Source organism: Microtus pennsylvanicus, chromosome 20 (genome assembly GCF_037038515.1).
Source record: "Microtus pennsylvanicus isolate mMicPen1 chromosome 20, mMicPen1.hap1, whole genome shotgun sequence".
NCBI classification, from domain to species: domain Eukaryota; kingdom Metazoa; phylum Chordata; class Mammalia; order Rodentia; family Cricetidae; genus Microtus; species Microtus pennsylvanicus.
In genome coordinates this window covers 33,929,034-34,001,122 of record NC_134598.1, presented here as the reverse complement: position 1 = coordinate 34,001,122, position 72,089 = coordinate 33,929,034, and the positions used below count along the sequence as shown (strand labels likewise).

Sequence of the window (72,089 nt, the reverse complement as noted above, 5' to 3'; positions counted from 1 at the left end):
CCGCGGCGGAGCCGAGAGGAGGGCGGAGGCCGGAGGGACCCGGCTGGGTGCGAGCCAAATGCTGCCTCCCTGCCCTGAACCCGGAAGGATGGGATGGTCCAGGTGGTGCGGGCTGAACCGGAGCGACCCGGGAGGCGCCACAACCTCCCTGAATAGACCTCTGGCTCTCCCTAGGCGAGATCCGCTGGAGAGCGCGCTCAGGACGCAGGGGGTGGGTCCGACGGTCTCTCAGGCACTATGCCCAGCCCAGGGGACGGGCTTAGAAGGGGTTGGCCTGGCCTCTACGGAAGCCAAAGCCCAGGGGAGAGTGGCAACCTTGACTGGAGGACTTTTAGGGTGAACAGGGAGCACCAAGTCCATAATTCTGACCACAGCAGTTCAGGCCCATCCCAGCACGTTGCCCATCACCTTTAGTGGGACTTTGGAAGTTGTGAGCAGCTTTCTGTCCCGCTCTGACGACTTCGCCTCCTGGAGAGGGGATGACACATAGTTTGCTGAATGACTGGATGGGTGCCTCTTTGCAAACCCACACGTCCTGTTTTGAGAACACTGGTCTGGAAATCTCCTGGCTGGGAAGTGGAGAGTGGATGAGAGAGAGAGAGAGAGAGAGAGAGAGAGAGAGAGAGAGAGAGAGAGAGAGAGAGAGAGAGAGAGAGAGAGAGCGCTGTGGGCAGCTTAGCACGAGAAAAGGAAAGGTGACACGGTGGCCCTGTGGTCGGGTGCCCTGGAGGCCTTGCAGTTCCCAGCGGTACAGTCTTGCAGACACAGTGATCACCCTTGACATCAGGCTGATGGGGATGGCAATGCCACCTTTAAAAGAACCAGCACCAGTGAATTTGGATAGAAGAGAGGCCGTCAAGGCTCGTCTTCTATGCTTGGGACTGTGCCACCTCGTGTGGCAACATCAAGGAGGAGAAATTTGGCGAGGCAAGACCTGGAGGCTCTCTAGGAGGCTTTTCGAGATGCTTGGCAGCGTGCACCCCTGTGATTAGCCTGACCTTGCCTAACCCAGCCTTCCAAATTCCACTTCCCTTTGGGCTGGTGACCTAGAGCAGCGGGGTACAGCAGGTGACCAGAGAGCCAGGCTCTAGAAGGCATCAGTCCTCACACTTCCTCCTTTTGGAAGAAAGGAGGCCGGGACCAGAGAGGGGTCAGGCTAGCCCCAGGTAGTCAGGCTTTATCCGCGTCTGTCAGCTACCTTCATGCTGGGTGACCTTCTCCAGACACCCTCTCAGAGCTCCACGGCACGATCTACAGAGTTAACACTCCTTGCCCACCACACAGGACTGTCGTGAGACTTGAGTGGGCTCTGGACAGTGTCATCCCCAGGCCCCGCCTCTACTCCCTGTTGAAGGCAGCTTCTCCATCCGGGTCTCTTCACCTTGGCTCTGCCCAGCTCTACTTACGGCTGGACGTGAATCTGTGGTCATCCGTGTAGCCTGGACGTGAATCTGTGGTCATCCGTGTAGCTTTCAGTGGGTTGCTGTGGAGCTCCTGACTGGAAGCACCCTCCAAGCCTCCACGTGGGCCTCAGAAGCCTTATTCCACCTCACCACCCAGCACTCCTCAGCGTCCTAGGCCGAGTGCTTATCTCAGGGTGTTCTCTCTCCTGACGGCCCTCCCGAAACCTGAAGCTGCCTCTGCCTCCTCTCAGTGCTCCCCAAGCCATGCGGTGTTGGCTGTGACCTCTCGTTCTCGCTCCTATTGCCACTGTCCCAGCTAGTGTAGAGTCTCGAGGAAAGACCATAATAATGAGTTACAAATTGTACTTTAATTCGTCTTGGCAGGTCTTTCTAATTAGCATGAAAGGGAGTCTCTAATTAATTAACTTACACTTCTCTTAAGGTTACTTCTGGCCGGGCGGTGGTGGCGCACGCCTTTAATCCCAGCACTTGGGAGGCAGAGGCAGGCGGATCTCTGTGAGTTCGAGGCCAGCCTGGTCTACAAGAGCTAGTTCCAGGACAGGAACCAAAAAAAGCTACGGAGAAACCCTGTCTCGAAAAATCCAAAAAAAAAAAAAAAAAAAAAAAAAAAGGTTGCTTCTGCCCAGACAAAGCAAGTCCTTCAAGTATTCAGACCCTTTAGAAGAAATAAGGTAGCGAACTCTGCACCTTTTATTTATTTTTATTTTATTTGAGGAATTGATGACAAAGTCTACCTCATCCTTTGTGAGGTTGGTAATGAGCCTGTCCATAGTTCTCAGGTCCTGTGTTGTGTGACTGAGACCTTGGAGCAGCCTACTGGGTGCTGCAGAAGGGAACAAGGCAAATGGAGAGTTGTGAAGTCCCCCATGAAGCAGGGACAGAGGCTCCCTGGGGTAGCAAGTGGCTCTCTCTGCACGGGGCTTCCCTGAGGCAGTGACATTTGAAAGCTGAGTCCAGGATTTGTAAGTTGCCAAGAACTTGTCTTAAAGATAAGCCTGTCCATCAAACGTTATGTTTTATTCATCTGCCCTGTTTTCAGAGATAAAATATGAACTGCTGTAACCTTGATGAAAGCTGTGTTCCAAATCTTTCCAGCAGAAACAAAAAATGGTATTCCCCATGATGAATTCAAGAAAACTATTCCCCTTCTTTATTATATTTTACAAATGGCGTGTGGTTTTATTTTTTCCAAGGACAGACACTTGTCTCTCATCAGATTCTGTTGCAATGGTCTTAAATTAACATTTTACATTCAGAATAATCTGGTGGGGTTCTAGTTTATCTCTTTATGTTCTTACATATGAACAGCTTCATCACCACATACCTCCATCCCTGCATAGAAAATTAAAAAGTGCCTTCAAAAGTCATTTTCCATGCCCTAGTAAGTGGTTAAAAAATACTGCCTTACTAATTCACAGTGGGCACTATGAAATGAAGGGTTCTATGTATTTGTTATATTTGCTCTGAAGTTTGCCAGTTAAATGGTCTCCTGAAATGGGGAGGGGCATGTGTGTTGTTCAGAGCAGGGTAGGAGGGGATGTGGGAAGCTTGGCCGAATTCTCAAAGCAGTGAACTACACACCAACAGGATTGGGGTCTTATTTTTCCTAATTTCACCCACAGTGCTTTGCCCAGAACCATGGCCAATGTAACACAGCAATGTTAACCACTGACCCCCAGAAGGCAGAGTCACGGGGAGATGTAGAGGTGACCAGAAGGTCTGGGTCAGCCCGAGTGTACACTGTAAATGAGCCACTCATTAGTTACCTTGGTGGAAACTCAACTCCTGGCTTCTGGTTTTCTATAAAATAGAGCTGAGAGTAATGACTTCGGTGCAGATGAGTGGTCCATACCCATGATTCCAGTGTCCAGAAGGCCTACGTAGCCAAACTGAGATATAGAGAGAGACATTTGCCCAATCACCTTTAGCCAAAAACAAGTTCCCAATGCCTGATCATGCTGTTATTACCACACCAAGATCCTCTGGAGAAACCCAGAGACCACCTACCCATTCATCTTTCCACGCCTGTCACTGCAGAATGATATTCAGAATATGCAATAATTAACACTGCATCCGGCACCACAAATCAAGCAGGTTAGTGACCTTTAGATTCTAGGATGGGGGGGGGATGGAGATTCCAGGATATCCAAGGCAGCAAGCATTATTTTTAAGTAGGTCTAAAACTTATCCTCAAAATATTAAAAATATATTTTCAAAAAAACCCACAAAAATATAAAAACGGCTTTTTAACTGAACGTTTGAATTTCATTTGCGCAACAGCCCGCGTTATCGGGTCATTAGAACAACTGTTCTCCGTGATGATCTCTGTGCTCCGAGTAATTGCGTGTATCTTTGACGATTCTCACTTATTATATAATGAAGTGCTAGCTCTGCTTATAGTGTGTTAGGTGACAAATAAGCCGTAGCTCCCTCTTCCAGTTCTCACTCTCTGCTGCCCCCCCCCCCCGGCATCATTTCTACTGTCAGAGTGGTGTGGGTTGATCTCTCTTACCAAGTATTATTTGAGACCTGAACAGTATTAATATTTGCCCCAACACTCAAAGTGCATGTCATCACTGTATGTGTCTGGACCAATCTATTGTGGGCCAAGTGATGATTAGAAACCAATAAATGCTTACAGTGTCCCAGATAGAAACCAGAAATGCATGCAATGTCTCAGATAGAAATCAGAAATGCATGCAATGTCTCAGATAGAAACCAGAAATGCATGCAATGTCTCAGATAGAAATCAGAAATGCATGCAATGTCTCAGATAGAAACCAGAAATGCATGCAATGTCTCAGGTAGAAACCAGAAATGCATACAATGTCTCAGATAATTTGAAATTTTTCCTTTTCACTCTTCTTTAGTATTTAAAATTCCCAGGAAGAACATAGTCTGAAAATATCACAAATCTTTTTTCTTTATGCTTTTTTTTACTGAATTTATGTGTGTATATGTATATATATGTATATATATATATATATATATATATATATATATATATATATATATATTAAAAACAATTAAAGAAAAATAGGCCATGAATTTGTGATGAAGCAGAGCAGGGTATGGAAGATATTGAAGAGCAAAAAGAGAAGGAGGAAATGATGAAATTATATTCAAATTTTAAACTAAATATCATTAATCTTTAAAAAGAGATTGTGCGGACTAACAATTTTAAACTGTCATAGTAAACATATCGATGAAGGTGAAAATTATATAAGCAATACAAATACAAAATACTTGACAAGTACATAATCAATTTTAGTGTCTGAGATGTAAGGTGTAAACTACATATTTCAATTGTGACGAGACAAAGGTTGCAAAATGTCGTACTTTTGAGAAAAGTTCAACTTCCACAGTTTCACCCAGCTTTGAAGATTTTGCAGAATCAGGGTCCAAAAGTTCACATTGCAGGCATCTCCCGAAGAGGCTCCTGAGGCATGGCCTATTTTATATTGCACACCTCAGGACTATGGGATCTATTTATATTCTGCTTAAGCTCCTGGTGTAGTTTGAATATTTTTTAAATACTTCGTGAATTTAGAAACAACAAGTTTCAGTAAATTTCAGCTTCCCCTCAAACAGATCCCAGCACGTCTCCTAAATATGATTCATTGCTTCAGAGAAAAGAGACAGTTTCATAAGAATCTGAATCTGTTGCATTCTGCAATTCGGTAATTGCAGGTAAATCCACATGGCTGTTAAACTGTTACAACACACACACACACACAAATTCTTCATCACTAAAATAAGATGTCTAAGTTTTAACCCAAAAAAAACACTGTGAATGTTTAATTACGGAGAACACCATGAACATCTCACGGAGATTTGCTGTGACGTATTTGATCTCTAGTATAGCTACTTAACACCCACTACTCCCCTCTCTCTTCCTGTGGTGGAAAAAAAAAAATGGACCCAAAACACAAATACCAGTTATACCCTAGGTGGCCTCTGCCAGAAAGCAGGACCAATTCCCTTCACAGTACACTTCCTTTACTATTTTTGTGATAGAAACCTAGTTATACTCAGCATACAAAGGTTCTCAAATGAAATTCTTAACTCCCCAACTTCCTTTGCAGCTGTAGAGAGACCACCTGGTATAGCCAAAAGATTTAAATATGGGGCTTGCTTACAACGATGGCTGCCTAGACACCGTTTTCTCTACCCCTTTTCCTTTCTTCATGCCAATTTGGCAATGACAGTGAGAATCCTTGGAGTCACTTGGGGCCAGTAGAGAAAAGACCCAAAGAATCTCAACGCTATAAACGTGGGCATCTTCAAGATGATAAACCAGTAACAGCAAACGTCGGCTTCCTGGTTTTGTTCCGTTTGATAGGAGGAAAACAAAGTGTCTGTAGAAGCCGCTGAAGTTATGTATTTTGTTATCCTCAGCTCACAGCTGCCCTAATGTTTCCCCGCCTCTCACTCAGCCTCTCGTGTAATCAGGTAGAGAGGAAAACCTATCCCTGATCCCTAATGGAGACCAAGAACTGGACTGTGAACGCATTAATCAGAACAGCTGCGCCCGCACCTGCCCACTAATGAGGTGCCCCGCAAGAATTTTCGCCGTCAACTGTAAAATCAGCACTTCAATAAATAATTATTTATATTATTCAGAAACTGCCCTGTCCCCAGAATTCAAGCGCCCAAATATGCCTGAAATAATCGTCTCTTTGGAGAGGAGTTCTGTGGGTGCTCGGGGTCCTCAATTCTTCATGTGACTACTATCACGCTAGCTGAGCGTTGAGGACACATCGGCTGTCAAGGGATATCACACATGGATAGAAACACTCTGGGACAGATTATATTGCAGAGGATTAAGTGCGAGCACGGTTGGTTATGAAGGCCTAAGCTCAGAGGAGCACAAAATGCCGTTTCTTCGGAGGAGGATGAGCTATATAACTTAGGAGGAATGCTGTCTCCCTTTCTGATAAAGGCGGAGTCAGGGACTATGAAATATACTATAAATCCTCATTTTCAAAGTAAAAATTAATATCCAGGATGGAACCGAAGCCAGGTGCAATGGTGTAACCTCAGCATGTAGGTAGCTGAGGTAGGAGGATGGCAATGTGAGATCCTCTTGGAAAGGGGAGAGGAAGGATGGGACAAAGGATGCCAATGATGATTAACTTTCACTGCGTGCTTGCCCTGTGCTAGGAAAAGCTCTTTCTATTCATCTGTCTCACTCCACATCCACAACAGTTATTAGCAGCAGCTCCAGCTTAGAGCTGTAGGAACAGATACTCAGATACAACCTGCCTGCGTTTACTCAGCAAGAAGCAGAGTGAAGACTGCCTAATGCCAGAGGATCTGTGATCTCAACCCGGTCCGTAGTCATGTCCACCTCGCCCACTGTCTCCCAATGTTTTCAACCATGATGATCTCTCTAGCAAACACCCTTTTAGAAGTCACTGATAGAAAACATACTGATAAAATGTATGGCATGTTCACCCATGCTCTTAAATGATTCCATACTGTATTCATCGTCCTTATCCATGTAGAAAGTTTCAGACCCTGTACTGGGGAGACCCAGGATCCAGAGAATACTTCCTGGACAGGAGCACCCTTTGAAATATTTTCTTGCTCTCCCCGTGGTGGAAGTTGTATCGATTCTGGTCCCCTAAGTAGCAGATGCTTTGATGGGATTAGATGCATAGATTAACCGGGGGAAATCTCTGTAAACCACAAATGGAATAGGAAGGAGCTGGGAGAGACTTCAGGTCGGCGCGTTGATTCTAAACCTGGAGAAAGGATGAGGAGCACTGCGTAGAAAGAATCTGAAATGGGAACGCAGTTTCGAGGAAGTCCTGGACAGCTGATGAGTCCCTCAACCAAATCTAGCCATGGGAGGAATTCCTATTCAACCATGCTCCGTCATTGGCCGTGAGCTGTCAATCAACCATCCATTTGTAGAGCCAGCGATGCTCTGAAGGAAATAGAGCCGCACATCTCTGAGGTCGTCTCAAATCAGGAATCCTGGATACGACCCAATAACTTCACTTTTTGGAGAAAGAAACTATTAAATCTCCATAATTAAGATGCAAAGGCTCAGGCAGTTGATTGAGTTGAGTTCACCTTCACACAAAGGAAGTTTGGGCACATTATTTAATCTCTCTTACACTTCCTCTCCTCCTACAGTTGGAATGATAATTACATCTATCACATAAGACTTCCTTCTGTGAGCTTCGGAAGAGAAAATATGTAAAAATGCTCAACCCAGTACCTGGAACATACTCATCACTCAAAAACACGGTAGCGACTATTAATTTCAATCTAACATTTTTCTACTAGTGACAGATTAAATAAATCACTTTCTAAGTTAACCTCCTCACTCATCCCAAAGTCACCCAGTTCCTAAATGACACCCCCCCATGCTTGAAAACGTCTCTCCTGGCTAATAATGCTGTCACTCTAGAAATACTCCAGATCAGATGGTCTCTGTGCTCAGAAGGGACCAGTGCCTTCCAAATAAGCCACTAAAAGACCTCTAGAAAGACTTATTCAACAAATATTTAGAGTCAAATCATTTAGTGCTCCGTTATTAATTCAGTTAAGTTTTATGTCAGATAAAAATAAGTCTCTGAAACGTAAAAATCCAATTCCGAGTCTTAAAATATTTACCAAAGCGGAAGGGAACAAATCAATGTTGCACCACCAAGGTCAGGAGGGGATCTGCCTGTTCTTGAAGAATCTCCAGGACTCCAAGAGCTCATCTTTGGCCTGACAGAGAGCATCCTGAAGGGCAAGAGGGAGAGAACATGGGGGAAACTGAAACCAGGAAGGGTCTGGGGTGCTGTGCCACGGTGAGAAATGGGACTTTTGTCAAAGAACATGAGCGCTTGTGTCCAGAGAAGTCAAGGGTGTGTGTTTGTTTGTTTGTTTGTGATTTGTTACTTCCTTGGCTTAAAAAATGTCTCTTTTCTTTACCTTTTTAAAAAACATTTTGTTTACTCATTTATTTGGTTTCCTGACCACAGCCTTGCCTCTTTCCTCTCCTTCCACGACCCTTGGTGGCATCAGGAGCTACAAACATCAACTCAGCTGGCTGCAGTCAGGCCACCAACCCAGACATGGCCCTCAGTAGAAGCCCTGACCTGGTCGATGCTGTGGCCCCAGGTGACAAAGTAGTCCACCAGATTTGACAAGGCCCCCACGGCAGTGTGTCCCTCAGACATCAACTTGTCCCTACACAGTGGCCTGACCCTTATCATCAGCATGGCCCTCAATGCTACTAGAGCTATGGGCATCAACACAGACTCAGGCTGTAGTAGGACCACTGACCCAAACATAGCCCTGGGCAGCAGCATTGGCCTGAATAACACCATGGCCCCAGGTAACAGTGCCGTCCACTCAAGTGGATATCATCAGCAGCATGGCCCTTGAACACCAACGTGGTCACTGCATCCTAGACCCCAGGCATCTATCTGCCATTTGGTGGCAACAAGAGCCATTGATGTCAACCAGGCCTCCTGCTGTGGTAGACCACAGGCATGGTTCTCAGCAGCAGCTCGGGTCCAGGTGTCCCCACAGCCCAGGGGGGAGCATAGCTCACTCAGACTGTCATGACCACCATGGCAGTATGGTCCATGGACACAAACATGACTCCAGGCGCAGGACTTGCAACTTCGCACTCGCTGAGCTGTAATTCCCGTCACGGGACACCTTCCCACTCCCCACTTAGGGCTTTGTTTACTCAGTGGAAGGTTCTTAGCCCAGGTATATCCTCATGAAAATGGCTGGCCTCGGTAACTAGCGTAAAACCTGGGGAAAGCTCAAGTTCCTTTCTGCCTAGGAAGAAAAAAAGAACAGCAGAAGATTGGGAAAGCAAAGACCCTATATCCCCAAGAGAAGAGGCTGTCTGACGGGAACGTTTTGTGGTTGTTGCTGTCTTCTGCAAACCACCCCACATCCGTCCTCTCCGACACTCGTTTTAGGCAAATGGTGAGCAGAAAGCAGCCCGGGTTTCCCGTGACAACTGCCATCTTCCTTTTGTCATTAGACGGTTATAAAGAATGTTCCAGAGCGTCCTCAGCCAGTGCTGCTAACCTTCTACCCAGAGCATTCCGCTCAAGGTCCCTAACAACATCAGACAGGACATTTCATGCGTGTAACTGAAGCTGCATCCTTCCTTTCCAGATGAATGAGATGGTCTTCCAGGCAGTTCCATTTCAGCGGCGCTGTCCTTATCCTTCCTGGGCTTTTCAAAAGCTCTTAGGATCAAATAGGACCTCGATGGACGTCTTTTCTTAACTTGAAAGTTACAAGCAGAAAGAACTCAATGACTTTAAGAACCCACTTGACCGTGAAAGGTGGGAGTAGTTGGCTCACAAGCAAAGACATGCAATGATCTCTAAATAGTTGGCTAACATTCAATTTCACTTTTCATAATTAAAAAAACAAATAAAAAGTCTAAGAAGGGCTGGAGAGGGACGCAGCTTCGTCTAAGAGCGTGGTCTGGTCTTCCAGGGGACTCAGGCTCAATTCCCAGCAACCACATGGTGTCTCACAATTGTCTGTCACTCCAGTTCCAGGGAATCTGACACCATCTTCTGGCCTCTGTGGGCACTAGGTGTGCCCATGGTACACGAACATACATGTCGGCAAAACACCCATAGGCGTAAAACTTTTAATTAAGAAATTAAAAAATTACAATGAAACACCATTACTTACCTCTGCTTCCCCCTCCCCCGAGTCCGAAGGTTGACAGTTCACTGTGGTAAGGCCCTGTGGGGGAAACACTTTCCTAGGGGGTTGGCAGGAGAGTAAAGCTGGACCCAGGTCTGAGACAGGGGAATACAAGGGTGAGACCAAGACATTTTTGTCAGACAGCAAGGAAGTGCTCAGAGATTCAGGAGACAAAAAATCAACAGTGCCTCTCAAAAAAAAAAAAAGGAGAAAGGGGGCTTCCATATGAAGAGTATGAGGAGATAGGGGAGTGATTCTTTTTTTTCACCTTTATTATATTGATTAAACCATCCCTGAGAAACTCAACCCACTGGATGAAAGGCTCTTAGCAGAAGGGACACTCACAAATCCCCACAGTGGCTCCTCACAGGTTAACTGGTACACACGGGCTAGAACGGAGGTTCTCAACCTGTGGGTCACAATACCCTTGGCCGGGGTCAAATGACCCTTTCACGGGGGTCACCTAAGACCATCAGAAAACAGAGATATTTGCATTACGATTCATGGCAGTAGCAAAGTTAGTTATGAAGTAGAAACGAAAATAAATTTGTGGTTAGGGGTCGCCACAGCACGGAGACTGTATTAAAGGGTTGCTGTGTCAGGAAGGCTAAGAACAACTGTAGAGCAATGACTCCCTAGCTCTGCCTGCAAATAAGCCATTCCGGCTCATCCTGTAAACACAGATTCTGATTGCCCAGGTTTGGGGTGAAAGATGGGACCACACCCACCTTCTGATGAGCTCCTTCATCAGGTCATAGCTATTCACCCAGGGCTTCCATGAAAGTTGCCAGGGATTAAAGATTTCTTGCCCCAACCCTGTTTTCTGTCTCATTTTTAGGCACATTAAACCCTTTCTTGGGTGAAAATTTCTCTTGCCTGTCTACACGCTGAACGTTTTTATCCAGCCATTTTACTTATTTCTGCTAATTAAAATTCATCTCAGGGCATTCTCATCAACACTTCAATATTTTTACAGACGAGGCACTAGACCCAGATTAGAAATATTAATTTCAACTCTCTCCGCCTACGTGTCTATCTATATCTCAAAGAGGTTTCTCAGAAAACACCAGAGGGTTCCGGTTGCTATTGTTGTTGTTTTGTTTTTAAGGTAACAGAAATGTTACACTGCATGACCAGGAAGAAAGGGTGATATGGTCTTATTAAGAAGTGTAAAGTAAGACGCGCCAGCAGGAAATGAAGAGCACGCTATTAAATCCATCCTTAAAGTTTCTGAACAGTAAGGACAACCTTCCAAGTCCCTTCAGAAGCTAGTAAAGCTCACTGCCCAGAAAACTGAACACAGCGACACCGTCCATTCGTGTCAGGAGTCTATGCGTTCTCCAAAGCTAATGAGACGCAAACGCTGCGCCCCTGTGGACAGGAACATTGTGGGGTTGAAGGGCGAGAGCCTTAGCCCCCAGTGCTTCCAGCTAAGGCATCTGTAGCTCTAAAGCGGGAGGAGAGAACTAGAAACTGCATGCAATGCTGTGGGTTTGGAATCTCATCCCTGGGAGCAGTGGAACAAAGCCAAAGCAAGCGTTCTGGATCCACAGCACCGTATTGTATCTTGGTGGAGATTCTTTCAGGTTCCGGGAGAGGGGGCAGAAAGAGAGGTGTGAGAACAGAACCAACCTAAGATATCCTCCTGCCCAAGCCCTGCAGGCAGTGGCAATCGGGCCTCCTTTGGGGGAATTCTGAGCTAGGCCAACTGCCTTATATTGACTGGGGAATTTTGAATCTCATCTCAAAAGGTCATTGGGTTGAGACCCTGGATTCCACTAGACAGAGAGGTGTCTCTAGCTCGGAAATCTGTGTAGCTAGCAAAATGATTCAATGGGAGTAAAGAAGCCTACTGTGCTGTTTATAGTTGGAGCACAAACTTCGAACACACTACAAAAAAATAAAATAAAATCCACAGTGGGTCAAGAAGAGTTTCAACTTCCTCCTAAATACATGGTAACTAAGAGAATGTTCCCAGGGATTGTCCACTCTGCGTTCCATTGCCCTTGTCACCACAGAATGAAAGAGTTCTGTCTTCTTCTTCCGGAGATGCTCAAATTACCCCTCTCATTGAACCCTGAGTCTGTAATCCATTGATGCCTACAGGAAAAGCCACGCCCTTTGATGTGCCCTGCAAGATGCTGATGGCGGATGTGTGGCAACGGCGTGCCCTCGCCAAACCACGCGCCCTGGTTCTCTCTGTGGAAGTACGTTCCCTCTGCTCCAGCAATGGCACTCCTGGAGTTTGACGAGCCGGAAACATATCTGAAGCCATTGTTGGCCAGAAGAGGCATTTGCTGCTTGTGGTCTTTCTGAAAACTGATCCGTTAAAGAGGAATAGGAAGGAGATGGCATTTCCTATGCAGGTCCATTTGCATCCCATGGGGAGGTAGTAGTCTTTAATTACACCCCAGACCCTGTGGGGGCAAGAGCCCTGTTTGTTCTGAAATGGTGTCATCATGGTTGGTGCCAAAGCCATAAAACATTGGGTGCCAGGAATGACAACTGGAGGATTAGGCTCAGCTAAGAATACTCCATGGCTACGGTGGAGCTGGCTTATCAGTCACTCCTAAGAGCCAACTGTTAAGTCTTCGTGAGCTGTGCAAGCGTGTTGCCAAGCCGGTCTGAGACTAACGGCTACTGAAATCGGTTCCTCCCCCAAACCCCATCTATCAGCTATGAACCAGCATGCTACTGTGTTAATAATGGCAACCTGATACATTAGAACGCAGGCAACTCTTAGGAAGGTCCAGGAGAGAACTCAGAGAATGTAGTCAGAGATCTGAATAGTCACACAGAAACTATATTAATTACAACACTGCTTGGACTATCAGCTCAGACTTCTTAACTCTTACATCTTCAATGAACCCATTTCTATTCATTTGTGTGAGCACGAGCCTATGGCTTACTGGTAAGGGCCGGGCTTCTGCCTCCTTTGGCACATCTGTTCCGTGTGTGGGTGACTCAGTGGCACTAAAACCCACCAAGAGTATCGTCAACATTAAGAGAGAGAAGAGAGCTGGCTGGGCACAAGCTTCCAACAGCCTTCTGTGCTGTGCTGAAGTCCACTGGTCCATGCCGAGCGAGACTGTCTCTAACAGGCCGTACCTTGTGGAGACCCATGGGACAAGCACACATATGCTGATCCAAAACTAGGCCACACTGGTGACACAAGCCAGAGTCATTTTGAAGAGAGAATCTTGGTCGAGAAAATCCAGTTAGATTGTAATAATATTTCATTTGTATTTTAATAAATAAAACAACCTGAAGGTCAGAAAAGCAAAACAGCCAGCCACTGTCTCCTCCTGTTTTATATTCCTCTTTAGGGCTGGAATTGAAGGCATGCACCCCTGGGATTAAAGGCATGCACCGCCTGGTTTCTATAGCAAACTAATGTGGCTACTGGGATTAAATCTTTGTGTTACCACTGCCTGGTCTGTAAGGCTGATCAGTGAGGCTGTTTGACTTTCTGATCTTCAGGCAAGCTTTATTTTTATTAAAATACAAATGAAATGTAACTACACTAGATTGGCCTGTGGGCAAGCCTGTGGTCTGTGGGCAAGCCTGTGGTCTGTGGGTAAGCCTGTGGTCTGTGGGCAAGCCTGTGGTGCATTTCTTGGTTGATAAACAATGTAGGGGGCGGAAAACACCTGTTAGCAGTGCCAACCCTGGGCTGCTGGTCCTGGGGTACTATGAAGAGGCAGGCTGAGAAAGCCATGGAGAGCAAGCCCAAGCATTCCTCCATGACCTCTGCATCCTTTCTCATCTCCAGGTTTAAGTTCCTGCCCTGACTTCCCTCGGTAATGGAGTGTGACCCGAGAACTGTAAACTGAAAAGGCCTTTTACTCCCCCAGCTTGCATTTGGTCATGGCGTTTTATCACAGTCTAAATTAGACAAGAGTTTGTCATGAATGACAATTATTTCAACCCACGGCTTACAAAACTGGCATGATCTTTCCCTCTGAAGGACATTTTTGATGCCACGTAGCCCCAGAAGTTTGTAGCCCACTAGCCAGAACTTAATCATGCAACCACAGGGACAGCAAAGGTAGCTAAGGATTTTTTTTTTATTCTAGTCATCCACAAGCAAGCCCAGCTGAAAAAGCAATTTATTTCAGTGTGGAAGAGATGAGTTGGATAACACACACTGAGTGCATGCTAGTAGTGTCTGTAACAGCATAGCAACTTTGGACACAGAGCTGTACTGAAAACAAGCATCCTTTCAAAATAACCCACAGTTAGTTTCTTATCAAAAGTATTCAAGTTCCTCTGGACCTATAATTATATGCCAAAATATTCCTTTGGCTAAGGGTTTTATTACTGTTTTCTGGAGTTCTCTGTCTGAATTCTAAGCACTTGCTTAGGAAGAATAACAAACAAGAAGAAAGGAAAAATAAATGTATTAGCATTCATTATTCTTGGGTGTATAAGGCCTAACAGGAAGCAGGGAGGGAAGGAAGTTTAATCAAGCGGATGGGACGGCTCAAGGCATGGACTTAGGAAGTTAATATCCACAGTATGCAAGTATGGAAGGCTCTGAGCTGGAGAGGGTGGGCCTTGAAAGGGAATCTCTGATTATCCATTCCTTCTAATCCCTTTTATTAACCAAAGCAAATTTTCCAGTGGACCCTGATCCAAACTTTCACTTTCTCTTCTATGAGATGAAACCTTTCCTCTTGCTTTTCCTTCTATCGATCCAAGACATTTTCTAGCAACTTCTCTATGTTTTACCTCCATCACACTTGACTTTGTCCTTTACCACAGGGAGGGTCCTTCATGTGCTACATCTGTGACTTCAGTGAGTTATAAATCCTTCTCTGCCTCTGTCCCTACCAGGATGAATGAAGCTGGTCACTTCATCTACCTCACATCAGAGGAATTAATACGTTCTAAACACCTGACACACAGCCTGGGACACAGCAGTATGAAGATTTGGTTGTCGCTGCATTTGGCATGGCCCGTATTATAAGAGGCTATACTGTACTAAACACGGAGACTTTATCTCTCTTCAAGATAGTCGTAGCAAAATGACAGTTTTATCTCCTTGACAATTCCTTCTAGAACATTCTGAGGCTGGCCATCACCACGGACATGACGTGAAACACACCGAGGATGTTGAAGAGGTTCCTGGACACCACCTGTGTCCAAATGAGTTTGGTAACATTCTACTGTGCTATCATGTACAGTTATGGTTCTGCTGCTGTGTGAAAGCACCATGACCAAGAGCAACTTACAGAAGGAAGAGTCGATATTAGCTTATGATTCTAGAGGGAGAAGAGTCCATTATAGCAGGGTGACATGGATGTAAGGGGGTGGGGCATGCTGGCAGAAGCCGATAGCTGAGTGATCGCTTCTCCAATCGCACACAAAAAGCAAAGGGTGAACCGGAGGAGAGGTGAAGATTTAAGATTTCAAAGACCACCCCCAGTGAAATACTTCCTCCAGCAAGGATGCAACTCCCCGTAAAGTCTCAAAACAGCGCTAACAGCTGGGAACCAAGAGCTCAAATGCCTGAGCCTCTAGGGGAAATTCTCATTCACACCCTACAGCATATCTAAACTATATGGAAGCCAAACTAGACTCTATGGAAAATGTGTGCACTCATTTCTTGAAATTAATCTTTAAAAAACAGTATAGCAATGATTTGCATGGCACTTGCGTTGTATGGAGCATTGCAGGTGGTGAAGAGATGACCGAAAGTATCAGAGAGGGTGTGCCTCGGTTCTTTGCAAGTACTACACCATTTAATCTAAACAGCCTAGCCCTCAAGGTGTGCCAAACTGATCTCAGACAGATACCAAGGGACACCTATATTGATTTAAAAGGAACATAGAAAATGAGGAGTCTCGAAGCTAAAGTTATAGGGGACTGGCCTCTCAACCTTTCCACTCTATATGGTAACTGTGGGTTATCTTTAAACTGTGAGCTCTTTCAGAACCGAGAACTTACCAGAAGTCTTCACATCCCAGGTTCCTGGTGCAGAGGCTGGCTGAGTTGATTGATAACATTAATGGCTCCATTGGAGGGGATAAAGAACATTGGTTTTGTTGAGGTGGAGCCTGATCTTAATGGCATCTGTGACTAGCCTGTGGTATTACCTAAACACAAGGAACTCAATGTCTCAGGAATTAAAAGGCATTAGATGTATTAGCCATGTGGCATGGCCAAGTAACAGGTCTGAATCAAAAAGGGCCTTCATAAATATTCACCTCTCTCTTCTTCAAGCCCTGGGCTCTTGGGCCTTTTGTCAGGAGCATTCTCCAAGGCTGGGCTCCAAGCCAGGAAGCAACGCTGTCGTCCGGGACTACGTGAACTTATTTAGCTCAGCCGCCTTACGTTTTAGAGTCAAGATCAATGTTTCAGCTGAAATATTTTCCCCACAACTCAGGAGTTCAGATCTCTTCATTGATCTTTTGACCCTCATATTTGTCTAAAGGTCAGAAGGGGCATCTATAATGTGCCGCTGTGTGCCGGAGCCGAGTCCAGGGTCTGCAAATGAGCAAGGAAGAGTGCTGTTTCTGCTGTTTAAGCAAATCGATGTGATTATTTTAAAGGCACCGACTTCCTTCCTTGAACATCCAAGTATATAATAAGTAAATAATTTATCCCCTTAAAATATTTATTAAAGGTAGATGCTCTCTGAGAAAACAGAGTCATCTAAGAATTGAATGCCTTTGGGTTTTGCCGGTGCCACTAATCACAGAAACTCTGTCTGTTGCTTTCAGTAATCTGTCCAGTGACCACAACATCCTTTGGAGTTAGGGGCAGCATCTCTGTTTTAAAGAGGGAGCACCTCAAGGGAGGTCACATAACACATCCAAAGTCACAGGAGCCAGTAAGTTCTGGAGTTGCGTTCCTGCTCTTTTGCATGCCCCTACTCCATCTGTAGGGGGAGAACTGCAGGCTACCACATCACTTCTTTCAAAGACCTGCAACCCCTCGAGCATCCCTCTGGATGTTATATTTCCCTTTACTGTGTGTATGTAGCCCAAGGCTTATTATATGCTACACTGGGTCTGATTCCATATGCCTGTTCAAAGATGGGATCCAAAAGCACTTCCTGGTCTCAGAGTTTGAGACACGGCTGGCCAGGAAAGATGCTCAGATTACAACCTGTGAGTTTCTTTTGAAAATATTTGCTTTGTGATCACCTAGCTCACCCTGGTATTTGCTAACTGTTGCCCCTGCATTGGTTACAGGGAGTCATTGCTAAGTGGAAGTCACCTGATGAGAAAGAACCATAGCTAATGTTACCCTCCACCCAGCAGGGCGAATGCATGTCAAGGACTGTGCCAAGAGTGTGCAGATTTTGATTTAATCACATGAACCCTGTGAGGTGGTCACATCCTCCGTTCAACTGAGAGGACTTTTAAACTGAGGCCCCAAAGATAAGAGAAATAACTAGTTCTCAACCCTAGCCCTAGCCCTAGCCCTACCAGGACAGCCAGGACTTGAAGCAGTGGCCAGTCATTCAGCACATGCCCACTACATTTCCAAGGTGAAGAACCAGTATGGCTCACTAATACCAAAGGTTCAAGCCAGATCTTAGAGACAAATCTATACTTAGTTAATAGGCATTCAACCTCTCATTCAGTCACTCACCCAGGGCCTGTTCTCCTAAGTGTTGCAGCCAGTATTGGAATTTAAGATGGTTTAGGCAGCAGGACAGACCAGGGACATCCGCACGGCCTTTGGTGAAGTGAACACGAACATGGCCACAGATCCCAACTGCTGAATGGCCACAGACCCAGACATGGCCAGCAGCAGCAGCACAGGCCAAAGGGTCAGCATGGTCTCATGTGATTTTCCAGCGCACTCACATCAGACTGTTCCTCTCCACCTTAGAGTCTTCATGATGCTCAAATCACCCCGCTCCGCTTTCTCTCCCATCTCTCCATGACATCCTTGCACAGTGTAGTGGCTCGTTATGTGGGCAGGCCACATGTTGGAATGAGGGGTCTCCAGGTGCCTTCTTCCTGCCTACTCTATGAGGCGGCAGGCGGGGTCTCTAAGTATCTTCAAAGTGTCTGTCGAACCCCAAGTTTCAAAAGGAAATAACTCTGGGATTGGTTGCATGATGTGGCTAAGATGCACATATAAGTGAATGAACGCATACCTTATTTATCTTTCTGGGTCTGGGTTATCTTGCTCAGGATGGTTTTTTTTCTAGTTTCATCCATTTTCCTGCAAATTTCATGATGTTATTTTTTTTAACAGCTACATAATACTGCATTTTGCAAATGTATCATAATTTTCTAATTCATTCTTCGGTTGACAGACATCTAGGTTGCTTCTAATTACTGGGTTTTATATGAATAGAGCATCAGTGAGCATGGTTAAGTGGGTGTCCTTGGGGTAGGAGAAAGCATCCTTTGGGTACATGCCCAAAAGTGGTAAGCTGGATCTTGAGGTAGATGGATCCCCAACTTTCTGAGGAACTGCCATATTGATTTCCACAGTGGCTGTATCAGTTTGCACTTGCATCAACAAAGGATGAGTGTTCTCCTTATTCCACATCCTCATCAGCATAAATTGTCATTTGTGTTATTGATCTTAGCCATTCTGACAGGTCGAAGATAAAACCTCAAAGCAATTTTATTTGCATTTCCCAGATGAATAAGGATGTTAAACATGTCTTTAAGTGCTTCTTGGCCATTTGGGTTCCCCCTATAGAGAATTCTCGGTTTAGATCTTTACCTCATTTTTTGATATCTAGTTTCCTGAATTCTTATATATTTTGGATATTAGTCCTCTCTGATGTAACATTGGTAAAAATCTTTTCCCATTCTTTTTTTTTTTTTTTTTTTGGTTTTTCTAGACAGGGTTTCTCTGTGGCTTTGGAGCCTGTCCTGGAGCTCTGTAGTCCAGGCTGGCCTCAAACTCACAGAGAACCCGCCTGCCTCTGCCTCCCGAGTGCTGGGATTAAAGGCGTGCGCCACCATCGCCCAGCTTCTTTTCCCATTCTTTAGGCTGCCATTTTGTCCTAATGATGGCATCCTTCGCTTATAGAAGCTTTTCATTTTCATGAGGTCCCATTTATTAATTGTTGATCTTAATACCTGTGCTATTGGTGTTCTGTTCAGGAAGTTGTCTCCTGTGCCAATGTCTTTCAGGGTTATTCCCTGCTTTCTCTTCTATCAGGTTCAGTGTATCTGGTTTTATGTTGCGGTCTTTGGTCCAGTTAGACTTGAGTTTTGTGCAGGGTGATAGATATGGATCTATTTGCGTTCTTCTGCATGATAATATACAGTTCGCCAGCACCATTTGTGGAAGATGATACCTTTTTTTTTCAATGTGGACTTCTGGCTTCTTTATCAAAACTCTGGTATCTATAGTTTGTGGATTTATGTCCGGGTATTTGGTTCGATTCCATTGATCAATGTATCTGTTTTTATACTAATACCAGGTAGTTTTTATTACTGTGGCTCTGTAGTAAACTTGTAATCAGGGATGGTGAGACCTCCAGCGGTTCTTTCATTGTTCAGGATGGTTTAAACTAGACTGGATGTTTTGTTTTTCCATATGAAGTTGACAATTGTCCTTTTAAGGTCTGTAAAGAATTGTGTTGAAATTTTGATGGAGATCACATTGAATCTGTAGATTGCTTTTGGTAAAACGGTCATGTTTACTGTGTTAATCCTACCAATTCACGACGTCTTCTGATATCTTCTCCCATTTCTTTCTTCGAAGACTTGAAGTTCTTGTCATACAAGTCTTTCTCCTGGTTGGTGATATTTTATATTATTTGAGGCTATTTGTATGCATTTATAATGCTAGCACCCTGGAAGCAGACACAGGCAGGCCCCTGAGGCTCACTGGCTAGCAGTATCTCCTGATGGATGAGTCCAGGCTAGTAAGAAACCATCTGAGAAAAGCTGGGTGGTGCCTGTGTGACCCCCACAGTTGCCCGCTAGCTCTCGGGTGCATCAGCGCACACAAACACACATACACACCAAGATTTACCTCCAACCAGGTTCTTCCTGGCCTGATACAGTGACTCTGAGCTTTCGCGGGGCTCTGTGAAATCTACCCAGGACTGGTCCAGCTGTGTGAGACAAGAGCCAGAAAGTAAAACCACCATGCATAATTCAAGGAGAATAAAGGGTAAAAATTTGAATTAAACCGAGGACCAAGAGTTTACCTTTTTTCTTCCATTCTGGCTTTGATTTTTCTAGAATATAGCTGAATTGCAGCCCTTACTCCTCTAAACTTAATCCAAGCATCCAGGTTTTATTTCTTTAGGGTAGTAAAGCATCTCACCTCAGGAGACAGACCAAGGTTCAAACAACTTGAAGTGGGCATTGGTTCAGTTCGGCTCTGACCTGCTGAGCCTCATCTCCAGGATCCTCCGAGGTTGTAGCCAATAGGAAACTCAGAACAAATAGTGCTGACCCAAATGCCAACTGCTGCCATCATGCTAGTGCCCAACTTAATTGGCAATGTTTGTTTATTTGAGCCGTTTTTGCTTAAACAGTATTTGTTGAGGTCAGATTGCATAACTATTTTTTGTTGCTTGTTGTTGTTGTTTTCCGAGACAGGGTTTCTCTGTAGCTTTGGAGCCCGTCCTGGAACTTGCTCTTGTAGACCAGGCTGGCCTCGAACTCACAGAGATCTGCCTGCCTCTGCCTCCCGAGTGCTGGGGATTAAAGGTGTGCACCACCACCGCCCGGCCAGATCACACAACTATTATATTAATACTCATGGTGAAATCTAAAGATGGTCATTGCATTCGCACAATAACAGGAAGTCAGCAAGATGTTAGGATCCACCTTGCGCCTGTAGGTGAGCCAAAACCCAGAGATATAGTCACCTTAAGGTCAAGCCAGACAGTAAAGAGCATGGCTTCAACTTCAATACCCTTCCTTCTATGTCACGCTGAGTCTCCCGGGTAACAATTTTTTTAAAAAAAAGAAACTAGCTAGACGTTAGAGCTTCAGCAATTCTATTATAGATTTACACTTCTGTGTACAAATTAGCCTCACTAGGGTGTAATGGATTTTATATGCTCAGTCAATACTTCTGTAAATGGCATTCCCAAAGAGCTTATATCAGAGTTATATAAATATTGTACAGTTCTTTGTCAGTTATCTAAGTGCTGGGCAATTGACACCTGGAAAGAGATGTGCTCAAAACCGTTCATAAATGTAGATTTGGCCATCTCTCCTAATAATGTTTCCATTCAAACCTTTTTGTTGACAAACCCCAAGACATTTTTAAAGTGAGCTCTAAATTCTTAGCCCTTGAGGAGAATTAAAGAGAAGCTGTGTGAAGCTGTGTGATGACCTCCTGAGGCCACTGGGATTCCTCGAAGCTGGTCTTGCTCAGCGCCAGGGAACCAAACCAGGCTTCCCACAGACGGCTCTTGTGCCAAGCAAGAGGAATATCCCCTCATTATTCCTCGTGGTACAAACCGGTTGTTATCTGAATAGGCAGGGTTTTAATTATAGGTGAGGACCATTTCTCCTGTCTAGGTTCGTGGTGGGCTTATATTTACAGTGACTAAGAGCCCCAGTCTCTCCCACTGCCCCTTCATGCATGTAAACTAGACTAAATAACTGTCAGATTAAGAGTCGCTATTCCAAGACCAAACCGCGTCCCACTCTGGCATGCTGACTAGCGCCACCTGGTGGCAGTGGTCTGTGGCAGTCTGGGGATTATTCTGGTCTCATAAATCTCCAGACTGGCTTTTGCTTCTGTGCTTCCCAGCTGTGGCCCCAGTCAGATAGAAGGCAATGAGTGCAGCCATGGGGAAGTTCTGTCACCCAAAGGGTGCCTGGTTCTGATAGGCTTTGCCACCCGCCTAGCAACGAATCCCTGGCTACAGCCAACTCATGACCACTAAACATGCAATGAAGAACTAGCTAAAAGAGCTTGATGCTCAGCCGAAGAATGGATAAGGAAAATGTGGTACATTTACATCATAGAGTACTACACAGCAGAAAAAACAACATCTTGAAATTTGCAGGCAAGTGAATAGATCTAGAAAACATCATATTGAGTGAGGTAACCCAGACCCAGAAAGACAAATAATATAATATGTGCTCACTCGTAAATGGCTTCTAGACATAAAGCAAAGCAAAGCAAACAGCCTACAGCTCACAACCCCAGAGAACCTAGACAACAAAGAGGACCCTTAGAGAGACACACATGGATCTACATAGGAAAGAAAAAAGACGAGGTATCCTGAGTAAACTGGGAGCATTGGGGTACAGCTCACAACCCCAGAGAACCTAGACAACAAAGAGGACCCTTAGAGAGACACACATGGATCTGCATAGGAAAGAAAAAAGACAAGGTCTCCTGAGTAAACTGGGAGCATTGGGGTCATGGAAGAGAGTAGAAGGGGAGGGGGAGGAAGGAAGAAAGCAGAGAAAAATGTATAGCTCAATAAAAACAATAAAAAGGAAATACTGGGTTACTTGAATCCCAACATATAACCTTTAGCGGGTTTACTAGAAAATGTTTCTATTTGCATATTTGTAGAAGCTAACTCGATTCGGGAAATAAACAGGCTAGCTAAAAGATAAACAATTGTATTTTTACTTATTATAAGGGGAAAATTCATGAAACCGGAATGGGAAATCCAAGCTCAGCTGTATTTACTCATGGGACCGCATGTTCATCAGGCCCAGCCCCTGCTGCAACAGAGCTTACGCGCTGCTGGAGGCTTACACACACGTGTGAGAACACGCAAGCAACACTCTCACAGTAGAGCAAAAATCACCACCAACAGTACGGAATGTCAACGATACCATGTCCTATTTGCTCTCCATCAGTTTTCTAGTATGAAATTTCTGGAAATGTTAGGATTTTTCTCGTTAATCCTAATGTTGAATTTCACAGCGATGTTATTAGCTGTGAAATCTTTGTACATTCACTTAAACTGGACAGTCCATAGCTATGGTAATCTCAAGATTCACAATATTTATAAATAATAATATTTATAAAATTTATAATTTTCAAGCTTATAAATCTTATAATATTTATAAGTAACAAAATATTTGCTCCTATAAAAAGTATGGACTATGGAGCTAGAGAGATGGCTCAGTAGTCAAGAGTCTGACTGCTTTTGCAGAAGACCGCACTGTGGGTCCCAGCACCCACACCAGGTGGCTCACACCTGCCTGTCACTCCACTTACACTGGCTAGTGTGGCCTGCGTGGACACTGCACTCACGTGCACGTCCTCACAAACAGACACACACCTATACATACAATTAAAGATAAAGATGACAAGTCTTTTTAAGAGGAAGCATGGGATGACCTGTGACCCTTTTATTTTGAAATCTGAACTTCATGCGCCTCACACCACTTCCAGCGCAAATTTCTAGAATGATATGAATTGTTAATCTCATGCTATTTCATTCTTTTTAAACATAATTTATTTATTAATTCTTTGGAAATTCCACATTATGCACCCCGAATTCCACTCACCTTCTGGTCCAAAAAAGCAATCCAAACTCAGTAGAGATACTTTACAGCAAGCGAGGGAGGAGCCTTTGTCCACACATGCTGTCCAGTCTAGGAGAGAAATGGAAAGGCTGAGAAAACCAAAGAGATCCTGAGCAGTCTTCCCTCTGCGATGTGGTAGCGATTCTGACCAGGGGAAAACTGCCTGGGTGTTGCCCTGAGACATTTTTCTTCCTTCCTTCCTCCTTTCCTTCCTTCCTTCCTTCCTTCCTTCCTTCCTTCCTTCCTTCCTTCCTTCCTTCCTTCCTCCCTCTGTCCCTTCCTCCCTCCGTCCCTCCCTCCGTCCCTCCCTCCCATCCCTCTCCCTCCCTCCGTCCCTCTCTCCCTCCCTCCCTTCCTCCCTTCTTCCCTCTTCTTTCTCTTTCTTCCAAGATAGGATTTCTCCATGTAGCCCTGGCTGTCCCTAATTTAAGCCAATCAACAGCCAGAACCCTGAACTGCAGCAACACATCCATGGCTCTCTGACCCTGCTCCGAAGGGAAGGGGTTTTCTAGTCAATTCATAGTTATCCCCAGCTCTTTGTTCTGAGGAGCCACAATGCCCCCCCCCCCCGTGTGTGTGTGTGTGCACATGCGCACACATGCACACACGTCATGCATGTGCTTGTATTGGGCTGTGTGTCTATAGTAAACGCTAAAACAAAGACATGTGAGCGGGCTGCATCCTAAGATGTCTTAAAGAAGCAAGCTATGATAGAACCTGGGTTCTCCCCAAATACGTGACTCACCTAGGCTTTCATTTCTGATACTATGTCTTAGAATGACTGCACGCATAGCATGTATTGATTATATTTTTCTCTTGAGCCTTAGGCAGTAAGAGAGGCCAAACTGATTTCTATCCTATCGATTTTTTTTCTCCTAGAAGAATTGGTTTAATTTTCAGCATTGCCAGCTATTAATTGTTACTCACCCCATAAGTGGGTTCTCCAAGCTTGCTTCTGTTAATGTCCAATATATTTTCTGATTCATATTCCTGGGTTATTGGAGTACCTGCCCAGGATTGTTTGAACTCAGGCTTCATTCCTGTTTCTAAACTCTTACGAAGAGACCTATATGCAGAGGGCCTCTGAGAGAATAGTCACCAATAAATAATACTCTTCATTCTTGCCACAGTTCTGAGCAAGCGGAAAATATAAATAATATGTAAAGACAGAAATGGAAGTGGATGTGGTAGCCCAGTCTGTGAGCAGCGTCTTAGAGGTAGAGGAATCCTGTATTCAAGGTCATTCTCAGCTACACACTGAGTTTGAGGCCAGGCCTAGGCTACCTGAGACCTTGGGTTTTTTAAAAAAAAGAAAGAAAGAAAGAAAGAAAGAAAGAAAGAAAGAAAGAAAGAAAGAAAGAAAGGGGAGCTGGAGAGATGGCTCAGCGGTTAAAAGCATTGTCTTCTCTTCCAAAGATCCTGAGTTCAATTCCCAGCAACCACATGGTGGCTCACAACCATCTGTAATGAGGTCTGGTGCCCTCTTCTGGCCTGCAGGCATACATGCAGACAGAATATTGTATACAGAATAAATAAATAAATATTTGGGCTGGAGAGATGGCTCAGTGGTTAAGGGCATTGCCTGCTCTTCCAAAGGTCCTGAGTTCAATTCCCGGCAACCACATGGTGGCTCACAACCATCTGTAATGAGGTCTGGTGCCCTCTTCTGACCTGCAGGCATACACATGGACAGAATATTGTATACATAATAAATCAATAAATATTTAAAAAAAGAAAGGAAGGAAGGAAGAAAAAGGAACTGAAAATAACTCTTACTCAACAGAAACTAGGAGGAAAGTATGTAATATTTAATGATGTAAGGATGTTACATTTGTTTATGCTGTGGATTATTACTTTAACTATGTAAAGGTGTGTTACATTTGTTTATGCTGTATCTCTTTAATGATGTAAGGATGTGTTACATTTGTTTATGCTATATCTCTTTAATGATGTAAGGATGTGTTCCATTTGTTTATGCTGTATCTCTTTAATGATGTAAGGATGTGTTACATTTGTCTATCCTGTATCTCTTTAATGATGTAAGGTGTGTTACATTTGTTTATGCTATATCTCTTTAATGATGTAAGGATGTGTTACATTTGTTTATGCTGTATCTCTTTAATGATGTAAGGATGTGTTACATTTGTTTATGCTGTATCTCTTTAATGATGTAAGGATGTGTTACATTTGTTTATGCTGTGTCTCTTAATGATGTAAGGATGTGTTACATTTGTTTATGCTGTATCTCTTAATGATGTAAGGATGTGTTACATTTGTTTATGCTGTATCTCTTTAATGATGTAAGGATGTGTTACATTTGTTTATCCTGTATCTCTTTAATGATGTAAGGATGTGTTCCATTTGTTTATGCTGTATCTCTTTAATGATGTAAGGATGTGTTCCATTTGTTTATGCTGTATCTCTTTAATGATGTAAGGATGTGTTACATTTGTTTATGCTGTATCTCTTTAATGATGTAAGGTGTGTTACATTTGTTTATGCTGTATCTCTTTAATGTTGTAAGGATGTGTTCCATTTGTTTATGCTGTATCTCTTTAATGATGTAAGGTGTGTTACATTTGTTTATGCTGTATCTCTTTAATGATGTAAGGATGTGTTACATTTGTTTATGCTGTGTTTGTTTAATTATGTAAAGATGTGTTGCATTTGTTTCACCTTGCCTGCCTAAGGCACCTGATTGGTCTAATAAAGAGCTGAATGGCCAATACCCGGGGAGGAGAAAGGATATGTGGGGTTGGCAGGAAGAGAGACTGAAGATCCAGTTCCAGGGGATCTGACACCTTCACACCAGTGTACATAAAATAAAGTAAATAAACAATAAGAAAAAAAAGTTAAAATAAATCTTTAAAAAAAATGTCCTACGGCTACACTTTACCTGTAAATTCTTCTCACGGTACCCTGTTTAACCAAACACAGTAACATTTGCTGCCTTATTCTTTCTCAAATTTCAAAACACCAAAGTAATTTCTGGTCATGATGGAGAAACAAAAACACATGGAACCTTTTATTTCCAGCCCGCCTACATCAAAATGGTAAGTTATAATTTTTTAATGCATACTCAAATTTATAGTCACAATAAGAAGTCTTGCGGGGTGGTGGCGCACGCCTTTAATCCCAGCACTCGGGAGGCAGAGGCAGGCGGATCTCTGTGAGTTCGAGACCAGCCTGGTCTACAAGAGCTAGTTCCGGGACAGGCACCAAAGCTACAGAGAAACCCTGTCTCGAAAAACCAAAAAAAAAAAAAAGAATAGAAGTCTTTAAGAGTTCTCTCTAACAGTGACTGAAAACTGTGCTTACAGCCTTGTAAACTCAGGAGGTGACCAAACCCAAGACAGAGACTCACCAAACCCAACAAGTAGGAACGTTTATATACAGTCAGGCGTAAATAACGTTCCACGCCTAGAGAAAAAGAAAAAAGCTGGGGGGTGGGGGGAGGCGACTATCTGTTAGCATTCAGGCATTTACACTGGCCTACTCTTGGGGTCCTAACAGGATACTCATTACCGGCAGCCAAGAGGTGACACTGTAGCCACCACAGCCACAAAGACCGAGCACTCTCCCTAAGCACGTGTGCTATAAACCCTTATAAAAGGCAAACCCCTCTTGCTTCCCTCTCCTGCTCGCTCGCTCTCTCTGTCTCTCTCTCTGTCTCTGTCTCTCTCTGTCTCTGTCTCTCTCTGTCTCTCTCTCTCTCTCTGTCTCTCTCTCTGTCTCTCTCTCTCTCTCTCTCTGTCTCTCTCTCTCTCTCTCTCTCTCTCTCTCTCTCTCTCTCTCTCTCTCTCTCTCTCTCTATCTCCCTCTCCCCCCTCCCCTCTCTCAGACAGAGCCTCTGCTCCTCCTCCCAATAAACCTCCCGCGTGAGCTTTGTTGTATTGTCTGGTGAGACTTTGTGGCAGCCCTTGACCCCTTGGTCCTAACCCTCCAAGGTCATCTTCCCACCACCGCTAAACTACCACACTACCAAGGTGACAATCGGATGTAGAATTCACAGCAGCAAACATATACACGGGAGCAAATGTGATGTCTCCAACATGCCAAAGAAAAGCAACACTCATTTCAGAGTCTACACCCAGACAAAAGGGCACGTGGCTTGCGTGAATGTTGTGTATCTGAAGGTATTCCCTGCTCACAAAGTTAAGAACAATTAAAAGAGAACAAAAATTGTTGTTGTTGTTTTTTTAAAGCAAAACAAAAAATAAAGGAGTGAAAAGGAAATATTATCCATCTTCCCACAAAAGCTGAGCAAGGTTATTACTGGAGTTTCCCCGGCAATTACTAAAGGAAGTGGGAAAATAAGAGGAAAGGAAGGCTGCAATTATAGACTAGAAAATAGCATTAATTACTAGCTATAAAAATAGAAATAATCATTATTATTTCTTATTTAAAGCCATGGGGGATAACACTGTGGAGAACAAAGCCTTGAAAGGTGACGGTGGGCACAGTGAAGAGGCAAACGGGCTAAGCTTCTTGTTTGTTGGAGACTTATAATTTCTATGGGTTAAAAATCTGAATGTTACCAGGAAAACAAGTGAAACAGTAAATGAAAGAAAGAGAAGGAAGAAGGAAGGAAGGAAGGAAGGAAGGAAGGAAGGAAGGAAGGAAGGAAGGAAGGGAGGGACACGAAGGAGAAGGCTTATTGTGGACAAAAGGGAGAGCAAAGTTAGAGGCAGAGGCATCTGTAACTCCAGCTCCAGGAGACTCACTGTCCTCTTCTGGCCTCTGTGGACATGCACACACACGGTACACAGACATACATGCAGGCAAAACACCCAGACGCGTAAAATAAAATTTTTAAAATAAGTATAAAAAGGATAGTGAGATTTATGAAAGTGATTCAGGATAACTCCAAGAGAGCTGCTGGTTGCACATTGCATGTTAAGTAGGTCAAGCATCCGAGTGTGTTCTCAACGCAGCCCTTAACATCCCAAGGAAGAAGAACACCACACATCGCTGGTTATTCATTTGACGGTTTCGGCCAGGAGGGACCTCCATTCTTTCCCAAGGCCTTCATAAATCAATTATAACACACTGTGCAATTATCATTCTTGCAAGTGACTTCCTGTGGCAGATTTAAATTCTGTTTTGCAAGGAAGCCAAAACTACAAAAAAAAAGAAAGAAAGAAAGAAAGAAAGAAAGAAAGAAAGAAAGAAAGAAAAGAAAAGAAAAGAAAAAAAAACCCAACCTCTCCTTTGCCTCCTGGGCTCAGAAGGCAGAAAGCAGCTGAGACATGGCCACGGTTTTGCTCCTCAATGGAACTAATTACAGAGTTGTCTGCAGTGGGAATTGGCACTCCGTAGTCAGTGTGTAAATGGGGACAATTAGCGCCCATTTTAAGCAGACATTATGTCCAAAAAAAAAAACAAAAAAAACAGAACTTCAGATTTTAATTACTTTCATAGGAACTGTTTGTTACACTAAACAGAACCTGACTGCGTTTCTCTCAATACAGTTCAATGAACACGACAACTCTCTCATAAGAATGCTCTAATTTTAACTCTCCCACAGATGGCTTGGTAAGAATGGGAAGTTGACTCTTCACGTCTTTCCTCGCTGGGTTTATTTTAATCCTATATCACAGTTTAAAATAATTTGCGTAGTATTGAAATATGTATGCCATAGTCTTTGACCTTACCCCTTAGAACTGCTGATTTCAGTGTGTAAACTTTATCTAGTTGACTATTTGTGAAACCTTCCCTCTTGCTTGCAAACTGGGTACCTAACACTTTCATCCTTACAGTGTCTACCTTGGAGGCGGGTCGTGGTCATGGTTACTGTCGCTGTAATGAAACACCACGCCCAAAAGTAACTTGGGGAGGGAAGGGTTTCTTTGGTTTTACACAGAGCCAAAGTCCATTGGAGAAAGCCAAGGCAGGAACTCAAACAAGGCAGGAGTGGATGCAGAGGCCATGGAGGAGTGCTGCATCCTGGCTCGCTCAGCCTGCTTTCTTACAACATCAGGACCACCAGCCCAGGGGTGGCACTACCCACAGTGGGCCTGACCTCCCAGATTGATCACTAATTAAGGAAATGTTCTATAGCAGCAGGGTCGCATATCAGATATCCTGCTTAACAGATGTTTACATTACAGTTCATAACAGTAGCAAAACTATAGTTACAAAGTAGCAATGAAATAATTTTATGGTTAGAGATCCCTATAGCATAGGGAACTGTATTAAAGTGTCCCAGCATAAGGAAGGTTGAGAATCATATCCTTATAGACTTGCCTACAGCCCGACCTTACAGAGGCATTTTCTCAGTTGAGGTTCTCTTCTCTCAGATGACTTTAGCCTGTGTCAAGTTGAAAAAAAAAAACAAAACTAGCCAGCTCATAGTGTCACCCTCTTTAAAGTCGAGGGATTGAGAAGAACTGAGCCACCCAAGGTCAAATCACCAGGAAGTGGTAACTCCAGAACTGAAAAGCTGTTTTCCCAGCCCTAGCTCTAGAGCTTCTCTTGCTTCCCAGGAGCGTGGCTGACCCCAAAAGAGTTGCAGCCCTGAGAACTCCCACACCAGCATAGACGATGGCGTCCGCCTAGCTGCAGGGATGGACTCCCCCGGCACAAGTTTGCTATTATTGATCATTTTTCTTTCTCCAGTTTTTATGTTATTCATTCCTAATATTATATGTTATTATAATATATAAATATATATTATAGGACTCATCCCTAATATTATATTCATTCCTAATATTCATTCATTCAGCAAACGTTTATCAAGTAGGTACTACTTTCTAACTGCCATTACTAACGTATAAATACGGCAGTGAACAGAACGATCAAATCCCTTGCCCTTGAGAAGTTGACATTTTTGTGTAACACACGTAGCTCCACGCTAAGGCAGATGAAGACACTGTAGACAGACCAACTTTATGAACCTGGAGCTATAGGTAGCTCTGAAGGTCAGTACACTTAGGATATCCGTGGGTGAGAGTGGTAGGATCGCTCAGTGGGTAAAGATGCTCGCTGCCCAGCCTCATCTAGGTTTGGACCCTAAATTCCATATGGTGGAAGAAGAGAACCAGCTTCTTCAAGCTGTCTTTATTAGCTTCTTGAGAAACTTCCCTGGACACTCATTCCCAGTGAACGCTGTTTATCCACTGAATCTGCAGCCAGGCTCCTGAAGTCCCATCTCCACCGCTAAAGAGCAAGCCTTTTGTTAGTACACCCTGCACCTGACTCTTAGCTTCCTGCCTATTTTGTTCGCCATAATGCAAAATTAAGCACATAGTCACAATAAATCTTCATTTAATTCATGGCAGATAGCAAGCCCCTCATTCATGTAGAATGAATGAATAAGTGGTTGACTGAATTATGAGTGCTAGGCTATAGAAGGATTGAACTCATTTTTCCAGCTGCCTAAGGGTTGATATTTATTAACCAATGTTAATGATTGTAAAATCAGCCTTTCCCAGATACCTAGCTTCTATGACATAGTTCCCATATATCGTTCCCATTAGATTATGTATATTAGCAGATCTAATATGTATTACACATTAACATCTGACACGTATTAATATATTATGTATATCTCCTTGTGTCAGATGTTGCATGACTCACAAGGTGGTGGCACACGCCTTTAATCCCAGCACTCGGGAGGCAGAGGCAGGCGGATCTCTGTGAGTTCGAGGCCAGCCTGGTCTACAAGAGCTAGTTCCAGGACAGGCTCCAAAGCTACAGAGAAACCCTGTCTCGAAAAAACTAAAAAAAAAGAAAAAAAAAGAATTTAATGATTATACCTGCTTGTACAAAACAGTGTGAAATACCTACTGTTAAATTTTCAAAAGGGCCTTAATTACTAATCAGTCTTCCCCGCAAAATGATGCAAAGCCTCTCAACCTGCTCAGCACACCTAGCTGCATTTTTTAATATTATTGTTATTTACGTTCACATTATTTTTTGTGTGCATTCTATCAGTGTTATTTGAAAGTGAAGTCAGGCCACTCAATGTCTTTGAAAAGCCAACCAGAGCGTAAGACTTGGAGATTTTGAAGTATGAACAAACTGAAGGACCATTTTATACACTTTGTGGACGTCACAGATCTTAGAGGTCATTACCTCAAGTGTTCTCCAGCCACTTCAGAAGCTGAGAGAACTATTAGCAAAGCCCAACAAGAGGCTCACGTTGACCGCAGCAGAGTGACCAGCTCACGGTGGGACCTCACAGAACATGGGAACAGAGGACCATGTTCCACTTCCGCTGTCAGAATCCAAGTCGGCCAACACAAAAAAGCAGGGAGGAAAGCCCTGTTTTATATTCTTAGGTAGTGGTCTTTAGAATTACCTCGCTTTGTATCTTAGGGCCCACATATCTCCTTCCTGCTTCTGATATTTTATAACTAGACATAAATTACCTTAATTCTTTCGCCTCCTTCCGTAACTTCCTCTTTTTTTCTGGACAAAGGTTAGCTCTTCAGCCAGGCCGTTCGGGTTTCCTCTTTGTGGAAGGCGCACATCTACCACCGAGATACACCCCAACTTCTCTCGTGTGACACTGAGGAACTACCAGTGCTGGTAGATTTGGGGGACCCACAACTTCCTTTACTCTGCTCTGCTCTGAGCTGTAGGGAATGAATGTTCCAGACTCGAGGGTCAGCTAATAGAGGCACCAGTGGCTCATTAACAAGAGAAAGCAGCCCGTTTTCTCTTTCTCTGGTTGCCTTGGGCAGCATCGCTGGCAGCAGCTGTGGCTCCTCCTTGGCTCCAGTTCCTGCCAGACACCAGAAGGGCCTGCTGTGGCTTCAGCTTCCTCAACAGAAAAGCACCAAGGGAGTCCTGCGGATCTCAGTTGAGCCTGGCATCCAGCTATGCCCGTGGCACTTGGATGTGTTCTCATTTGTGGGAGCTTCTTAACTCACCTCCTCCATTTTTGTGTCCAGCAGCAAGGGGACTGTTCAAAGTGACAGACAGTGCAGGTATCATGTCGGTGTCAGGACTGACGAGGGACCTCGGTTAAACTGAAGCCATTTAAGCTTGTTTGCTTTCTGTGTCTTTCGTAACGCATGGATCTTTGTTAATTTATTGTGCCAGCTAAGACGTAACTTCTCATTTATCAGGCAAGTTTTGGGATTCTTAAATTATAAGGAAGCAGACCAATTACCACCAAGAATACAACAGATGTGGGAATTCATGGTTTGGTGGGGAGGATGATTTCCACTCTGACCTATGAAGGCAATGTGGTCCTCATCCTTACTGGAATGGGGAAAACAAGGACAGTGTGTGTGTGTGTGTGTGTGTGTGTGTGTGTGTGTGTGTGTGTGTGCAGGTGTGTGTGTGTGTTAGTTACATTTTGTATTCTAGGACTCTCTGTGTAGCCCAAGCTGGTCCCAAACTCATAATCCCCCTGGTACCAAAGATTTCCGAGCAGTATAATGTCACGATTCAAACAGAACGATAGGCAAATTTCAGTAGGCATGGCCTTGTAAGGCCATTGGGAGTGGTCCTGCAGGAGACGCCACTCTAGAGTAGGCTGTGAATGGTCCGGCAGGAGATGCCACTCATCTAGAGTGGGCTGTGAATTTTGTCCTCTAGTGTCATGCCATGTGCAGTCTTGAGTCACAGGAAGAAGCTGAAGGTATGGTAGAAGGGTCCCTGGAGGCCATTGTCCCCTAGGAGAAGGGGAAAGCCAAGAACTCGGGCATAGCAGAAGGATGAATGTAAGACCCATTCCAAAATAACGTGAGAGTTCAACTGAGGGGAGTAAAGGAGATCTTAACAGAAATAAGGAAGTCAGGAGGAAATATGGTTTTCCTGGGGCTGGTATGTTCTTTATTTGATAAGAGATGTTCAGGCCTTGATATGAGAAGGCCAATGGCTACGAACACAAGAAAGGGGTGCCAGGGACATTGGGTTTCAAATAAATATCTAGAAAACATTTGCAAGGAAACAATACTGGAGACCATGGTTTCTAGCAAATGGACAAAAAGAATATTTGTTAGAAGAGGGCCAAGGAATGGTCCTCTGGGGACAGCTACAGGGAAGGAACTGAGGAAGAAGGCGGGTCAAAAGACAGTAATCCCGTGACAGGAGGGTGAGGCGGCATTTCTCAAAGAGCAGGCCATTCCCCTTCTTCCTGCCTGTGATGTCACTAATCATTTGTCAGCACAGAACCTCTAGCCTGGTTCCCTGAACGGCTGCAATGAAAGGAGACCAACCGTGATAAACGTTGAACATGAGCTATAGGCCACCCAGGCTCTTACAGTTTCTGCAGCACAGCCTGGCCCTTCTGGCCCCATCCAAGGTAGCACCTTGGGACCAAAGGATTACAAAACAAAGAAGATAGAAAGCATGGTTCGAGCCTCTGAACATGTTTGTAGGATTAAAGTGAAAAACTGGGAGACCAACCCAATACAACAGTCTTAAAATGTGTGTGGAGGGCAACTTTAGAATTCGGGAAAAGAGAAAAACTAAAGTTCTGAAGTCATGATCATGGTCAGCGATGGCTCTGAAGGATTGATTCTAAAGGCTGAATTACCCTTCTGCACTCTGGTATACTACAGACTAGCATACTGGATATGTGGCCAACATACTTATCTATATGACAGTCCATGGCGGGCATCACCAGCGTGTTTTGCTGGTGGACTCAGCTAGTAAAAGGTAAACAGCTAACAATCAGGTCTTTGTCGGAGATGGTTTACTGTCAGGCTTCCCTTTTAGTTCAGTTTTGTTTCTATGACAAAATATAACAGGCTGGGTTATTGACACATTCTTAAAAATGTATTTCTTACCTTTCTGAAAGCAGGAAATCCAAAGTGCCGGCAGACTAAGTGTCTGTAAAGGTTCGTTCTCCTTCCAAGACGGTACCTGGTCACTGCATCCTGTGGAGGGAAATGTCATGTCCTTACATGGCAGAAAAGACCACTCAGCTCTCCCAAGCCCTTTTTTAAGGGCAGTGACCCTATCGATGAAGATGGAGCCCTCATGGGCTAATCGCCCTCTAACCTGCAGACACTGTTTCAACATGAATTTTCAATGAACCCAAACATTCAAACCATGGCATAGAGAAACAAAGAAACAGCTTCCCGGGGGTCCTCTGTTTTTTCATTATAATGGAGATGATATTAGAAGTCACCTCACCGAGTTACTAGGTATTAGCATTTTGAACACCTAGCATAAATTCTACTAGGGTGTGGTCTCTAGCCCATTCAAGTTTTAGGAAGACAATGTCTTGGGTGGTGAAATCTGCGGACGTTCTGTTTCTACAATCCTGTGAATAAGGAAGGCTGTAGAGAGCACTAAAGTCTGCCGTCCCAGGAGGCAAAGAGCTAAGGCGAGAGACAAGGATACTTAAATATCTCTCCCAGCCTCTGAGCTGCCAGTAAATAGAAATCAATCCTAATTTATCCAACACTGTGGCGTTGTTTCACCTAATAGAAAGCAATGGAAGACTCAGAACAGGTGAAAAGCTCTTAAATCCTTTAAAGGCATTGCTGGAAGTCACACTGGGACACAATTCCAGGGAGAAGAATGATGGAGTGTCATGAGACAGACCCTGGACACATCAAACAATATCTACACACCGCCAGCCCTCTAACACACCCAGCGAACCAATCCATTGCTTCATCTACACACTCCCCAAGAGCTGGACCGACATTATCCTGCCAAAGTAGGAGTGGTTCCTCTAGAAATGAGGAAGGAAGTTAGCTTTCCATCCCTGTCGCACATGTTTCCTATACATCCATTTTGGATCCCAGCTTCTGAGATTTCAGTCCCTGGTGACTTGGCCGTGTGACTTTGGGACTATGGAGACAGTGTGCCGTGGCAGGAGCACAGGGCTCGTCTTTGCTTTGTGGCTCCTAAGAAAAGGATGGGGCCCTAATAACCCCTCCAAAGTAAAGCTTCCAAAGACCAAACTTCCTCCCGTTATGTCCAAACTCCTTACAGTTCTGTCATTTCCCAAAAATACCATGGGTTTGGAGCCAAGCCTTTTTAAAAAAATGGAACTTGGTGGGGTGGGGGGTCTCAAAACAAAACTGTAAAGCAAAAGCAGAGAACATTTTCTTTCTCACTCTGAAAAGGGCTTTGAGAGATCCCAGTGTGGGCTTATTCGGGATAAAGATATCCCTTTAGCTAGGGATAAAACAGCCTTGATGATTTGGGCATTGTTCTCATTCTCTGCAACACCCATGCACGTAAGGATTACTGGGTACCAAAAGCACTGCTTTGGATTAGGAGGAGCTGTCTGAGACATGCCTTTGGACCATTCTGGACACAACTGCCTAAAAGTTCAATGTTGGAAATTTAATGAATCCTTAACTCAAACAAAATTCAAGCAAATATCAAGCTTTATTTTTTTCTTTCTCCCCAAGAGGATTAGACAAAACAGTCTTCTAAGAAGAACTATCTGGCACCAGTTCTTACTGAGAAACGAGAGAGACAAACTATGCTTTGTTCTGATGTAGCCAGGGGTCTAGAACATGTGACTTATCTGCTGACGGACTGATCTGTCAAGGTTTAGAAGCTGCCAAGTCGTTGGTTGACTGGTGACCCAGGCTGCAGGAGTCTATTGCTAGCAGCTCGGCCCCAAAAAGCCCAACAGTGATAAGCCAAACAGATTATCTCTTGAGACAGATCTTAAAAACAAGAGCAGGTACATTTTACTCTTTCTTGAGTGGAGAAAATGCAAAAGCCAAAAGCAGAAGCTTGTGAACAGAATTCTCACGGCAGAACACCCAGGAGGAGGCGGGAAGTCATAGCAGGCAGGGATATGAACAGGATGCCTCTCCAATCCAAGCTCCCATGAGGCTCCCTGTCCAGATAATTAGGGGGCTAATGCCAGATTCCTGCTGCCCTTTTGGCTGCGTGTCCGTAAAAACAATTTACTATTAGAAAAAGATGGAACGGATCTGTTTCTTGAAACCCAAAGGGGTGAACTAAAGATGCCAGGTCTTTCCAGGATGCCCAGGGGTCGCTAGGGCTACAGGGCTCCCGGGAAGTTGGCGCAGAAGTGGTTTCTATGATTCATATCTCTTAGTTTTACAGAACGTGTTTTCTCCGCTGTTTGCTAAGGCAGCAGGAGATGCTACCAGGAACACCGTTCTTCTTACGGAAGTGGCTGGAAAGAAACAGCCTACTGCTCTTTGTTTTGTTTGGGTTTTGGTTTTCCTTTTAAATTTGGTTTTGTTTTCGAGGGAGGTTGCAAGGGCAGAGGGTGGATTAGAAGGGACAGGGAGGTAGGTGGGATGGGAATGCATGGTGTATGATGTGAAATCCACAAAGAATCAATAAAAGTAAAACACAAATAAAAGAATTGGGCTGGAGATAGGGCTCAGAGGTTAAGAGCACTGGCTGTTCTTCCAGAAGTGCTGAGTTCAATTCCCAGCAACCACATGGTGGCTCACAACCACCTGTAATGAGATCTGGCGCCCTCTTGTGGCATGTGGGCATACATGGAGGCAAAATGTTGTATACATAATACATAAATAAATCTTTAATAAAGCCGGGCGATGGTGGCGCACGCCTTTAATCCCAGCACTTGGGAGGCAGAGGCAGGCGGATCTCTGTGAGTTCGAGACCAGCCTGGTCTACAGAGCTAGTTCCAGGACAGGCTCCAAAGCCACAGAGAAACCCTGTCTCGAAAAACAAAAACAAAAAACAAAAAAAAAAAAAAATCTTTAATAAATAAATAAAAGAATTGTGGACAGTCTTATCAGCAGATCCCTAGTGAAAAGTTTCTTTACTCAATAAGCTTCTCCGTGGATGAAATAATCCAAATCAGATCAAATCAAATCAAATTAGAAAAAGTCCAGGTTTAACAGATACCACGTTCCTGAATGGCTTTCCAGCCCCCCCCCCCCCCCAAGAGGAGATGGGAAAGGAAGACCAGAAAAACCACATGCTTATTCTCGGGGCAGGGGAGAGTTTAAATACCCTGAGGGAGTGGTCCTGAGAGTCTCTGGGGAGGGTCATTGTTTGGAGGGTTTCTTGGGGGTGGAGTATGGACTGAGACAGCTTCCAGGGCGGGGGACTTGAGATGGAACTTGCACCCTAACATTCCAGACCCTTTGGATATATGGACGCTAGGGGCTGGGCTGAGTCATCCATCCAAACACCTAGCACCTAGCTTAGAGTAAAGGCTGTGTCAAGCATTTAAAAAATTGTTTGCTGGATGAGCAACTGGGTGGACTGGTGTTTACTGCACTGTGGCCAAGCAGATCACATGAGAACCAACCATAAACACAGGTAACACAAGAAACGAGCTGGACTCCACCCAGCGTATTGAGGGGCCTTGTTGAAGGGCCCAGTACTTGGACAGTCACATGACACCTGAGAGGATCCTCTCTCCCTGACTTCTTTTTCTTGCTTCAAGATTGGGTTGAAGAATTAAAACCGATCATATCAGTAGTCCCTTGGCCTGGGATTCCAGATCGTTTCAGAATGACGATGGAAAGGGTTGGTAACAAGGCACTGGCTAAGTAGAGCCAATGTGTTAGGAGTTGAAATATTTTAAAGTAAGCCTGGATGGTAAAGGAGGTTATCTTCCACCTTTTACTTCTGCAAAATGCTACAATCTCTACTAAATCCACACAACTCAAGAAATCTATCATGTCAGCATCTCTGATTCCCTCATTCTTTTCTTCTCCAACTCTACCTGGGCATTTTCTCTGGAAAATTTCTGCACTGTTGTGGGTCAACAAAAAGCAGCCTGAGGTTCATTTTATACAGGGCAAGTCTGCTTCCATCAGTGACATGTCCTTCCCTCTTTCCCGCGAACATTTAGGTGCCGTGTTAAATGCAGGAGACATGGTAATGAATAAATTGGCAGTCTGGGGCCAGGTCTGGTGAGGGCTTTAGATAATGGGAAATTTCACGGCCACATTCAACACAGTAAAAACGAAAGAAAAAAGAACACTGTAAGTAGTCACCCAAGCCTGAAGGATCTGGAAGCCTCTGAGTGATATTCAGACCGACACATGAAGGGTAGCGCTGACCCCACCAGGTCAGGGGAGGTGGAGGAAATAAATGAGCCAAGTCCCGGCCCTCCCCTCCTGCTGAGACACCCTCTCAGGGCCCAAACCACCCCCCTTTCTTAACCTGCCCTCAGAGCCTCAGAGACTGGGGATTTCAAAAAGTGTCATTCTCAGCAGGGATGGTTTAAAAAAAGATCAAGAAGAAAAGAAAGAGAAAAACCCTGCAAGGACTCCTGGGGCTTTCTGAACTTCAGAAACTGCTTTTGTTGATGCTTAAGGTAAATGGAAATCATTATAACCGCAGTTTGGGTTTTATTTCAGAGTTTGGGATTAAAGTAAAACGCTACATGTCAATTGCTACTCCTCTCCCAACAAACATCAGCAATTCATCAGCAATGGCTGGTGCATTCATGCAGTCCGTTACCAGAGGCTTCTACGTAACACACAGTACACAGCCCTGACACGTTCCAGGCTGTAACTTATGTCTGAAAGCAAAAGTGTGAAACCTGATGACTCAAAAAAATAATTGGTTATTTTTTTTAAAAAAGTTTCCTTTTTAAATAAAGGATATTCCAGGGGAAGCCACTATCATTTTTCACCGACATTTATTTCCCCTACTACCTGGCAATTTAATTGACATATGTATTCTACAGTACATTTATTTTTCTTATTATTTCACTGATAATAAGTACAGAGCATTAAGAACCCAGGACAGAGGAATAAAAGTGCTCTGTAATTATCGCAGGCCGGAGAATGAGATGCTTGCTGTGTGGGTTTGGTCCCTGGAACTCACATGAGCTGGAAGAGGAGAACGGACTCCTTCAAGTTGTCCTCTGACTGCGACGCACACTGTGGCTCACGTGCCCAACTAAGGGCACATATATGTATGTACACATACAAATAAAAAATTTTTTAAAAGACCAGTGTATTCATTTAGGGAACATTTGCTATGAAGAGGAAAATGGGAGAAACAGGGAGGGAGACTTACCAAGGAGGAGGAGGAATGGGAACATGGAGTGCTAAGTAACACTAAGGATATTTAAATAGCTATAGGATTTATTTTATCTCATAGTGGCAATGCTCCCTCGAAAACCATAGACTAACACAACCCCCAGTGCTGGCATGGAAAACCTTTTGAGTTTTTGGTCACGAGTGTCCATAAGAGCCCCCAAAATAATACAGGCCATCGCCATCATCCTTGGTACTTTCCAGCAAAAGGGGGACCCAGCGTTTAGAGGAGCTTATCTGGAACTTCGAGAACTCTTAGCTGTTTCCTACACGGGTATAACCCCTCACTGTATTCTAGGGCTTACTCTAATGGCAATCCCTGCAGAGAGCCACAAAAGACCAAAAATGCAGAAACCAACACAGCACGGGATGCCTGCCCCTAATTAATACATTTACAACACAACTCCTACATTTAAGGCTCAGTGAATATCATGGAAGATGGGGCAGAAAGATCATAAAAGACGGAGGACCAGGACATCTGCTGCAAGGACATCTTCTAAAGGACATCTTCTAAAGGAGGAGGAGATGACAGAAAGACTGTGCGTGGTTGTGTGTGTTGTTGTGGTTCTGAAGAAACTGGGGTGGGGGAGAAGACCATGGATTAAAAGGATCAGGATACACTGTATAAAATCCTCCAATAAAAATACTATATTAAAAAAACACTAAATGGCTACTTATAGCAAGGAGCCGCTTGTTTCGTTCCCAACTGCGTGGCTAACTTAGACCCGAAATAATCACAGAAACTGTATTAATTAAATCACTGCTTGGCCCATTAGCTCTAGCTTCTTATTGGCTAACTCTTACATATTAGTATAACCCATCTCCATTAATCTGTGTATCGCCACATGGCAGTGGCTTACCGGCAAAGTTTCCGCATGTTTGACTCCGGGTGGGCTCCATGGCGTCTGACTCCACCCTTCTTTCTCCCAGCATCCAGCCTTGCTTTCCCTGCCTACCTGAGTTCTGACTTTATTCATGAATGGTAATCACAGCACACAGAGGGGACTCCCACATCAGCTACTGTGTTACAGACTTTGTTTTAGGTCTTAAGAATGAACCGTGGAGGTAAACGACACAGCTACAATTCTTGCCTTCCCACTGGTTCTAACAGTCAAGTAGAGATGATAGCCATCTCACTGAGTCCTTGGAAAGCCAGGGGTTGCTTGTTTTGGGATGCACACCAAAAGATCTTGAATATAATGCCCTCCTTATCCTCTCTCCCACAGCAGCCCAACACAGAGTCATCAGAGGCCGAGTCACACACAGTTCCTTCCGTTTGTGCATACCTTTGTAATATGAGAGATTAAAATGGTATAGAAACGGGTTATTTCCAATACAGCATACTATATGAAATCATAAAAGACAGGCCACGGAGGTGAAGTAATAGGTGTGTAGTAAGGCAACCTGTAACCACTACTTGAACTGCTGCCATCTAAACGTAAAAAGACAGAAATACACCATCTTTGTATTATTTCTTCAAGACTGTGGCTTTTTACAAAAACAGTATAGACACTGCAAAACTACTTAATAAAACCTGTATTTTCAGACGTACCCAGAAAGGCTCAAGTGTTCCCAATGTTTCCTAAAATGTCATAAAATGAATTTGTTTAAACTTTTTACATTTATAAAAAGCTAGGAAAACATAAAACTTCGTTTGTGATTTTGGATTTCATTCTTGGAAACAGCACAGGAAAACATACTAGATTAACTGCTTTTTACAATTGCTTTGGTCATTAAAAACAAAGAAAAGACATAAAAAGACAAAAATTTCAAATACATTCACGTTGCATCAAAGAATGAAACTGATACGGGGCGATGGGACCTGCAATCACAGCCTCCTGTGGACACAGCGTTCATGTGACCAACAGAATTCTACTGTAATAACTGACTACTGCTATTATCGCAGAGATTATTAACCACGAATCTGGTCTCTTTGAAGCAAACATCTAGGAGCAAAGCAATAAAAACATTTAAAGTAACCTGAGATTTCAACCTCTTTTCAGTTTACGAGTTTTTTATATGCAATTTCCAACATGGATCAAATAAACAAAATGGATTCAGAATACACCAACCAAAAAAAAAAACAAAACAAAAGAACACAAACGGAGACTAGGGTTTATGTTTACATTTTAATACTTGATAAAAATAAGTTAAATCGGATATAAATACTGCTGGCAAACAAACACGTACACACACAAAACAGAATATATACAAATCCAAACTCACATAGAGCTGGTAATGAAGCTTGGGTGTAAGAATACGTCATAACCTTTATTAGCTCCTTTTGAGGAAGTAACAGATTTTAAATTAGACACATAAAATGACTGCAGGAGAAATTATTTTCTTCAAACTATTCCTCTATCCCTTAAGAACTACAAACTCAGGCAGAGTGTGGTGGCTCAAATCTGCAAACCCAGTACTCAGGAGGCTGAGGCAGGAGGATTGCTTTGAGCCCAAGGCCAGACTGGGCTATCTAGAGTATGCCAGGCAAGGAATGGCTATAGAAGAAGACATTGTCTCAGAAAAACAAAACAATGTGGATGATACTTCAAGGTCCTTAATTACTGCAAGCATTCTGAAGGCACGCTCTCCAAATTCCTCCCTTGAGGGCCAATGGAAAAATAATCGCTTCACTTTCCTGCTAGGTTTTATATAACGACACATTCATAAATTATAGAAGAGAAAAACATTCTATTTTTTTAGAGACCACACATTTATATCTTCCAGGTACTTCAGCACTTTATGCTTAATATTTGCTTTATCAAATATTAAACATAAAAGACCTTATGTAATGTCATACTATTACTAAAAAGAAATTAATACAACTGCAATATAATTTTCTAAATTGTGGCAGAGATTCATCAGCTCTTTAGAAAATTTCAAAATATATTTGAATAATTTTTTTAACTTGTGAGGAAGGAAAGGCTTTTTAGATTTAGTTATTTATCACATATATGTTTTATCTGCATGTATGTATGTAGACTATAGGCATGCCGGGTGCCTGTGGAGGCCAGAAGACATTAGATACCCTGAAGCAGAAGGTCTGGAGTCTGGATGACTGTGAGGCCCTGTGTGGGTGCTAGAAATCAAACTTGGATGCGCTGCAAGAATAACAAGTGTTCTTAATTGCTGAGCCATCTCTCTATTCCCATGGAATTTAATTTCTTATTCACATAAAATGCATGTTTGGGGAAAACAAGCTCCAAAGAAAGAAACTGATCCTATGACTATAATTGGAGAAATTCCCTTCTGCTGAAGAATAAACTAATACACTTTATTTTCCATATAGATAAACCTAAAGTTAATTCTAGAACTTGTGCCAGGTTCCTGGACGATATCTTTACTCTTGATCACCCAACACAAAGATGACGGTGTGAGGTTGCAGACTCTACTGAGTCACAAGCTAGGTCTGCCTGTGGGGCCATTGCATGTCTCTTGTCCCAGGAGACCCCGTCTCTTCCTCCTCCGTGCTGGGACTGCAGGCAAACCTCCTGCCCACCCATTCCTATGCAGGTCCTGGGGATCCGAACTCCAGTCCTCACACGGGCACGAGGAGTACTTTACCCGTGGAGCCTCCTCCCCCAACCCTTATCATTTTAGTTTTAAGATCACTGAAACCTAATTTTGTTATCAAAACACATTGTTTTAATGTAAAAATACTTGTTTGCACACATAGGAAATGTCTATTTGTTTGTAAAAATAGTTTAATATGCTAAAAGGTATTAAATTTGTTTCCCTGCAGATTTCATCTAAAAATAATAGATACAAAGTATATACGTTGTTACATTTAAAAAAAAATCTTACTTTTTACTAAATCTCAGGTTTTGTTCCAAGAAATTAACTTACTTGGGTTTTTTCTTTCTTTCTTTTTTTTTCTTCTTCTTCAAGACAGGGTTTCTCTGTGCAGCTCTGGCTGTCCTGGAACTTGCTACATAGACCAGGCTGGCCTCGAACTCATTGAGATCCACCTGCCTCTGCCTCCTGAGTGCTGAGATTAAAGGTGTGCACCATCACCACCCAGTGGGTTTTCTTTTTCTTTCTTTTTTTTTTTTTTACAAAAAAATATTGATTATAAAATGCTATTAATATTAATAAAAGGCCAATTTTAACTTTAAAAGTCCCTTCTGATATGGAAGGGTTACAGAATTAAATAATAAGAATTTCACTTAATCCGTAATATCAAACCAAGCAGCAGCAGCCATAGGTACTTAGGATTGCTGGGCTAGGATTCCTGATAAGAAAATCAACTTCGATGCCTTTTACAGCACATGTCAAACCGTTGCCGGGTTTTACTATGTACCCAGGGCAGGTGTCCTGCCTCAGCCTTCAAAGTTGGGATTGTAGGCACATGCTAATGCCAAGCAAACCATTGCTGTATGACTGAACACAGTAACTAGTGTCCAGTGCATTAGCTGCTATTAGCAGACAGTCTCCATAGTTAGTACCTACTCAAAGATACAAGGACGACAGCTACAATTCTATTAGTGTTGTTGAACTTTTACATTTCCCTCAAACTGCAGATGCTAACAAGATGGTACAGATTAAAACCCACAATTTGCCTATTAATATAAAAAACACTTGTGAGTCCTCTCCTCGGCCCAGCCCTGTTCCCGCCTTCATCCCCATCTTGACCTCATGTCTGCAGCTATCCCGACAAACGCACGTAGGGGGACCCTTTGTGATCCTGATGGAGCTGATTCCCATTCTGTGTGGCCACCCTGGTTTGTTAAAGTGATACCAATGTGTTTATTTTCTGAGCTTCTTACTTCCGGTCATAACAAAATAATGGTCATCGTCTTCCTTTGTCTTGGCAGTAGGCTTTTTATCTCCGCTGGCTGCTCCCTTAGCAGATGAGGGTGGCTTCCTGGTGGAAGGGGGTGGCACGCCACTTTTGGGAGGCCCTTTAGCTGAGTACTGGCCTTGCGTGGCAGTCTGTGCTGACTTTGAGCCAGTTTCTGTCTTGGCAGAAGACTGGGGGACACTCACAATGGACAGCGGGGTTCGGCCAGGAGAGCCGGGTCCTGTCTTCTGGCAGGTACCCTTACTCTGTGGTTGCTTTCTAGCAACTGAAACAATATTCTCACCTTTTGGTTCCTTGGTAGCTTTTGCAGAGGACACTGAACATGAAGAAGCGGGATGATGAAGTCTTGGTGCTGAGATTGCCCTGGACTTCAGAGGTCTTCCAGGGGGCTGAGACTGTGTCCCCAGACCTCCGGCTCTGCCTTTAGAACCGGGCGTTGTCACTCTTGCAGGGGACTGGAAAGGAGAAGGGCTAGGCCCCCCGTGCATGTTTCCCTTAGGTAGCTTTGGACACTTTGATGATAAAGGTACAGGTGACTCCTCCCTGGAAGAAAGATGATTGTGTTTCAAAGGCTTTGGTTTCATCTTTCCAGAAGACTTAGTCGGCAGAGGTCTAGACTTAGAGAGATCTTTTGAACTCTGGACAGGGGTAGCCACGGTCGTAGCAGTCTTGGGGAATGTGACACATTTTCTCACCGACGCAGGCGCACACTGAGCAGAGCTTGAGGAAGCTGGTGTAGAGCTGTTACCCCCTGAGTTTGAAGAAGCCGCGGGAGAAGACACACCGTGGGGAGCAGTGTGCAGGGTTTTTGCTCTGCCTTTTGAAGATGTGGCCTTGGGGTGGGAAAATGATGCTGGAGAACCCGGAAGTTTAGAGCGGGCGGACAGAGAAGCAAGATTGCCTTTCGTTGGTGCGGCAGCAGGCACCGCACCTGGTGGGCGTGCCTGCCTCTCCTTGCTCTTTGGAGCACTCGCTGGTGTGCCAGGCTTTAAATTCTGTTTCTGAAACATGTTAACTGCTGACAAAGGGTTCATTTCTGGAGGCTGAGGCGTTCTGGCAGCAGAATCTGGCACACTTTCATTAGAGACTCCTTTTTGAAACGCTAAGATTTTTTGTTCTAATGTAGCAAACTGCAGTATTCGACAGGGGTCGTATTTCAGCAAAAATCCTTGCAGAGTGTCCCAGCCTCCACCAACACGGACCATAACATGTTTTCCGTGAAGCATCTGCCCCAAAAACAGAAATAAAAAGTGAAACTTATCATTTTGGTCTGCTAACAATAACGACTTGCATTTTTTTTCTATGACCTGTGAAACTCCGAGTATTCACCAATAGCTTTCTTTCAAATCAACGGTCCTTGTTGAGTATTAAAATGATAAATTTATCATTAGATTATATCACTAATAAAAGCCCTCCATTTTGTAATAAAAGTATGTACAGATAAGTTGCAACCTAAAATCCACATAGTTAACATAGAAGACTGCAATAGTGATATCGTTGAAAGAATGGCATGCAGGAGGAGGGAAGGAAAAGACATAAAAAGCCTCACGAGAGACAAAAAGTCATCAGGATAAAAAGCAACTAAAGCTAGCACTTTAAATTTAATTCTAGGGCTGGAGAGATGGCTCAGAGGTTAAGAGCACTGGCTGCTCTTCCAGAGGTCCTGAGTTCAATTCCCAGCAACCACATGGTGGCTCACAACCATCTGTAATGAGATCCGGTGCCCTCTTCTGGAGAGTAGGCATATATGCAGACAGAACACTGTATACATAATAACTAAAAATTTTTAAAAAAGAGGTTTCTTTCTTAAAAAAAAAGTTATATTCTATCAATTACATCTTTAAAATACTTATACAAATTACTATTAGTTTATCCTTGCAGACAGAGTAGCTCTGAGAGATTAAGACATTTGTGGCTAGCCTCAACCACACCAGGCTGCCCACTTCTGTAGGGATAACAAGCCCGGGCTCTGCCAGTGCAGCCCAGGCTGGATTTCTGGCCCTGGCCCCTCAGCTGGTGACCTTCACATCTCTAGGAGCTCAGCTTTCAATTTTCGCTCTGCCACCTCCTGCGGACGTCATGTTCGCACCACAGCTCAGCACTCCTAACTCTCGGGGCTACTCAGAGAACCCCTCTTTCCAGGGAACGCAGAGTCATGACTGCATAGACGTGACGGATGAGGACTGCTCAAGTCAGGTCTCTAAGGTTCAGGAAACATTTTGGGAGAGGGGGTGGAAAGAACGTTAAGAGCCAGATGAGCAGAAGAAGGGCTGAGTCACAGCCACTGAGGTCATGAACTCCCAGCTGCTGCAGAGGGCCACAGAGTCTCTACAAGGCTGGGCCCAACTATCAGGCATGGATGGAGGAGGGACTTAGGGGACCCCACTCTCTCAGGGCTGAATATTTGCTAAGAAAGAAAAAAGGAAGACTCTAGAGTCACTTAGTCTCAGATGTTTCTTCAAGTCAGTTTGGGCAGCGGCTATTAACAGTCAAGTCGACCAGGCTTCTGCTTCTGTTTGCTATCGATCAGATTCAGGGAGGGGACATTGCCTTCAGGAGTATCCATTGATGACCTGGCCAGGCTCCAGTGAGGAGTTTCCAGTCCAATTGATAAACAGATGGTCCAATTAAACTAAGCCACAAAACTAAACCAAAGTTGTAAATACCAGGAGGGATTGGTAAGCGATGAGGAGACTGAGTTGACGGGGGTGAGGGGAAGGTAAGAGAGGACAGCGGGAAGGGAGGGAGGACAGCGGGGAAGGAAGGGAGGACAGCGGGGAAGGAAGGGAGGACGGCGGTAAGAGAAGAGGAGAACGGGGAGGGAAGAGAGGACAGCGGGAAGGAGGAGAATAATGAGAAAGTATAGACATGTAGGAAACCGCTCAACAACAAAATTAGCAAATAAAAATCTTAAAGAGAGCTAATTAGGAGACAGAAAGTGAATTTGGGGGCTCCTAGATGAGCGGGGTACAAGGCGGGGATATGATGATTCTATGTGAAAAGAAATGTAGACAGTGAAATTGCATGTTTAAGACTTTTATATTATGTTCCTAATGTAGACGGTGAAATTGCATGTTTAAGGACTTTTATATTATGTTCCTAATATAGACAGTGAAATTGCATGTTTAAGGACTTTTATATTATGTTCCTAATGTAGACGGTGAAATTTCATGTTTAAGGACTTTTATATTATGTTGCTAATGTAGATGGTGAAATTGCATGTTTAAGGACTTTTATACTATGTTCCTGATGTAGACGGTGAAATTGCATGTTTAAGGAGTTTTATATTATGCTCCTAAATTGAGAGAAGACAGCTCTTGCATTATATCAAGATAAAAAAATGCTAAACAGGTGAAATTTTAATTTCCTTATCAATAAAAGTGATAAAAATCAACTATAGATGAGGCAGAGGAAGGCCACAAACATGGGTACTGTCAGCATACTGGTACATGACCTAAAAAAAGAGCTTCTGTTTACCTCAAAGTATTTATCATTATGAATGGTAATATTTCTGCTTATTTTCTTACTATTAATAGAACTCTTACTGGACATTCTATTTTGCTCACTTCCTCTTAGGGAGCTGATGGAAAATTGTTCCATTTCAGAACGCCCAAGAAATACAGTACACGAAGATATTGTCATTTAGTTATATTCAATGATTTAAGTAGTCTCAGCCGCTTTCTAGTTTATCACTTGAAAGTTAAAAGCACCTACGCAAGCTCACTTAAAATTTCATGGAATCAAGTATACCATTCCTTTCCTGTCCAGTGAAATTCTTCCATGAATAGCACCCTCTACTCTAATTTTTCTCTCTTCACAAGTAAAAGGGGAATCAAAAGGAGACCGGTACATAATGAGCACATCCCAAGACAAGCTTGTCTGAATCCAGGCTGCCAACAGCAAGCTTACCCTTATGAAGAGTATTTTCTCCCCGAGCCGGTAACGCCCCTCAGACAAGTATTCAATAGAAAACCGATGAGAACAGCTACAAGGAGGGTCCTCGGCAATGTGCTTAACCTAAAATTAAAAATAAATATCGATATTCCATGCTTATTAGAAAAAATAGCTTATCAAAGTTAAAAAATGTTATTGGATAGGAAAATAAATCTCAAAGACAAAACTTCAAAGCCAGTTCAACTATTTAACCTCTCTTCCGTGCTAACAGGTTTTGAAATCAGACAGTTAGATTAGCAACAGCCAACAGTGATGAGGCTCAGGTCTCCCTGTCTTAGACCAAATGAAACCAGGCTTGAAGTTACAAATGCAGAAGGTCTCACAGCGGGTTAGACCAGAGTCAACTCGAAACACACTTGCTGATCTTTAGAACATGAGCTCATCGGAGGCTTGAACTGTTTTCAGCCTTGATAACTAACTACATTTGTGTCAAATGAAAGATCATCCAGTCAGATGCAGGCTAAGAAGTCTCCCTTCTCCCTTAAGACAATGCTAAACTCGCACACAAATGTAGAGGAACACCTACATTGTTCCAAGTTATTGCTAACATAAGCAGAGACATATGTCTCTATGCCCGGGATGGGGTAAAGTGCTTACTATTTCAGTCCAGGAGGCATTTGCTCCAATCCAACACTTCATGAGAAAAGCAACAAAAAACTTCACTTCTACCCCTCAAAATGCTGTCTTATTTATTAAGAACTTCAAGCATGTAGACAATGTTTTGTGATTGTATCTTCACCTCCAACTCGCCCATTTCAAGCCCTCTCAGACACTTCTTCCCGCCCCCTCCCAGCTTCATGTCTTCTCTTTGATAATCCACTCAGTGCTGCCGTATGCCGCACCGTCCATCTGGTCATGGACAACCTGCAGGGGGCGCACACCCAGAGAAACCTGGTTCTCCCTCCTCCCTCCTCCTCCTCCTCCTCCTCCTCCTCCTCCCTCCTCCCTCCTCCTCCTCCTCCTCCTCCTCCTCCTCCTCCTCCTCCGCCTCCTCCTCCTCCTCCTCCTCCTCCTCCTCCTCCTCCTCCTCCTCCTCCTCCTCCTCCTCCTCTTCCTCCTCCTCCAATGGATCCAATGCCAATTGCTTCTCAGCTACGGCTGGGACCTTGAGATCCTAGCCCATCCACGCTGGAATGCTGACAGTCCTCCACGACCCCTGGACCTTACAGTCCTTGAACATCCCCTTCCTTAATGTTCCCTGAACCTTGAGAGGGCCTCAAGAAAACGGTAAAATTACAGCAGCTAGGAAAAGACGTTTAGCAATTCTGTATTTTAAGTAAGGAAAATAAATTGATTAAATGATGATATAGTTTGAAATATATTTTAAGTGAAAAACATTATAGATCAGCCACTAAGAAAAATACTGGGCTTTTCTTCACAAATTACATTAAAAGAAAAATAAAAGAGGTCATACCTGGCATGCTGGTGCATACCTTTAATCCCAGCACCCAGGAGAGAAAGGGCTGGCATCTCAATTTATTTGAGAGAAGCCTTATCTACATACGGAGTGCCAGGCCAGACATAGTGGTATAGTGAGAACCCATTTCAAAACAAAACAACCAAAATGGTCATAACTATTTCTCACAATTATTTCTCATACAGAGCATATCAAAATATATTCACTTAATTGAACTTAGTCCTAATGTTTTAAGCAGTCTCTTCGGCTATGCCCAATTTATCTGTGTGCTAAAAGGAGTTTATGATTGCTTTCTTTATCTACCAAAAGTAAGTTAACAATTATGGATTCACAGGGCCTGATAAGAACATATTAATAGAAACAATTTCCATGTTGTTCATTTAACAAGGAAATGTGCTTATAAACATCTAGGATTAATCTGAATCACTCAATAAGGTTTCTCTTGCTCACTGACTGGGTACATATACATACAGGCACCCACACTGACATACCACAGACGCTGAATCAGGTAAAGCTGACGGTTAGTACATTGTTTATACATTAGTTAACCAAAATAACCTGATGGAGACATTTATTATAGCCATTACTTTCTGCGAGATTTTCTTAAGTTTATAAAGTTCCATTTGCACATTTAACAGGCTTCAACATAGTGAATCAGATATTAATTGTCCTATATGTTAACTATTCTCAATAAACACCATCTTCTTCTATAGGCAGCATTTCCGGTAGCATTTTAGAGATACCTAAAACTGTGAAACTTCAGGCGGTGCAGTCCACAAAGCAGAGCGATTACTTACAGCTTCGTGTAGCTCTTCATGCTGACAGCAGGATTTGGGGATGTTGATGGACTCCTCAAGCCCCGAGGCATTAAGCAGGGTCTCTTCCAACTCAATTTCTTTCTCAAGTTTCACTAATACTGGTGGCTCAACTCCATATCTGAAAACAAGGCAAGAAATCTGCTCATGCAATGTGCACCGACTACGTCTCTGCAGATCAAAACAGGAGACGGTTTATGTCTGGAGCGAAGTCTGTGTGACTCCCTACAGACTGTTTCACTGCCACAGCTGGAAGTCTGGATTTTTTTTTTCCTTTCTGAATATTTTGAGACAGGGTTTTCTGCGTAGCCCTGGCTGTCCTGGAACTCACTCTGTAGACCAGGCTGGCCGTGAACTCAAGCGATCCACCTGCCTCTGCCTCCCAAGTACACCACCACTGCCCAGCTGGAAGTTGTTTTTAATATTTCAGATTGTCCAAAATCCAGACTATATATCATAGTATATATCTGGGTTATGTAATATTTTCAGTATTATTTTGGAGTCCTGAAAAGCCGCTTTAAAACAAGCTGGTGGGTGGACAGGGCTGACGCAGGCATGGGGGACACAAAGCCTGAGCCCTCTTACCAAATGGGACTTGATTGGCTTTGAACTGCTTGACATTACTTATGTTTACCCCATTCTTAACCTGAAAATTTTAAGTAGCATTTTCACAATTTACTACGAAATGAAGGTAAGTGAGGAAAGCCGAGGCTGACACGTGTGTGCAGATACAAACACAGACATACAAAGACAAAACAGAAAATTGGGTTACTTCATTTTAGTCAAGAGTCACATTCTGTGGGTACAGAAACTCTGATAAAATTAAGTCACTTAAAGGTATTTTTGATGTTAAAATTCTGAAATACTGAGAAATACGTACCTTGACACAATTCGACCAATCTCAAGAAGACAAAGGTACACCTGCCTGGGGTCTTTATGTAAAACTGGGGAAAAATAAGAACATACATTTTAAGATCATACAGATTTAAATTGGGAAATACATTCTGACATAGGAGAGAGTCAAAGGAAAGAATAATGAAGACAGCAGGCTCACTTGTGTAGACAAGACTCGGAAAAGACATTTATTGTCAACACCACAATCTCTTCTGCATTAAAAACAAACTATCGAGCACAAAGAGAATAGCAGTGGCCACCAAAGTTCCTTGCTCAGCATTTCAGACTTCAAAACCTATGGACTTAGTAGCACTAAATTATGTTAGGGTCTGGGGAGATGGCTCAGTCTTAAAGTTTTTACTGCACAGACACGGGGATGTGAGTTCAGACACCAGATCCCATCAAAAGCCAGGTACAGTGCACACCACTGTAAGCACAGTGCTGGAATAGACAGAGACAGATGTCCCTGAAGCTCAGGGGCCACCCAACCTAGACTAACCATGAGCTGCAGATTAGTGAGAAATATAAGGTGTGGAAGATCCAAGACCCTCGAAGATGACCTCCGCTCTCTCCCCAGCACACTGCAGTGTGAGAAGAGACGGTTGCCACTTCAAGTTTACTCTGAACTATGTGTTTCCCAGACTTGACAGATTCACTCTATGAAGCATCGTTATCTTCAAAACAAAGCCGGAAGCCAGAGGAAGGCATCACAAGAGAACTAAAAACCAGTACCCAGGTCTCACAGATGGGACTGGAACGATGTTCGACACACTGGCAGCAAAATCCAGCAGCACACTGGAAGTATGGCATACAATGAGACCGTGAGGTTTATACAAGGAATGCAAATACGTCAATATATGAAAATCAACTGTTGTCATTAATAGACACAGGGGTCTCATCACAAAACAGGGGTACCACAGATCAAAGAATTAGAAAGACTCAAACACTATTTCAATTTGTCAAACAAAAGACAAAAAAACAAACCAATAGAAGACCAGAGAAGAACTTTCTCGAGCTGATAAAGGGCATCCGTGAAAACCTACAGCTAACAACATCCTAATATCATTTACTTGTAAGGTCATGGTGGAAATGTTCCTCCAAAGGCCAGGTTAAAGATAATAGGATCACACCCACCAGTTCTGTTCACCATTGCACAGTTTGCGGCTTCAGGACAATAAAAGATAAACAGGTAAAATTTTGCATTGCCTTTGTTAGGCAATACTATTTAGATATGACAAAGTACAAAAAGAAAAATAAAGAAGAGAGACCAACTTAAAATTTTTAAATGTGAGGCTGGAGAGATGAGATAGCTTGGCAGTTAAGAGCACTGATCTCTTTCAGAGGACCCAGGTTTATTTCCCAGGACCAACATGATGGCTCCAAACTGTTATTCCAGGCTTACGCGAAACTGCGACCCCATAATGTATACCCACCTGTTTGCCTTGCTAACCTGCTGACCCTGCGATATATGATTGCCTTACAAACACGTGTCTAACCAGACGCCTTGCTGACTCCCCTGCCACGGGATGTGTTCTGCGCTTATCTACCCCACAGGCAGCCTTGAACCCCGAGTTCCTCTCTCTTCTATCCAGATGCCAATAGTCAATTATCTCAACAGCTGTCTTCTATTAGGCCTAAGTCTTCCCCATAAGAGGAAACTCAAAAGCCAGTGAGGGGCTGCTCTCCGAAATCCTGACTGTGGGAAAGGCTGCTGTCTGGTCAATCTAAATAAAGATTGCTTAATCAGGCAGTTGTGGAAATGATTTTCCCTCAAGTCTAACAAGAAGTCCTGAGGAACTCTGGAATCCTAACCTAAGATGCAATGCGTTCCACCAATAGACAGGGCAGTTGCTCTCTCAGGTGTGAGTAGTATCCACTGCATACACAAAACAAAGGATCTGTTTCCTTTGAAGCATGTCTTGATACAAGGCTGAGGCCGAGGTCACAGGTGTGCACCAACATGCCTGGCTGTAAAGCATTATCTCTTAAAGCAACAGAAAGGGCCTCTATCTGAGTTAAAGCCACAGAAATAAAGGAATTTATCATGAAATATTTCAAACCTGTTTTTATAAATATCCTAAGTACCTTAAAATAGTATATTTATTTTTTAAAATTACATTGAGTTCCAGGCAAAGGCAAAATGCAAGTGTAAAATATAAGTCAAGCATCTATAGCTCACTCCAGTGCCTGCAAAGGAGCGACTGGTATGGACTGTATTTTTCTCAGTCCAGTGCTGCCCTACAGCGCTGCTGGAAGATGTCTTTTACATTTAAAAAATAAATGAAAATCTCAGACCTTTCCAAAATGAGTAAGCTACAAAGGAAAGCATTCAAAGCATCTCCTCCTCCCTTTGATCGCTGGTGGCTGGATGTGCTATTCAGTCAGCATCATTGTCAGTAACAATGGGCACACCTGGGTTTAGAGCACAGCCAGCCTGCAGGGCATTCTGCACCGGGCGGGGGCGGGTAGCCAGAGCACACCACAGGTGGCAGATTAGCCAGGCACAGAACACACTTCACACTGTGGGCGAAGAGTCTTAAAACTAACAAGTTCAACTAAAAAAGTGTGCTTCTTTTAATCGTCAGCACAAATCGGGGGCTGTAAACAGCATCAGAGATGAAACTCCTGTCTAGGAAGGGTCCCCTCTGGGTTTGGCTCACACCGTAACATCATTCATTCCATGCATGTGCATGTTTGTACATGGGGCTGGAGAGATGGCTCGGCAGTTAAGAGCACTGCCTGCTCTTCCAGAGGTCCTGAGTTCAATTCCCAGCAACCACATGGTGGCTCACAACCATCTGTAATGAGATCTGGTGCCCTCTAGAGGAAGAGACCTGGTCAGTCATCCTCATCAACTTAGACTGTGAAAGCATGCTGCAGCATTGCCAGGGCGTACATTTCAAATTTCATATGCACACGTATACACACCTATAAGTGGTTTGAAAAGTGTGTGTCAGCCGCTCCACTAGTGCCGTAGAGGGGCTTCTGCTGACTTCAGAAAATGAGAAAAATACATCAACAATCTTTCAGTAGAGCATGATTTTATGTGTGTATGGGGGGGGGGGGGGGGTTGTGCATTTCAAGGCAGGGTTTCTCTGTGTAGCCCTGGCTGTCCTGGAATTCACACTATAGACCAGGCTGGCCCTGAACTTCTGCCTCCTGAGTGCTGGGATTAAAGGTATGTGCCACCAGTGCCCAGCTTGGGGCATGATTTCTCTAATGAAATATCAAAAAATATTCTTTTTAGATCACAAAGAGGGAAGTTATTATTTACAATTCAGTCCAAATACTATAAGCACGTTTCACCTGTTCTTTTTCTATAATGATCTGGTTAAAGAGGAATTGCTAGTAATTCACACCTGGTGGAGTCAATCTTCAGGAAAATACCAGTAGATCATTAGTACAGAATCTTGTGGCAGCCGACTCAAGAGAATTCTAGATATACGAAGCCTATTGACGCAAGTGAAAAGCTTACTATATTTGATATAGTATAACTTGCTAAGTGATAGCGATACGGCATTTTGAGTCACTATTTAGAAAGGAAATTTAGAAACACAAAACCAGCCTAATTAATAAACACAAAAAGCTCCGGTGGGAGCAGCCGCGCTTACCCAGACCCTCAGACTCAAAGAGGTACGTCTCGTCAACGCCGACGTGCCGGCACCAGTGGAGGAAGTTTGCCGTGTTGTCTCTGGCGAAGAACGATCCCGACGCGGCATCTTTCTTACAAGGCACTTTTCTCATCGGAAAGTTCTGGAAAAGGCAGAAGGACAATTTACCAAAAAAAGAATGAGTGATATTTTCATTCGGTGTTCATTTTAGTATATGACAAAGTCACCGTTAAGTGTATTAAGTATAACTACAGACTCCACAGCTTGGAGGGAAAACTATTATCTTCAAAAATTACTTTCTCCTTTTAAGTATCTTCCAGAAAAAGATGCTGAGGAAAATGATCCACGCAAAATCAGCTTCTCTAATCTTCTTTTTAAAATAGCACAAGAATGTCAGCATGTAAGCGACGGCCCGGTAATCACAAAGCGTCTACAGTGTGCTCCGCACAGTTAAGCTCAGACACAAACTTCACTGTGCTGTGAACTAACATACTCATTTCTGCTTTCCTCTCCCCACACGGACTCATAAAGGCTGCCCCAGAGTTTCTTAAACAGACTATAAAATAGGGGAGTAGCTGCCCATTCTTAATTCAGGCTCTTGGATGACCTAAGTTTTATAAAACCCTAAATTGGTACTTGTGTTTTCTTAACTATCTAGCTGCAGAGCATGCTGAGATTCCCGAGACTGGAGCAGGAAAGGGGAGGTCTTTGCTTTTTCTTTTAGTTGGCAATTCACAACAGTGATGTTTTTAGTGCAATAGGTACAGTAGGTCTTTCTCCATCATTGCCAGTCTCTCACCCTAGAGACAACCGCTGTTACCAAACCTATGTGTCTCCTTCCGGGTGCTATTATTTCCCAGAACCAAAATAGCCCGCATGCATGATTAAGTACAGAATATATTATCATTACCAAAAATACACAAATAAATATAGCAAAATACAAAGATGATTAGTAGCAAATGAATTCCTCTCACTGACATTTCCATAAAATATCCCCGCAAAGCTATGCATGTGAACCTAGAAAATGCCAGAGAGACACAATTCTACAATTTGATGTCTATGTGTGCACATGCACTTTGAGTGTATGTACACTGGATAGGTTGTGGGCATATTTATGACTTAAAAAGAACACATTTAAATAATTATTTCTATGAATATAGACTATTCCAATGTTTAGGTAACATAATTTTACAACTTCTCTATTGACAAGCAGATTATATTATTTCTAGCTGTTATTTTTCTCAGAATGAGTTTCTAGAAGTAGAGAATTTTAGATATCAATGGAAGTACTTTATTTTTAGTATTATACACATGGATACATATACGCACATGTATGCATCTACACACAAAGTGATATCTCACTATATGGATCATATGTGCACATGTATGCACTTACACATAGTGATCTCTCACTATATGTATCATATGTATACATTCATGCACCTATACATAGAGTGATATCTCACTCCTTGTCCTCCAAGAACAATGAATAGTTAATATTTAACTTATAGTATGTCTAGGCTCCAAACTCTCAAAAACACTTAATGTTTGATAAAAAGAAAGAAAAACGAATCCACTTTAAACTGTCACTGTAAGCTTCTCTTTTGAAAATGCTGTATGTTATGCATTCCATCAATACTTATAAATTTACTACTCTGGCAGCAGCTGAAGACCACAAAGATGGTGACGACGACGATGACGATGGGTGACACACGTCTCGCTGCCTTAGTTAGGGTCACTACCGCTGTGACGAAACACTATGGCCAAAAGCAAGCTGGGGAGGAAAAGGGTTTATCTGGATAAACCGTATGATACTGCTCATGGCTGAAGGAAGTCGGGACAGCAGGGCCGGAACCTGGGGGCAGGAGCTGCTGCAGAGGCCGCGGATGGGTGCTGCTCACCATAGCTTGCTGAGCTGCTTTCGTATACAACCACTGGCCCAGGGATGGCACCCCAATCAATCGCTAAGAAAATGCCCTACAGCAGGATCTTATGGAGACATTTTTAAATTGAAGTTTTCGCCTTTCAGATAACTCTAGCTTATATCAAGTTGATATAAAACTAGGCAGCACAGCCAGGGACTGTCACAAAGTCTTCCCCCCATAACCACACAGCAGCCCGTGGAAGGCTCTGTCACGTGAGCATCTAGGTGCTGGAGATCACCTGTAGGATACCGGGCACTATCCTAGACACCATCTATGGGCTTACCATCAGTGAACGGTCACAAACCCTGCAACGTAAATATTTACGTTGTTGTTTCTGGTGTGTGTATGTTGGTGTATGCACGTGTGCGTGCTCATGGAGACGTGTTTCTTTAAGGCAGCTCTCTCAGTGAACCGGACACTCACTGGCTGGTTGGACTGGTAGGCCAGACAGCCTTTGGGATCTGCCCATCTCTGTCTGCCAGTCCTGGGATCATAGGCCCAAGCTGCCACGGCCACCTTGTACTTGGGTTCTGGGGATCTGAACTCAGGGCCACATGTTACACAATAAGAACTTTACCAATGGAGCCACCTTCCAAGCCTCAGTCAGTGTTATACTGACTCTATTTTACAAATATGGTTTTTCAGATGCACAAAACATTAAATCAGTTTCCAAAGTCTCATAGCCAGTGATATGATGGAAATACCCACATAGAGGTAATAAGAAGCAGACATGTCTACCCTTTTTCTGAACAGAAACAGGAGAGGTGGATGGGGGAGAAGAGGTGGTGCAGGGGAGGGGTTGGGAGGAGAGGAGGGAGGGGAAACTGCAGTCAGGACATGAAATAAATAAATAATAAACAAATAATAATAACAATAAAAAGTAGACATGAACAATGAACTCCGTTGCTGTCAGTATTTGCTTACCCCCGGTTCTTCGGAGTGGCGTGCTTTTACCATATTTTGAAGAACGTTGATTAATTGACACAACAGCACTCCATTGTCAAGTTCTTCCAATAACCTTTCGGCCTTAATGTCAATACCTAAAAACACAGTTTAAAGCTAAGACCCATCTAGAAGCAGCAAATTCAAAAGCAGTGGCTACAACCTAAATCTAATCAGATAACAGCTAGAAAACTAAACAAATACCAGAGGAGACTCGAAGTTTCCACCCTTAGAAGGTAATGTTAGAACAAGTAATGTCAAGGTAAATTGAACACAAGAGAAAAAAAAAATCAGTGGTTTGTAAAGTTTATTAAAAAAAAAAATACATGTGCAGCCAGGCAGTGGTGGCACATGCCTTTAATCCCAGCACTCAGGAGGCAGAGGCAGGCGGCTCTCTGTGAGTTCAAGGCCAGCCTGGTCTACAAGAGCTAGTTCCAGGACAGGCTCCATAGCTACTGAGAAATCCTGTCTCGAAAAACCAAAAACAAAACAAAAAAAAAAGTGCATTTATGTCAGATCAATTCACTGCACATCAATATCGCTTGTACAAGGGGGAGAAAAGGTTCTTTACCAATAAGATGGACTTTGCTCAATTTAAAGGTCAAATACAGTACCAGAATAACTAGTCTGGGAATATCAGCTTCCACCTCTAAAATGACATCTTTAAAGACAGTATTACATTAAGAACTTCAAGTCTTCCCAGTCCTCAAGCTGATGCTCGACAAAGAGTGACTGCTGTGTGTGTGTTTATCTTCGAAGGACCGCGGTCCATCTCAGGCTTTTCCCTCCCATGAAATCTCAGAGTGCTACATGAGCGTCTGTAGCTAAGTGATCTGAGGAACTCATGGGCAAGCTCCCTAGGGGGTAAAGAATGAGGTTCTGAGCTTGGGTTCCCAGACCTACGTGAAAGGTAGATGTGTTGGTGTGCCTGTGGCAGAGTCTGGAAGATCCCTAGAGCTTGTGACCAGCTAAGCACACACACACACACACACACACACACACACACACACACACACACACACGCACACACAAACACAAAAGCCCCACCACTCTGGAAAGAAAGCTCAGAGCATGCATCATAATCTTGAATAGAGTAAAAACTGTAATGCCAAGAATTCTCCAGCTGACACTTTCCCCTTGCCCCCCAGTGTCTCAGAAACAGTATTCATTTTCATATAACTAAAGCGTATCTTTCACTTACAACCTTAGAGCTCACAGAAGCTTGGGGAAATCACTTTAAAAAATCAATATTCGACATACACGATTTTTGGAAGTAGATTAAAATTAACCATAAAGTACTGGTTATGCCAAAAGGCTGGCCACTTCAATCAAATCTCAAGTTTCCTACGATTCAGGTTGAGGGAGAGCCTATCTTTTTAACTACGCAGACTGTGCAAACAGGCCCTGGTTCTGTCATTCACTGGCATATCCCTGGCATCTGGAATAATCAATCACTCCTTAAATGAAGATAAAATTAAAAAAAAATCATTGTTACAAGTCAAACTTCATAAGCCTTACCTAGGAGGCCAGACAGCCAAATAGAGAGATCTTCTTTCATGGGCAGCAGACTGGCTTCGTGCCTCACGGCTATCCACTCGTCATACTGGCAAACATCAGCCAGTCCTGGTCCATGTCTGGGAGTCAGGGGACACCTGGGACTCAGAGGTAGGTCCTCCCCAAACCAGACCTAGACAAAAGACCAGACAGCTGAAAGACAGGAATCTTTGCTGAAAGTCGCCGTAGCCCACCTGTGTCCGTGTTTAAATCAGTAGGAGTAAACAGAACTGCCCCATCTCATAGCAATGGATAAATTAGAAGCAAACTGGATTCTGTGGAATGTTTTCAATATTTAGTACAGTGGTCAATTCAATGGACACTGAATGAATGAATAGACTCTGCTGTCGAGTCAAGGGAAAACAGCTCAACAAACAGTACTTCCTTCTCCACTTGTTAAGCCAGGATCCCCACAGCATAGCTCTGGAAGGGGTGAACGACACCTGCCTCACAAGGAACAGGTCTGTCCGTCCAGCTCTGGCCCTGACAGACAGCAGAGACTCAACGACTGTCTGCTGAACGGACAAATGGATGAACGCATAAAAGGCGTCTGCAAACTTCATAATTGTGATGCTTTAAATATTTGATTATTTTTAATTGTATGTGTCTGTGGGTTTATGTGTATTAGCACAGGTGCCCATGGGGGCCAGGAGAGGGCGTCAAATCCTTTAGAGCTGGAGTCACAGGTGGTTGTAAGCCACCTGCTATGGGCTCCTCTGCAGGAGCATATGCGCTCTAACTATTGAGACATCACTCCATCCCCTACAATGCTATCTTTACATTTTTTTTCTAAATACTTCGATCAAAGCAATAGAATGACAAACTACAGTCTAAGCAAATCTGCTTTATCATCTGCATTTCTTATGACCTGCAACTCAAACATTTTAAAATGGTTGCTATACAAGTACCCAAGCACCCATCTAACAGTCTCAGTTTTGCCTACTTGGCCTGCAGAGCCTAAACAAGAGTAAAATTATATAAACATACTATCAAACCAACACTAGGAAATATAAACAGACTTGCTTTCAGACTATTGATAGAAAAGACCTAATTGCGCAAATTATGAAAGAAGCGATCATGAAGGCGCTTTAAGAGCAGAAACGGTTCTCGTCCTCAAGAGGGGCATTAGCTCCCGAGTGAGGTGAGGGAGGCGATGGATACAGAAGGCTAACGCTATGCAAGCAGTCTGAACTGGATAGGGAGGGCTCCGCGAGCAGAGCCAAGTGTCTGTACCAGGCAGAAGGTGGCCGTGGCAGTAAGGGCATGGCCACACACCAAGGGTTACTGAACAAATATGGCGTGGGAGGAGAATGAACCCTGTGATGCTAGGACAGAAAGCTGCACTCGGGACAACGGACAGATCAAAAAGCCACAGCGGGAAAAGTCATGACGTCTGATTTTTGCTGACCAACTACTGCTGAGTGGGAGCCCTGCCCTGGAGCGCTGTCCAGACACCCGCGTCACTCCACTGAAGGTGAGTTTCCCTGCCCCACCTTCTGCCTGTCCGTGGGTCTTCGTGAGCAACCCCCCCCCCCCCCGCTTCTCTCTACTTGGATTTTTGTTAGTTGAACTTGTGTAGGCAAACTATAAAGGGAAAAAAATAAAAACCCGTTTCCAATCTCGTCTGGTGAGATAGAAACATATGTTAGAGGAAGAATTACCAAAGAAACAAACCCCTGAAGAGCCACTGGGCAGTAAGTGACCCAGCAGGGTCTCCGCATGCGCTATCCTGCTGATTGATAACTGCCCTGCAGAGAGAGAGAACTGTATCCTCACCTTACCTTCCAGGTGATGAAGCAGACAAGATTAACTCTCCAGACTCTCTGAGACTGACAACCGTGGGATTGTAATTTAGCTGTGACTGACTCTCTTAAGGTCTGACTTCCCAATGTGTTTGATTACCGGCTGACTGTACCTTTCTAGGTAAAAAGGTACATTGTGACTTCTGCCTTTAAATCAACGTTTCATTGTTCTATCAATACCCAAAGAAAGAAAGCAAAAGAAAAGCAAACAAACAGACAAAAAAACCAGCAAACACAAACTTTGGAAATCACCTAAGTGTAAGACTATCATGGTTTCTGTGACTCCCCACTGCTGGCTTCACCCAGCCATAAACAAACAAAACAAAAAGCCTACTCATTAAACGTTTTAATTCCAATACAGAGTCAGGGACAGGCTCATCTATAAAGCATATGGACAATTACATAAACTAAGACTTGAATCTCTTGTTTGACTTTTAGTGACTGTTCTTTCAACTACCTCATGTACCATGTTGTAATGAGAGCGATATTATAAAATACTGCATTCATTTTCCCAGGGTTGACCCACCAACCACAAAATACTTTTGATTCTTTCAAATATCTAACACAAGTAAAACTCAGAATTAAAATCTTAGAACTAGAAAGCCAAAATGCAGTATTCCTATTGTTAAAATGTAGTGTTAAAAAATTGAAGCCACATCAGGCAGTGGTGGCGCACACCTTTAAGCCTAGCACTCGGGAGGCAGAGGCAGGTGGATCTCTGTGAGTTCAAGGCTAGCCTGGTCTACAGAGAGAGTCCCAGGACAGCCAGGGCTACACAGAGAAACCCTGAAACCCGGTCTCCAAAAACCAATAAACAAAACAACAACAACAAAAAAAACCATGCCATAAAAAGAACTGAATCGATAATATCAATTCCTAGTTTATATTTAATTCTTACAAACAGAGAGCTCACCTGAATTGCAGGCTGCATGGTCATCTATCTCCACTGCGCGGAACTGTTACTCTGCGAAGAGAAGGGATCAGCATGCAGATGATGGCAGAGTTCCAGCTCCCCCAGCTCCCAAATGACAGCATGAGGAATGTGCCTTGCTCCCTCTGTGCCTTACTCCACCTGAGACTTCTCCTCTAGCTAGAAAGCTCAACCATGAGGAGCTCACCAGGGCCTCTTCGCCTCTGCCTCCTGAGTGACTTGCAGAAGAAAAACCTGAGAACACTTTTGCTACATTGCCCCTGGCTCTGGTGTCACAGCAACTGTTAAGGTGTCTCGGAGGCGAGGTGGACGTCATGACAAGCGTAGCTCTTCCCACAACAGCCTCCCACATTTTTTTCCCATCTAATAATACAAAGGTGACGTCAATATAAGCCCTCAAACCCGATACTGAAACGCAAGCATCTCTGATCTCTTTGTAGCGGTCATATCTCTATGAGTCATATGGACTTGGTATAGAAATCACATGGTGAGCCAGAAACTCTCCTGCTAGACAAGACAGTAAAGATAACCATCCGTTTCAACTGTGGATTAAAAATACTCCATACCTTTCTGTGATGATTTGTCAAAAACAAGAGCAACAGCAGTTGGCGCCAAAGCTCTGGTCTTGAAATCTACAAAGGAAAGATCAACTTCAATAAATTAAATTGGATCAATACATGAAAGTGCTCTCAGTGAGAGAATATGTGAGAGGCTTAAAGAGAATACTATAGATGATATAAAACATGGGTCTGTTGCTCGTTTACGGCAGATAACACACTATTTTTATTAGAAACCATCACTAAGAGATTTTAGGAGAAAATTATAAAACTATTTATAAGACTGAAACGTTACCTGTTCCCCTGGGCTCCCTCACAGACCTCTCGCACACAGTGCCAACTCTACACAGCGCATTCTCTAAGGAACAAGAGGAACCTGGGCTAACGCTAACAGAAGGGCTTAATGTTCTATCGCATTGTCTCTGCAGAAGGCAAGAGACCACAGAATGCCCTTTTGAATCTGTTTTCCTTCTCTCCGCCACAGCAAAAGGCCAACACACAAGTGCGCATTGCTAATGAGCTACTTGGGCTTCCCACCAGCTAATTCCGTGGGGGAATACATTCTCCTTTAGCATAAATAACCCTTTGTCCCCAACAAAAGTCCACAGTGTGAAGCTTCCGAGACCACTTCGTAAAAATGCAGCAAAGAAGCTGTGCCCATTAAAATGAGGTTCCACATAATCAGACAAGAGCTCTAACAGTTGGCGCTGCCGACCCCCAGCAAGAGAAAGCTGCAATTATAAGGCGCGTGCACGCCCAGAACAGGGTGGCACATTCACAAAGGGGCCTCCCGGGAATGCTCAGCAGCTGCACTTTTTAGGAAAGATTCAACAAAATTAGTTTTATGAAAGAAAAGGAGAATTTGTGTACAACAGTCACTTGAACTTTTAGCAAAAGTCATGCTTTCAAGTTCTTCTTGTACAAGAGACAGCACTCCTGCAAGGACAGAAACATAACCACCTGCATCGCCACTTAAAACGTTTCCAGAAGGCTAGTCCAGCATGTGCAAAGCCTTGGGCTCAACAATAAATAAATGAACTAATTTGTAACAAAATAGTACGCAAGTAAGTTGTAATAGACACTCAGCTCTGAAAGGCTGGTATGTACGCTACTTATTTAGGGAAAACCTTTATAAACTGTCCAGACTGAATCCGTTAACCAGGTGCTTAAAGAGTACTCACCTTATTTCGGATATAGAGAGTCAGTTGTGTGTATGTATGTGCATGAATCTAATTGGTCTTAATAATAAAAACTTGAAGCCAGCCATCAGGGGGTGAAAGCTGATGGATCAGAAAAGCAGAACAACCAACCACTGGAGAGTTCTTACCTCTACCAATGCTCAGAAGAAGGGCATCCTGTCCTCAGAAGGCTTCCTCAGACTGCACTGAGCTTCTGTCTCCTCCCAGCTTATATTCCTCACTCTGCCCAGCCATTATCACTCCTGTCTCCACCTCCTTAGTGCTGGGATTAAAGGTGTGGGATGCCAAGTGCTGAGATCACCTTTGTGTGAGCTCTGTTTCTCTTTCAGATTCGATCTCACGTAGCACAGGGTGGCCTTGAACTCACAGAGATCCATCTGCCTCTAACACCCAAATCCTGGGATTAAAGGTGTGAGCCACCACTGCCTGGCCTCTAGTGGCTTAGCTCTGCACTCTGATCTTCAGGCAAGGTTATTTGTTAAATTACAAACAAAATATCACTAATTTATATGTATGTATGTATGTACACACACACACACACACACACACACACACACACACACACACACACAATCTAGCTCTTTGTATTCCTCCTGTAAGCCAGTTTCATATCCAAGAGTAGCTGCTTCGTCAGCCCCAGGCCCTGCTCTGCACCAGAAGCTCAACTTCCTTTACTCATTTTATCCTGTCTTCCTTATTTCTATCCTTCCCTGAGTCTCAGCCTCTATCTGAGCCAGCAACACTTCATTCCTGGGGGTGCACTTGACTCCTGGGGTATACTTCACTTGGCTTTTTTTTCTTTCTTCTGTCTTATTGGAGAAGCTGACTTTAATTCTTTATCAGCCTTAACAGGACTTTGTGATTGTTGGGCTCCCCTCGCCTTTAGACTGAGTAAAAACAAAACAAGAACTCTCATGTGACCAAGCCCACACTGCACCCTAATCCGGAAGATAATCTTTCCCAAGCAAACAGAAAGCTTTGAAGCTCAAGGGAAGATGTTAGAAACGGGGTATGTCTTCCACAGGCAACCTGGCCAGGAATGAGCCCAACCTGCTCATCCCAAAGAGCAATAATGAGGTCCTTGCAATTAGTTTTCTTAAGGCTCTTCTATAAATTGAACCAGATCATAGGAGAGAAAACCATTTTGCGGACAATTCCTTCCCAGGGCTGCAGGCGCTGAACCACAATACAACCCATTCCTTCCCCAACACTGTAAAACTGATGGGAAGGACTTAAAGCCCTTGACACAATCCCAACAGAAATCTGGCATCCACAGGGAAAGCAGAGAAACGACAAACAAATAAGGTAAGACTCTGTGTGTGTGTGTGGGGGGGGACTCCTACTGACCCACATGCCTGTTCTGCTCTCAGCCACCAGATGACTGCCAGTACATATAAGCCGCAAGGAGAGGACCACGTGCCAAGCTGGGAGAGCAGGCAAAGGAGAGTCTGTGTGCCTGCAATGCATGTCAAAAATGTTCCACCGTCTTCATGTCTTTTTCTAAAATAATAGTTGAAGAATATAGTACTCCTGATATATGCAGAAATTTAAATTTTTCAGCTTTAAAATTCTTAGCTAAATATTTCTTAGATACTTAGCAGAGAAAATAGAAATGCTACATAAATACCAAATGCTTTTTATGTATTTTTAAAGTATATACTAATATACTCATCATCAAAATAGCACTGTGGTAGTACAGAGTATTGAATTCATCTGGATTCAATTCCCGTTCCAACACAAATCAGCTATAAGATTGTGATATTGCTAACTTTTTGAAACCTAAAAGTTTCTCAGACAATCAGAGTATCACAATCCCTGTCAGATAGCTGTTAGAAAGATGAGATAGCACCTGGCACAGGAGTACTTAACAAATGACTCACATTAGATCTATAATGAGACATAATTACAGTTCACTTAATAAAATTAAAAAGATAAGGCAAGACTAATAGAACTCAACCACCATCAAATATAACTTAGAAGGCTAATTTGCTAACAAATGTATGGCTATAATGAAAATATAAGGTTTAACACAGCCACATCAAAACCCGAAGTCAGAATATACAACTTAGGACTCTCTTTGCTAAAATAAGTCTTCATAAGTGTGTGGTCTGCATGTGTGCAGTGCACATCTGTGCACAGGAGTAGATGGGGTACAGACCCCCCCCCCACACACACACATGCAGAGGCCAGAGCAGATGATCAAAAGTCTACTCTCTCCCTCTCTCACTGAACTGGACGCCCTCCATTCCAGGGATGCTGGCTGGCCAGTGAGCTCTTAGGGTGTACCCATGTCCACTCCACGGAACATACTGGGGTGATGGGCATGCGCGAGCCAAGCCCACTTTTGAGTAGGTTCTAGTCCTTATCCTTGCAGAGAATGTATCTGCACTCTCTTGAGCTATGTCCTCTGCCTGTAAATTGGTGTTTTAAACAAAGGTCCCCTGCTCCATTTGGCCTTACTTCTAGGATATATCCTGTTTCATGTGACACACACTCATATCTTCAATAAATATCTATCAACACACTTTATTGGACTAGTCACCATGACTGAGGTAAACATGATAATCACATTCCTGCCCTTACAGAGCAAACACCACTGGAGAAGACTGACGTGGAAAGTAGACAAACGTATGATGTCAAACCGTGCAATGTTCTGAAGCAAAGAACGCATCTCTCACGAGAAAAAACGGCAGAGACCTACTTCAGACTTAAATTGAATGAAATAATTTTTTCTGTAAGAAAAGCATAAACCTGAAGAATGGAAGACTTTGGCCAAGAGGAGAAGAAGGGTTCTGTGCACTTACAACAAAGGCTCCATATGAAGAAAGTCTGACGCATTCCAAGAACTTAAAGAAACACAGTGGCCGAAGGACGGAGAGCGTGTGGCTTAGAATAATGTTGGGGAGCGGCCCCACCACACAGGCCCTGTTGGGGAAATTAGATTCCACTCTTTCTGTAGTGGTAAATCACTACAGTCTCAGTGAGGGAGCGGTGGCACGGTCTCACTCACAGTTTTAAAAAGCTCTGAGGACAAAGGAATACAGAAGTAAAACAGAAGAGGGTTTAGCAAAGAAGAGCAGAAAACAAAACACACGTGGCTGGAGATTAAGAAAAGGACCTGAGGGAAAGGAGGAAAGAACCAGGGAGAGGCAGGGACAGTGAGGGCAGCATAGTGTCTACAGAAGAGGGGGAGCAATCCAAACGGTGAGCTGGGACACCCCAACAGCAATTCAAAGACAGAATGTGCTGACTTTGTGGTATCCAAAGGCGTCTCCCCTGCAGATACACAGAATTTATACACCACTGTCTTCGTCACTGCTGTATTGCTGGGAAGAGACACAACAACAAGGCTGCTCTCAGAAAAGAAAGCACTTCACTGGTGGCTTGCTTGTAGCTTCAAAGGTTAGTCCATTATCACCGCGGAGCAGAGACGGCTGTACGCGGGCAGACGTGGCGCTAGAGGAGTAGCCAAGAGAGACTCTGGGCTTGGCACGGACTTTTGACTGCCAAGTCAGAGGACCCACTAGGAAGAGCGAATGACTAAGGCTGGGGGCAGGCAGAGTTCTAAGAGTGCAGGACCCAAGAGCTGCCCAAACGGGCCCGGACTCTGACCACTGTGAAACTCGAGGATGAATAAGACTGATCCTCCGGATGCGACACGTTTATTACACCGCAATCTGTACCAGACAGACGAACGGTACCCAGAGGTGATCTTTATTGCCCGCGGGCTGCAATACCTGCAGTGACAAGGCAAAAAGAATCTTGCAGATGGATAAAAGACCTTGAGATGAGATATTTTCCAGACATAACTAATGCAATGACAAGAGTCCTTAAAACAGGGTGAAGAAAGGTCAGTCATGGAGGCAAAGAAGGGTCAGGATGGGAAAACGTCAGAGGCAGAGATCGGAGTCCTAGACCAAGGCTGTGAAGAGGAAAGCAATGAAGGTTAGCCCCCCCCCTCCAGTGACAACCTCCAACAAAAGCCACACCTCCAAGTCCTTCCTGGACACTTCTACCAACTGGGGACCAAGCACTCAAACATATAGGCCTGGGGTTGGAGGTGGGGGACTTTCTCATTCAAACCACCACACAACATGGGTCAAAAGAAAGGAAGGGAAGGAGGGAAGAACACAGGGAAAGAGGAGTGAGAAGAAGGGGAAAGAGGAAGAGAAGGAGGGCAGGCAGGCAGGCAGGAAGGAAGAAAAAGAGAGGAGGAGGGAAGGAGAGAGAGAGAGAAAGGTGAAAGAAAGAAAGGAAGGAAGGGAGGGAGGGAGGAGGAGGGAAGGAGAAAAAGGAAGAAAGAAAGAAAGAAAGAAAGAAAGAAAGAAAGAAAGAAAGAAAGAAAGAAAGAAAGAATTCTTAACAGAGCTACAACTAAATGTATCTAAATGTATTTTGGCCAGGAATATAAATAAGTCATGGGATAGAGTAGAGTGTTTGCCTAGTGTGCATAAAGCCCAGAGTTTCAGTCCCAGAAAGAGAGAGAGAGAGAGAGAGAGAGAGAGAGAGAATGAGAGAATAAGTTCTTGAATAAATTTATGTTGCACGACAGTAAGCAGACATCTCTATCAGATAGCGCTCCAGCAATGCCTAGCATATGACTGACTGAAGGAGAAATACGTCAACTCCCAAGATCCTATCAGCAACAAAGACGGAATTACATTCTATGTGTGTGCTACATTTTATTGCAGCCAAGTTCTGTGAAGGTTTAGAATTCCTATAGAAATACTTAGGAACTTTCTGGTAATCGAAACGCCCAGTGTGTCACAGTGCAATTCAGTGGGAAAACTTACTCCAGTCTTAGAAGAAACACCTGAGACATGTCATTTTAATCATGGTCTTGCAAAAATTGTTTCTGAGGCGGTTCTCTGCGACGATGAAATTCCTCCAGAGATGAATTAGATTCGCTTCCCATTCTCTCAATATATATATATATGTATATATATATATACATATATATATGTATATATATATATATATCTCACATCACTAGGCATGGAAAGGGGTTCCCGGTTCAAATGGGGAAATGAGGAAGAGGAGGATACATATATTCACACACTACTGAAAGATGGCAGAATACAATGTTGCACCATTCATTTTAATCCTTTACTTTTCTCAACAGTAAGTTTGAAAAACATTATTGAGGTTAAGTGGCTTTGCCCAAACAGAAATTAAGATATTGGGGGGGGGGGGTGGAGAGCTGGTTAATAAAACCCAGATAGGGAATATAAATCGGAAGCATCCCTTCTGAATTCCTTTCCAAACACCATGGGATTCTGTTTTTCTTTTAACTGACGATGTGTGTGTTTTGACATTATTCTCCCTTCACACACTTTGAATTCCCACCATAAGCTATTTCTATTTTTTTTAATTCACTTTTTTCTTTTTTTTTTTTTTCTGAGACAGGGTTTCTCTGGGTAGCCCTGGCTGTCCTAGAACTCACTAGGTAGACCAGGCTGGCCTTGAACTCAGAGATCTGCCTGCCTCCCTGAGGGCTTGGATGAAAGGCACGTAACATATGGATAATTTGTAATTTTTTAAATCATAAAATATTCCAAATAAGTCCATTTGCATAGCAAAGCAGCAGTGTGGGCCGCACAAACAAGGCATCCCAGGGAAGCTGCTCAATACAAGGCAAATGCTAAATACTGTAGAAGAGAATCTGAATGTCGGTAGAAGAACTCTAGTGAACTCCATTAACTCCTTCCGCTGCTCCGAGCATTAGATTCCCTAAGTATTAAATATACAGACAGCACCAGCGAGTGTGGGGCGTAGTAAGCTTAACAGTAGGACAAGCAAAGCGTCGAGAACCCTACACCAGGCAATTCTGCACCACTCTCAATAAACAGCAACACAAGGGTTTACTACGACTTTAAATATTTGTACTCACCTGGCCAACAGGAAACAGGCATCACTGTCTTGGCCACTATCCTCACCTGCGCTCCCCCTTGCCTTTTCAAGATAGTTTTCTGACTTTTAGCCCAAGTTAAATGGCGTGGAAACATAATAATCACCAGTGTCTGGTATTATGTTACATTAATTTTATGTATCATTATAGAATCCCCAAAGCCTCGTGGCAATAAAGTAGAGCTTTTATTAATCCTTTCTTTAATAGATTAGGAAAGTTAGGCTTAAGAAGATTTACCAGTTTGTCTAAAGTTGCATACCTAGTACAAACAAACTGCAATCAGACCACATGCTTATCAACTCCGAGACACTCGAAAAACCACACAAAAACAAAACAAGCAGGAAAACCCGCTTTCAATTCAACAGCGTCCAAGGAGCAGACAGCTAACGTGCAGTGTCAGTTGGCCAGAGTGAGTTTCTTAAACCGATGAGTCAGATGGGACAACACGCCAGGAGCTACATACACCAGAATATTCTCACTAGTTTCCTCCTGAAACGTGTGCAAAAATTCCAAGTTTTAATCGTTCTGTGGTCATAGTAGAGAGAAGCGAGCCCATGGCAGCTGGCTATGCTTACCTCCTAAGTAAGGGTAGTCATTAAACCACCTCACCTGGGCGAAGTAAAACCCAAACTCTGACCTAGACGGGGCCTGCAGAAAAACACATTTCTTCATTTTAAAGAGATCACTGAGCCCTCTAACGCATACGACTCAGACCCTCGGTTTAAAGGGGCTAGGATGGGACTGGGGCCTTCTGCAAACGGACGTAAACTCTCTAAACGGTTCCTCCGCCCTTGCAGGACTTTCTGCAAGCCCCCCACCGCCCCAAGCTCAGTTCTCCAAACCCAGGGGTGTGGGTGGGAGCGCATTGCGCAAGGGCGCCACTAATGTTCCCTAATTCCGTTAAGTCTGGGAGTGCTGAGCCCTGCAGAGGGCAAATAGGGAAGAACCTGCAGTGCCTACCACGGGACAGGACGGCAGTGTGACAGTGAGTCGCAGTCTGTCCAGGGCCAGTGATTTCATCACTTCTTTCCCAGGGCGTGGATGAGGAATCGAGTGACCCTCTCTGGCTGGACGCCGAGGAAGAGGGTGCCCCGGTCACCCTGCCCTAGCTTGTCACTCAGCAGAGCCGGACGGGTCGCGGCTCCACCGCGTGCTCCCCGCGCTGAGCAGCTCGCACTTGTAGCCCCCTCTGATCTACCCGAGCAGGCAGGTGTAGGAAGGCGAACTTAAACGTCACCGTGACAGCGCCAGGAGCCAATCACAGCACGCGGATCCCTCCGCCAGCCAATCGCAGAGCTCCTGGCATCCCACAGCTGGGTAGCCCACCTGAACTTTCATCCCGGACTCTAGAATTCCGGGCGAGCAGGGCGGGAGTCCCGGGAAGCCCGATGTGTGTGCGTGTGCGGGGGTGGGGGGACACCTAGGGAAGGCGAAGGAAAATTCGGGAGGAAAAACGCAATCCGACAGGGAAGTCACTCACCCACCAGCCCGGGAGCGCAGTCACTTCTCCCTGCGGGGCGCCTCGGGCTCAATCTGTGCGTGCGTGCGAGCATTCCCGGGACCAACCGCCGCCGCCGCAGTTCGCCGCCCAGTGCTGCCGCCTATTTCGAAGGGGCCAATCAGAGCATGGAGGCGTGGTCTTCAGCCCCGCCCCCTGGGCTCCCTGTGGTGCGCTGGTGGCTGTAGGATTGAGACCGTAACCGAGCATCCCTCAGTCCGCCTGCATGGTCGGTGTCCCCCGTCACGTTGGAGAATGTGTGAAGCTCGCCTGTCAAGGCCGCTTCTGAGTGCCCTGGAATGTTGCTCTTCCCGGGAGTTTGATCGGCTTCCAACCCTAAAATCCGCTCACGTCCCGATGGGCGCTGAAGCTTCCAGAAACACAAACCAACCCAGCGGGGACCAGTCCTAAGCAGAAGTCTTTCAGGCAGAGCACCCCCCTTCCCCTTTACTCTGGGCTGTTGAAAGATAGAGAGAGGGGAACCCTGCAGTCACCACTGGATGCCAAAGGAGGATGTTGGCCCTTCCTTCAGGAAACATGGGGGAAGGGGATTTGGATGTCAAAGCAACAATATAACCATGTGATTGTTACACTGTAGTGATAGACGGGAGTGAACTTCAGAAGTGGCTTCTTTTTTTTTGTTTGTTTGTTTTTAATGTGGCTGAAAGCCTGGAGGTCTGTGCTCTGATCCGGCTTCTTAGCCTCTTGCCAGTTCTGTTTTTTTTTAAGTTATGACACCTCGGTGGTCGGTCTTCCTCCATCTCTAAAGTGTGGGCACGA

At 43.9% G+C, this 72,089-nt stretch overlaps 2 protein-coding genes across 4 annotated transcripts in view; both read right to left on the bottom strand.

The window, feature by feature from the left end:
* The window catches only part of Ano4 (anoctamin 4), a 324,827-nt gene extending 324,695 nt beyond the window's left edge, over positions 1–132 (bottom strand). For both annotated transcript variants that reach the window (XM_075954168.1, XM_075954169.1), the window contains exon 1: positions 1–132. This exon is cut by the window's left edge and continues 283 nt beyond it. The gene's annotated coding sequence lies outside the window, so the exon portion shown is untranslated.
* Positions 133–43,558: 43,426 nt separating this feature from the next.
* Positions 43,559–71,387, bottom strand: Gas2l3 (growth arrest specific 2 like 3). 2 transcript variants are annotated; one of them, XM_075954486.1, is made up of 10 exons: positions 71,292–71,387; positions 62,714–62,779; positions 62,130–62,180; positions 59,379–59,547; positions 57,843–57,958; positions 54,994–55,135; positions 51,369–51,432; positions 50,471–50,609; positions 48,212–48,319; positions 43,559–45,528 (listed from the first exon to the last, which is right to left on the bottom strand). In XM_075954486.1, exons 3-10 carry the CDS (start codon positions 62,151–62,153, stop codon positions 44,248–44,250), a joined length of 2,043 nt encoding a protein of 680 aa, XP_075810601.1. In that variant the 5' UTR covers positions 62,154–62,180; positions 62,714–62,779; positions 71,292–71,387; the 3' UTR covers positions 43,559–44,247. The 2 variants fall into 2 exon arrangements, with proteins under 2 accessions (XP_075810601.1, XP_075810600.1); XM_075954485.1 differs by lacking the exon at positions 62,714–62,779 and having other exon boundaries at positions 44,111–45,528; positions 71,292–71,308.
* Between the last annotated feature and the right edge of the window lie 702 nt (positions 71,388–72,089).

What these genes read in the sequence shown, in the direction of transcription:
- Gas2l3 (XM_075954486.1), bottom strand. Translation starts at nt 62,153, where the DNA reads ATGACCATGCAGCCTGCAATTCAG. An exon ending in GCCACTCCGAAGAACCGGGG is followed by an intron (nt 55,136 to 57,842) that starts GTAAGCAAATAC and finishes TGCCTTTTCCAG; the next exon opens with AACTTTCCGATGAGAAAAGT. An exon ending in CTTTGAGTCTGAGGGTCTGG is followed by an intron (nt 51,433 to 54,993) that starts GTAAGCGCGGCT and finishes ATTTTTCCCCAG; the next exon opens with TTTTACATAAAGACCCCAGG.